Genomic DNA, 72,089 nt, shown 5'->3' with positions numbered 1-72,089 from the left:
GTGAGATTTCCCAGATAGATGGGATAGTTCCTTAGTTCCCACCTTTATGTAGGGGATGATGTGAGATTTCCCAGATAGATGGGATAGTTCCTTAGTTCCCACCTTTATGTAGGGGGATGATGTGAGATTTCCCAGATAGATGGGATAGTTCCTTAGTTCCCACCTTTATGTAGGGGATGATGTGAGATTTCCCAGATAGATGGGATAGTTCCTTAGTTCCCACCTTTATGTAGGGGGATGATGTGAGATTTCCCAGATAGATGGGATAGTTCCTTAGTTCCCACCTTTATGTAGGGGATGATGTGAGATTTCCCAGATAGATGGGATAGTTCCTTAGTTCCCACCTTTATGTCAGGGGATGATGTGAGATTTCCCAGATAGATGGGATAGTTCCTTAGTTCCCACCTTTATGTAGGGGATGATGTGAGATTTCCCAGATAGATGGGATAGTTCCTTAGTTCCCCCCTTTATGTAAGGGGATGATGTGAGTGATTTCCCAGGTAGATGGGATAGTTCCTTAGTTCCCACCTTTATGTAGGGGATTATGTGAGATTGCCCAGATAGATGGGATAGTTCCTTAGTTCCCACCTTTATGTCGGGGGATGATGTGAGATTTCCCAGATAGATGGGATAGTTCCTTCGTTCCCACCTTTATGTAGGGGATGATGTGAGATTTCCCAGATAGATGGGATAGTTCCTTCGTTCCCACCTCTATGTAGGGGATGATGTGAGAGATTACCCAGATAGACGGGATAGTTCCTTAGTTCCCACCTTTATGTAGGGGATGATGTGAGATTTCCCAGATAGATGGGATAGTTCCTTAGTTCCCACCTTTATGTAGGGGGATGATGTGAGATTTCCCAGATAGATGGGATAGTTCCTTAGTTCCCACCTTTATGTAGGGGATGATGTGAGATTTCCCAGATAGATGGGATAGTTCCTTAGTTCCCACCTTTATGTAGGGGATGATGTGAGATTTCCCAGATAGATGGGATAGTTCCTTAGTTCCCACCTTTATGTAGGGGATGATGTGAGATTTCCCAGATAGATGGGATAGTTCCTTAGTTCCCACCTTTATGTAGGGGATGATGTGAGATTTCCCAGATAGAAGGGATAGTTCCTTAGTTCCCACCTTTATGTAGGGGATGATGTGAGATTTCCCAGATAGATGGGATAGTTCCTTAGTTCCCACCTTTATGTAGGGGATGATGTGAGATTTCCCAGATAGATGGGATAGTTCCTTAGTTCCCACCTTTATGTAGGGGATGATGTGAGATTTCCCAGATAGATGGGATAGTTCCTTAGTTCCCACCTTTATGTAGGGGATGATGTGAGATTTCCCATTCCCACCTTATGTAGGGGATGATGTGAGATTTCCCGGATAGATGGGATAGTTCCTTAGTTCCCCCCTTTATGTAGGGGATGATGTGAGATTTCCCAGATAGATGGGATAGTTCCTTAGTTCCCCCCTTTATGTAGGGGGATGATGTGCGAGATTTCCCAGGTAGATGGGATAGTTCCTTAGTTCCCACCTCTATGTTGGGGGATGATGTGAGATTTTCCAGGTAGGTGGGATAGTTCCTTAGTTCCCACCTTTATGTAGGGGATGATGTGAGATTTCCCAGATAGATGGGATAGTTCCTTAGTTCCCCCCTTCATGTAGGGTATGATGTGAGATTTCCCAGATAGATGGGATAGTTCCTTAGTTCCCCCCTTTATGTAGGGGGATGATGTGCGAGATTTCCCAGATAGATGGAATAGTTCCTTAGTTCCCACCTCTATGTGGGGGATGATGTGAGACTTCCCAGGTAGATGGGATAGTCCCTTAGTTCCCCCCTTTATGTAGGGGATGATGTGAGATTTCCCAGGTAGATGGGATAGTTCCTTAGTTCCCACCTTTATGTAGGGGATGATGTGAGATTTCCCAGATAGATGGGATAGTTCCTTAGTTCCCACCTTTATGTAGGGGATGATGTACGAGATTTCCCAGATAGATGGGATAGTTCCTTAGTTCCCACCTCTATGTAGGGGATGATGTGAGATTTCCCAAGTAGATGGGATAGTTCCTTAGTTCCCCCCTTTATGTAGGAGTATGATGTGAGATTTCCCAGATAGATGGGATAGTTCCTTAGTTCCCACCTTTATGTAGGGGATGATGTGAGATTTCCCAGATAGATGGGATAGTTCCTTAGTTCCCACCTTTATGTAGGGGGATGATGTGAGATTTCCCAGATAGATGGGATAGTTCCTTAGTTCCCACCTTTATGTAGGGGATGATGTGAGATTTCCCAGATAGATGGGATAGTTCCTTAGTTCCCACCTTTATGTCGGGGGATGATGTGAGATTTCCCAGATAGATGGGATAGTTCCTTAGTTCCCACCTTTATGTAGGGGATGATGTGAGATTTCCCAGGTAGATGGGATAGTTCCTTAGTTCCCACCTTTATGTAGGGGATGATGTGAGAGATTTCCCAGATAGATGGGATAGTTCCTTAGTTCCCACCTTTATGTAGGGGGAATGATGTGAGATTTCCCAGGTAGATGGGATAGTTCCTTAGTTCCCACCTTTATGTAGGGGATGATGTGAGATTTCCCAGGTAGATGGGATAGTTCCTTAGTTCCCACCTTTATGTAGGGGGATGATGTGAGATTTCCCAGATAGATGGGATAGTTCCTTAGTTCCCCCCTTTATGTAGGGGATGATGTGAGATTTCCCAGGTAGATGGGATAGTTCCTTAGTTCCCACCTTTATGTAGGGGATGATGTGAGATTTCCCAGATAGGTGGGATAGTTCCTTAGTTCCCACCTTTATGTAGGGGATGATGTGAGATTTCCCAGATAGATGGGATAGTTCCTTAGTTCCCACCTTTATGTAGGGGATGATGTGAGATTTCCCAGATAGATGGGATAGTTCCTTAGTTCCCACCTTTATGTAGGGGATGATGTGAGATTTCCCAGATAGATGGGATAGTTCCTTAGTTCCCACCTTTTTGTAGGGGATGATGTGAGATTTCCCAGATACATGCGATAGTTTCTTAGTTCCCAACTTTATGTATGGGATGATGTGAGATTTCCCAGCTAGATGGGACAGTTCCTTAGTTCCCACCTTCATGTCGCGGGATGCCGCGAGATTTCCCAGATAGATGGGATAGTTCCTTAGTTCCCACCTTTATGTAGGGGATGATGTGAGATTTCCCAGATAGATGGGATAGTTCCTTAGTTCCCACCTTTATGTCGGGGGATGATGTGAGATTTCCCAGATAGATGGGATAGTTCCTTAGTTCCCACCTTTATGTAGGGGATGATGTGAGATTTCCCAGATAGATGGGATAGTTCCTTAGTTCCCACCTTTATGTAGGGGATGATGTGAGATTTCCCAGATAGATGGGATAGTTCCTTAGTTCCCACCTTTATGTAGGGGATGATGTGAGATTTCCCAGATAGATGGGATAGTTCCTTAGTTCCCACCTTTATGTAGGGGATGATGTGAGATTTCCCAGATAGATGGAATAGTTCCTTAGTTCCCACCTCTATGTAGGGGATGATGTGAGATTTCCCAGGTAGCTGGGATAGTTCCTTAGTTCCCACCTTTATGTAGGGGATGATGTGAGATTTCCCAGATAGATGGGATAGTTCCTTAGTTCCCCCCTTCATGTAGGGGGATGATGTGAGATTTCCCAGATAGATGGGATAGTTCCTTAGTTCCCCCCTTTATGTAGGGGATGATGTGAGATTTTCCAGGTAGGTGGGATAGTTCCTTAGTTCCCACCTTTATGTAGGGGATGATGTGAGATTTCCCAGATAGATGGGATAGTTCCTTAGTTCCCCCATTTATGTAGGGGATGATGTGAGATTTCCCAGATAGATGGAATAGTTCCTTAGTTCCCACCTCTATGTAGGGGATGATGTGAGATTTCCCAGGTAGATGGGATAGTCCCTTAGTTCCCCCCTTTATGTAGGGGATGATGTGAGATTTCCCAGATAGATGGGATAGTTCCTTAGTTCCCCCCTTTATGTAGGGGATGATGTGAGATTTCCCAGATAGATGGGATAGTTCCTTAGTTCCCCCCTTTATGTAGGGGATGATGTGAGATTTCCCAGGTAGATGGGATAGTTCCTTAGTTCCCACCTTTATGTAGGGGATGATGTGAGATTTCCCAGATAGATGGGATAGTTCCTTAGTTCCCACCTTTATGTAGGGGATGATGTGAGATTTCCCAGATAGATGGGATAGTTCCTTAGTTCCCACCTTTATGTCAGGGGATGATGTGAGATTTCCCAGATAGATGGGATAGTTCCTTAGTTCCCACCTCTATGTAGGGGATGATGTGAGATTTCCCAGGTAGATGGGATAGTTCCTTAGTTCCCACCTTTATGTAGGGGGATGATGTGAGATTTCCCAGATAGATGGGATAGTTCCTTAGTTCCCACCTTTATGTAGGGGATGATGTGAGATTTCCCAGATAGATGGGATAGTTCCTTAGTTCCCACCTTTATGTAGGGGGATGATGTGAGATTTCCCAGATAGATGGGATAGTTCCTTAGTTCCCACCTTTATGTAGGGGATGATGTGAGATTTCCCAGATAGATGGGATAGTTCCTTAGTTCCCACCTTTATGTAGGGGGATGATGTGAGATTTCCCAGATAGATGGGATAGTTCCTTAGTTCCCACCTTTATGTAGGGGGATGATGTGAGATTTCCCAGAAAGATGGGATAGTTCCTTAGTTACCACCTTTATGTAGCGGGGTGATGTGAGATTTCCCAGATAGATGGGATAGTTCCTTAGTTCCCACCTTTATGTAGGGGGATGATGTGAGATTTCCCAGGTAGCTGGGATAGTTCCTTAGTTCCCACCTTTATGGCAGGGGATGATGTGAGATTTCCCAGATAGATGGGATAGTTCCTTAGTTCCCACCTTTATGTCGGGGGATGATGTGAGATTTCCCAGATAGATGGGATAGTTCCTTAGTTCCCACCTTTATGTAGGGGGATGATGTGAGATTTCCCAGATAGATGGGATAGTTCCTTAGTTCCCACCTTTATGTCGGGGGATGATGTGAGATTTCCCAGATAGATGGGATAGTACCTTAGTTCCCACCTTTATTTAGGGGGATGATGTGAGATTTCCCAGATAGATGGGATAGTTCCTTAGTTCCCACCTTTATGTAGGGGAAGATGTGAGATTTACCAGATAGATGGGATAGTTCCTTAGTTCCCACCTTTATGTAGGGAATGATGTGAGATTTCCCAGATAGATGGGATAGTTCCTTAGTTCCCACCTTTATGTAGGAGGATGATGTGAGATTTCCCAGATAGATGGGATAGTTCCTTAGTTCCCACCTTTATGTAGGGGAATGATGTGAGATTTCCCAGATAGATGGGATAGTTCCTTAGTTACCACCTTTATGTAGGGGGATGATGTGAGATTTCCCAGATAGATGGGATAGTTCCTTAGTTCCCCCCTTTATGTAGGGGATGATGTGAGATTTCCCAGATAGATGGGATAGTTCCTTAGTTCCCACCTTTATCTAGGGGGATGATGTGAGATTTCCCAGGTAGATGGGATCGTTCCTTAGTTCCCCCCTTTATGTAGGGGCTGATGTGAGATTTCCCAGATAGATGGGATAGTTCCTTAGTTCCCACCTTTATGTAGGGGATGATGTGAGATTTCCCAGATAGATGGGATAGTTCCTTAGTTCCCCCTTTATGTAGGGGATGATGTGAGATTTCCCAGATAGATGTGATAGTTCCTTAGTTCCCACCTTTATGTAGGGGATGATGTGAGATTTCCCAGATAGATGGGATAGTTCCTTAGTTCCCACCTTTATGTAGGGGATGATGTGAGATTTCCCAGATAGATGGGATAGTTCCTTAGTTCCCACCTTTATGTAGGGGATGATGTGAGATTTCCCAGATAGATGGGATAGTTCCTTAGTTCCCACCTTTATGTAGGGGATGATGTGAGATTTCCCAGATAGATGGGATAGTTCCTATGTTCCCACCTTTATGTAGGGGATGATGTGAGATTTCCCAGATAGATGGGATAGTTCCTTAGTTCCCACCTTTATGTAGGGGATGATGTGAGATTTCCCAGATAGATGGGATAGTTCCTTAGTTCCCATCTTTATGTAGGGGATGATGTGAGATTTCCCAGATAGATGGGATAGTTCCTTAGTTCCCACCTTTATGTAGGGGATGATGTGAGATTTCCCAGATAGATGGGATAGTTCCTTAGTTCCCACCTTTATGTAGGGGATGATGTGAGATTTCCCAGATAGATGGGATAGTTCCTTAGTTCCCACCTTTATGTAGGGGATGATGTGAGATTTCCCAGATAGATGGGATAGTTCCTTAGTTCCCACCTTTATGTAGGGGATGATGTGAGATTTCCCAGATAGATGGGATAGTTCCTTAGTTCCCACCTTTATGTAGGGGATGATGTGAGATTTCCCAGATAGATGTGATAGTTCCTTAGTTCCCACCTTTATGTAGTAGGATGATGTGAGATTTCCCAGATAGATGGGATAGTTCTTTAGTTCCCACCTGTATGTAGGGGATGATGTGAGATTTCCCAGATAGATGGGATAGTTCCTTAGTTCCCACCTTTATTTAGGGGATGATGTGAGATTTCCCAGGTAGATGGGATAGTTCCTTAGTTCCCACCTTTATGTAGGGGATGATGTGAGATTTCCCAGGTAGATGGGATAGTTCCTTAGTTCCCACCTTTATGTAGGGGATGATGTGAGATTTCCCAGATAGATGGGATAGTTCCTTAGTTCCCACCTTTATGTAGGGGATGATGTGAGATTTCCCAGATAGATGGGATAGTTCCTTAGTTCCCACCTTTATGTCGGGGGATGATGTGAGATTTCCCAGATAGATGGGATAGTTCCTTAGTTCCCACCTTTATGTAGGGGATGATGTGAGATTTTCCAGATAGACGGGATAGTTCCTTAGTTCCCCCCTTTATGTAGGGGATGATGTGAGAGATTTTCCAGATAGACGGGATAGTTCCTTAGTTCCCCCCTTTATGTAGGGGATGATGTGAGATTTCCTAGATAGATGGGATAGTTCCTTAGTTCCCCCCTTTATGTAGGGAGATGATGTGAGAGATTTCCCAGATAGATGGGATAGTTCCTTAGTTCCCCCCTTTATGTAGGGGGATGATGTGAGATTTCCCAGATAGATGGGATAGTTCCTTAGTTCCCACCTTTATGTAGGGGGATGATGTGAGATTTCCCAGATAGATGGGATAGTTCCTTAGTTCCCACCTTTATGTAGGGGATGATGTGAGATTTCCCAGATAGATGGGATAGTTCCTTAGTTCCCACCTTTATGTAGGGGATGATGTGAGATTTCCCAGATAGATGGGATAGTTCCTTAGTTCCCATCTTTATGTAGGGGATGATGTGAGAGATTTCCCAGGTAGATGGGATAGTTCCTTAGTTCCCACCTTTATGTTGGGGGATGATGTGAGATTTCCCAGATAGATGGGATAGTTCCTTAGTTCCCCCTTTTATGTAGGGGATGATGTGAGATTTCCCAGATAGATGGGATAGTTCCTTAGTTCCCCCCTTTATGTAGGGGATGATGTGAGATTTCCCAGGTAGATGGGATAGTTCCTTAGTTCCCACCTTTATGTAGGGGGATGATGTGAGATTTCCCAGGTAGATGGGATAGTTCCTTAGTTCCCACCTTTATGTAGGGGATGATGTGAGATTTCCCAGATAGATGGGATAGTTCCTTAGTTCCCACCTTTATGTAGGGGGATGATGTGAGATTTCCCAGATAGATGGGATAGTTCCTTAGTTCCCACCTTTATGTAGGGGGATGATGTGAGATTTCCCAGATAGATGGGATAGTTCCTTAGTTCCCACCTTTATGTAGGGGATGATGTGAGATTTCCCAGATAGATGGGATAGTTCCTTAGTTCCCACCTTTATGTAGGGGATGATGTGAGATTTCCCAGGTAGATGGGATAGTTCCTTAGTTCCCACCTTTATGTAGGGGATGATGTGAGATTTCCCAGATAGATGGGATAGTTCCTTAGTTCCCCCCTTTATGTAGGGGATGATGTGAGATTTCCCAGATAGATGGGATAGTTCCTTAGTTCCCACCTTTATGTAGGGGATGATGTGAGATTTCCCAGGTAGATGGGATAGTTCCTTAGTTCCCACCTTTATGTAGGGGATGATGTGAGATTTCCCAGATAGATGGGATAGTTCCTTAGTTCCCACCTTTATGTAGGGGGATGATGTGAGATTTCCCAGGTAGATGGGATAGTTCCTTAGTTCCCACCTTTATGTAGGGGGATGATGTGAGATTTCCCAGATAGATGGGATAGTTCCTTAGTTCCCACCTTTATGTAGGGGATGATGTGAGATTTCCCAGATAGATGGGATAGTTCCTTAGTTCCCACCTTTATGTAGGGGATGATGTGAGATTTCCCAGATAGATGGGATAGTTCCTTAGTTCCCACCTTTATGTAGGGGATGATGTGAGATTTCCCAGGTAGATGGGATAGTTCCTTAGTTCCCACCTTTATGTAGGGGGATGATGTGAGATTTCCCAGATAGATGGGATAGTTCCTTAGTTCCCACCTTTATGTAGGGGGATGATGTGAGATTTCCCAGATAGATGGGATAGTTCCTTAGTTCCCACCTCTATGTAGGGGATGATGTGAGATTTCCCAGGTAGATGGGATAGTTCCTTAGTTCCCACCTTTATGTAGGGGATGATGTGAGATTTCCCAGATAGATGGGATAGTTCCTTAGTTCCCACCTTTATGTAGGGGATGATGTGAGATTTCCCAGATAGATGGGATAGTTCCTTAGTTCCCACCTTTATGTAGGGGATGATGTGAGATTTCCCAGATAGATGGGATAGTTCCTTAGTTCCCACCTTTATGTAGGGGATGATGTGAGATTTCCCAGATAGATGGGATAGTTCCTTAGTTCCCACCTTTATGTAGGGGATGATGTGAGATTTCCCAGATAGATGGGATAGTTCCTTAGTTCCCACCTTTATGTAGGGGATGATGTGAGATTTCCCAGATAGATGGGATAGTTCCTTAGTTCCCACCTTTATGTAGGGGATGATGTGAGATTTCCCAGATAGATGGGATAGTTCCTTAGTTCCCACCTTTATGTAGGGGATGATGTGAGATTTCCCAGATAGATGGGATAGTTCCTTAGTTCCCACCTTTATGTAGGGGATGATGTGAGATTTCCCAGATAGATGGGATAGTTCCTTAGTTCCCACCTTTATGTAGGGGATGATGTGAGATTTCCCAGATAGATGGGATAGTTCCTTAGTTCCCACCTTTATGTAGGGGATGATGTGAGATTTCCCAGATAGATGGGATAGTTCCTTAGTTCCCACCTTTATGTAGGGGATGATGTGAGATTTCCCAGATAGGTGGGATAGTTCCTTAGTTCCCACCTTTATGTAGGGGATGATGTGAGATTTCCCAGATAGATGGGATAGTTCCTTAGTTCCCACCTTTATGTAGGGGATTATGTGAGATTTCCCAGATAGATGGGATAGTTCCTTAGTTCCCAGCATTATGTAGGGGATGATGTGAGATTTCCCAGATAGATGGGATAGTTCCTTAGTTCCCACCTTTATGTAGGGGATGATGTGAGATTTCCCAGATAGATGGGATAGTTCCTTAGTTCCCACCTTTATGTAGGGGATGATGTGAGATTTCCCAGGTAGATGGGATAGTTCCTTAGTTCCCACCTTTATGTAGGGGATCATGTGAGATTTCCCAGATATATGCGATACTTGCTTAGTTCCCCTCTTTATGTAGGGGATGATGTGAGATTTCCCAGATAGATGGGATAGTTCCTTAGTTCCCACCTTTATGTAGGGGATGATGTGAGATTTCCCAGATAGATGGGATAGTTCCTTAGTTCCCACCTTTATGTAGGGGATGATGTGAGATTTCCCAGATAGATGGGATAGTTCCTTAGTTCCCACCTTTATGTAGGGGATGATGTGAGATTTCCCAGATAGATGGGATAGTTCCTTAGTTCCCACCTTTATGTAGAGGGATGATGTGTGATTTCCCAGATAGATGGGATAGTTCCTTAGTTCCCACCTTTATGTAGGGGATGATGTGAGATTTCCCAGATAGATGGGATAGTTCCTTAGTTCCCACCTTTATGTAGGGGGATGATGTGAGATTTCCCAGATAGATGGGATAGTTCCTTAGTTCCCACCTTTATGTAGGGGGATGATGTGAGATTTCCCAGGTAGATGGGATAGTTCCTTAGTTCCCACCTCTATGTCGGGGGATGATGTGAGATTTTCCAGGTAGGTGGGATAGTTCCTTAGTTCCCACCTTTATGTAGGGGATGATGTGAGATTTCCCAGATAGATGGGATAGTTCCTTAGTTCCCCCCTTCATGTAGGGGGATGATGTGAGATTTCCCAGATAGATGGGATAGTTCCTTAGTTCCCCCCTTTATGTAGGGGATGATGTGAGATTTCCCAGATAGATGGGATAGTTCCTTAGTTCCCACCTTTATGTAGGGGATGATGTGAGATTTCCCAGGTAGATGGGATAGTTCCTTAGTTCCCACCTTTATGTCGGGGGATGATGTGAGATTTCCCAGATAGATGGGATAGTTCCTTAGTTCCCACCTTTATGTAGGGGATGATGTGAGATTTCCCAGGTAGATGGGATAGTTCCTTAGTTCCCACCTTTATGTAGGGGATGATGTGAGATTTCCCAGATAGATGGGATAGTTCCTTAGTTCCCACCTTTATGTCAGGGGATGATGTGAGATTTCCCAGATAGATGGGATAGTTCCTTAGTTCCCACCTTTATGTAGGGGGATGATGTGAGATTTCCCAGATAGATGGGATAGTTCCTTAGTTCCCACCTTTATGTAGGGGATGATGTGAGATTTCCCAGATAGATGGGATAGTTCCTTAGTTCCCACCTTTATGTAGGGGGATGATGTGAGATTTCCCAGATAGATGGGATAGTTCCTTAGTTCCCACCTTTATGTAGGGGGATGATGTGAGATTTCCCAGATAGATGGGATAGTTCCTTAGTTCCCACCTTTATGTAGGGGGATGATGTGAGATTTCCCAGATAGATGGGATAGTTCCTTAGTTCCCACCTTTATGTAGGGGATGATGTGAGATTTCCCAGATAGATGGGATAGTTCCTTAGTTCCCACCTTTATGTAGGGGATGATGTGAGATTTCCCAGATAGATGGGATAGTTCCTTAGTTCCCACCTTTATGTAGGGGGATGATGTGAGATTTCCCAGATAGATGGGATAGTTCCTTAGTTCCCACCTTTATGTAGGGGGATGATGTGAGATTTCCCAGATAGATGGGATAGTTCCTTAGTTCCCACCTTTATGTAGGGGATGATGTGAGATTTCCCAGATAGATGGGATAGTTCCCCACCTTTATGTAGGGGATGATGTGAGATTTCCCAGGTAGATGGGATAGTTCCTTAGTTCCCACCTTTATGTAGGGGATGATGTGAGATTTCCCAGATAGATGGGATAGTTCCTTAGTTCCCACCTTTATGTAGGGGGATGATGTGAGATTTCCCAGATAGATGGGATAGTTCCTTAGTTCCCACCTTTATGTAGGGGGATGATGTGAGATTTCCCAGGTAGATGGGATAGTTCCTTAGTTCCCACCTTTATGTAGGGGATGATGTGAGATTTCCCAGATAGATGGGATAGTTCCTTAGTTCCCACCTTTATGTAGGGGGATGATGTGAGATTTCCCAGATAGATGGGATAGTTCCTTAGTTCCCACCTTTATGTAGGGGATGATGTGAGATTTCCCAGATAGATGGGATAGTTCCTTAGTTCCCACCTTTATGTAGGGGGATGATGTGCGAGATTTCCCAGAAAGACGGGATAGTTCCTTAGTTCCCCTTTTTATGTAGGGGATGATGGGCGAGATTTCCCAGATAGATGGGATAGTTCCTTAGTTCCCACCTTTATGTAGGGGGATGATGTGCGAGATGTCCCAGATAGATGGGATAGTTCCTTAGTTCCCACCTTTATGTAGGGGATGATGTGAGATTTCCCGGATAGATGGGATAGTTCCTTAGTTCCCCCCTTTATGTAAGGGGATGATGTGAGATTTTCCAGATAGATGGGATAGTTCCTTAGTTCCCACCTTTATGTAGGGGGATGATGTGCGAGATTTCCCAGATAGATGGGATAGTTCCTTAGTTCCCACCTCTATGTAGGGGATGATGTGAGATTTCCCAGGTAGATGGGATAGTTCCTTAGTTCCCACCTTTATGTAGGGGATGATGTGAGATTTCCCAGGTAGATGGGATAGTTCCTTAGTTCCCACCTTTATGTAGGGGGATGATGTGAGATTTCCCAGATAGATGGGATAGTTCCTTAGTTCCCCCTTTTATGTAGGGGATGATGTGAGATTTCCCAGGTAGATGGGATAGTTCCTTAGTTCCCACCTTTATGTAGGGGGATGATGTGAGATTTCCCAGGTAGATGGGATAGTTCCTTAGTTCCCACCTTTATGTAGGGGATGATGTGAGATTTCCCAGATAGATGGGATAGTTCCTTAGTTCCCCCCTTTATGTAGGGGGATGATGTGAGATTTCCCAGATAGATGGGATAGTTCCTTAGTTCCCACCTTTATGTAGGGGATGATGTGAGATTTCCCAGATAGATGGGATAGTTCCTTAGTTCCCACCTTTATGTCGGGGGATGATGTGAGATTTCCCAGATAGATGGGATAGTTCCTTAGTTCCCACCTTTATGTAGGGGATGATGTGAGATTTCCCAGATAGATGGGATAGTTCCTTAGTTCCCACCTTTATGTAGGGGGATGATGTGAGATTTCCCAGATAGATGGGATAGTTCCTTAGTTCCCACCTTTATGTACAGGATGATGTGAGATTTCCCAGATAGATGGGATAGTTCCTTAGTTCCCACCTATATGTAGGGGATGATGTGAGATTTCCCAGGTAGATGGGATAGTTCCTTAGTTCCCACCTTTATGTAGGGGATGATGTGAGATTTCCCAGATAGATGGGATAGTTCCTTAGTTCCCACCTTTATGTAGGGGATGATGTGAGATTTCCCAGATAGATGGGATAGTTCCTTAGTTCCCACCTTTATGTAGGGGATGATGTGAGATTTCCCAGAGAGATGGGATAGTTCCTTAGTTACCACCTTTATATAGGGGGATGATGTGCGAGATTTCCCAGATAGATGGGATAGTTCCTTAATTCCCACCTTTACGTCGGGGGATGATGTGAGATTTCCCAGATAGATGGGATAGTTCCTTAGTTCCCACCTTTATGTACAGGATGATGTGAGATTTCCCAGGTAGATGGGATAGTTCCTTAGTTCCCACCTTTATGTAGGGGGATGATGTGAGATTTCCCAGATAGATGGGATAGTTCCTTAGTTCCCACCTTTATGTAGGGGATGATGTGAGATTTCCCAGATAGATGGGATAGTTCCTTAGTTCCCACCTTTATGTAGGGGATGATGTGAGATTTCCCAGATAGATGGGATAGTTCCTTAGTTCCCACCTTTATGTAGGGGATGATGTGAGATTTCCCAGATAGATGGGATAGTTCCTTAGTTCCCACCTTTATGTAGGGGATGATGTGAGATTTCCCAGATAGATGGGATAGTTCCTTAGTTCCCACCTTTATGTAGGGGGATGATGTGAGATTTCCCAGATAGATGGGATAGTTCCTTAGTTCCCACCTTTATGTAGGGGATGATGTGAGATTTCCCAGATAGATGGGATAGTTCCTTAGTTCCCACCTTTATGTAGGGGATGATGTGAGATTTCCCAGATAGATGGGATAGTTCCTTAGTTCCCACCTTTATGTAGGGGATGATGTGAGATTTCCCAGATAGATGGGATAGTTCCTTAGTTCCCACCTTTATGTAGGGGATGATGTGAGATTTCCCAGATAGATGGGATAGTTCCTTAGTTCCCACCTTTATGTAGGGGATGATGTGAGATTTCCCAGATAGATGGGATAGTTCCTTAGTTCCCACCTTTATGTAGGGGATGATGTGAGATTTCCCAGATAGATGGGATAGTTCCTTAGTTCCCACCTTTATGTAGGGGATGATGTGAGATTTCCCAGATAGATGGGATAGTTCCTTAGTTCCCACCTTTATGTAGGGGATGATGTGAGATTTCCCAGATAGATGGGATAGTTTCTTAGTTCCCACCTTTATGTAGGGGATGATGTGAGATTTCCCAGATAGATGGGATAGTTCCTTAGTTCCCACCTTTATGTAGGGGATGATGTGAGATTTCCCAGATAGATGGGATAGTTCCTTAGTTCCCACCTTTATGTAGGGGATGATGTGAGATTTCCCAGATGGATGGGATAGTTCCTTAGTTCCCACCTTTATGTAGGGGATGATGTCAGATTTCCCAGGTAGATGGGATAGTTCCTTAGTTCCCACCTTTATGTAGGGGATGATGTGAGATTTCCCAGGTAGATGGGATAGTTCCTTAGTTCCCACCTTTATGTAGGGGATGATGTGAGATTTCCCAGATAGATGGGATAGTTCCTTAGTTCCCACCTTTATGTAGGGGATGATGTGAGATTTCCCAGATAGATGGGATAGTTCCTTAGTTCCCACCTTTATGTAGGGGATGATGTGAGATTTCCCAGATAGATGGGATAGTTCCTTAGTTCCCACCTTTATGTAGGGGGATGATGTGAGATTTCCCAGGTAGATGGGATAGTTCCTTAGTTCCCACCTTTATGTAGGGGGATGATGTGAGATTTCCCAGATAGATGGGATAGTTCCTTAGTTCCCACCTTTATGTAGGGGATGATGTGAGATTTCCCAGGTAGATGGGATAGTTCCTTAGTTCCCACCTTTATGTAGGGGGATGATGTGAGATTTCCCAGATAGATGGGATAGTTCCTTAGTTCCCACCTTTATGTAGGGGATGATGTGAGATTTCCCAGATAGATGGGATAGTTCCTTAGTTCCCACCTTTATGTAGGGGATGATGTGAGATTTCCCAGGTAGATGGGATAGTTCCTTAGTTCCCACCTTTATGTAGGGGATGATGTGAGATTTCCCAGGTAGATGGGATAGTTCCTTAGTTCCCACCTTTATGTAGGGGATGATGTGAGATTTCCCAGATAGATGGGATAGTTCCTTAGTTCCCACCTTTATGTAGGGGGATGATGTGAGATTTCCCAGGTAGATGGGATAGTTCCTTAGTTCCCACCTTTATGTAGGGGATGATGTGAGATTTCCCAGATAGATGGGATAGTTCCTTAGTTCCCACCTTTATGTAGGGGATGATGTGAGATTTCCCAGATAGATGGGATAGTTCCTTAGTTCCCACCTTTATGTAGGGGATGATGTGAGATTTCCCAGATAGATGGGATAGTTCCTTAGTTCCCACCTTTATGTAGGGGGATGATGTGAGATTTCCCAGATAGATGGGATAGTTCCTTAGTTCCCACCTTTATGTAAGGGGATGATGTGAGATTTCGCAGATAGATGGGATAGTTCCTTAGTTCCCACCTTTATGTAGGGGATGATGTGAGATTTCCCAGATAGATGGGATAGTTCCTTAGTTCCCACCTTTATGTAGGGGGATGATGTGAGATTTCCCAGATAGATGGGATAGTTCCTTAGTTCCCACCTTTATGTAGGGGATGATGTGAGATTTCCCAGATAGATGGGATAGTTCCTTAGTTCCCACCTTTATGTAGGGGGATGATGTGAGATTTCCCAGATAGATGGGATAGTTCCTTAGTTCCCACCTTTATGTAGGGGATGATGTGAGATTTCCCAGGTAGATGGGATAGTTCCTTAGTTCCCACCTTTATGTAGGGGATGATGTGAGATTTCCCAGATAGATGGGATAGTTCCTTAGTTCCCACCTTTATGTAGGGGATGATGTGAGATTTCCCAGATAGATGGGATAGTTCCTTAGTTCCCACCTTTATGTAGGGGGATGATGTGAGATTTCCCAGATAGATGGGATAGTTCCTTAGTTCCCACCTTTATGTAGGGGATGATGTGAGATTTCCCAGATAGATGGGATAGTTCCTTAGTTCCCACCTTTATGTAGGGGATGATGTGAGATTTCCCAGATAGATGGGATAGTTCCTTAGTTCCCACCTTTATGTAGGGGGATGATGTGAGATTTCCCAGATAGATGGGATAGTTCCTTAGTTCCCACCTTTATGTAGGGGGATGATGTGAGATTTCCCAGATAGATGGGATAGTTCCTTAGTTCCCACCTTTATGTAGGGGGATGATGTGAGATTTCCCAGGTAGATGGGATAGTTCCTTAGTTCCCACCTTTATGTAGGGGATGATGTGAGATTTCCCAGATAGATGGGATAGTTCCTTAGTTCCCACCTTTATGTAGGGGGATGATGTGAGATTTCCCAGATAGATGGGATAGTTCCTTAGTTCCCACCTTTATGTAGGGGGATGATGTGAGATTTCCCAGATAGATGGGATAGTTCCTTAGTTCCCACCTTTATGTAGGGGGATGATGTGAGATTTCCCAGATAGATGGGATAGTTCCTTAGTTCCCACCTTTATGTAGGGGATGATGTGAGATTTCCCAGATAGATGGGATAGTTCCTTAGTTCCCACCTTTATGTAGGGGATGATGTGAGATTTCCCAGATAGATGGGATAGTTCCTTAGTTCCCACCTTTATGTAGGGGGTGATGTGAGATTTCCCAGATAGATGGGATAGTTCCTTAGTTCCCACCTTTATGTAGGGGGATGATGTGAGATTTCCCAGATAGATGGGATAGTTCCTTAGTTCCCACCTCTATGTAGGGGATGATGTGAGATTTCCCAGGTAGATGGGATAGTTCCTTAGTTCCCACCTTTATGTAGGGGATGATGTGAGATTTCCCAGATAGATGGGATAGTTCCTTAGTTCCCACCTTTATGTAGGGGATTATGTGAGATTTCCCAGATAGATGGGATAGTTCCTTAGTTCCCACCTTTATGTAGGGGATGATGTGAGATTTCCCAGATAGATGGGATAGTTCCTTAGTTCCCACCTTTATGTCGGGGGATGATGTGAGATTTCCCAGATAGATGGGATAGTTCCTTAGTTCCCACCTTTATGTCCGGGGATGATGTGAGATTTCCCAGATAGATGGGATAGTTCGTTAGTTCCCACCTTTATGTAGAGGGATGATGTGAGATTTCCCAGATAGATGGGATAGTTCCTTAGTTCCCACCTTTATTTAAGGGGATGATGTGAGATTTCCCAGGTAGCTGGGATAGTTCCTTAGTTCCCACCTTTATGTCGGGGGATGATGTGAGATTTCCCAGATAGATGGGATAGTTCCTTAGTTCCCACCTTTATGTCGGGGATGATGTGAGATTTCCCAGATAGATGGGATAGTTCCTTAGTTCCCACCTTTATGTAGGGGATGATGTGAGATTTCCCAGATAGATGGGATAGTTCCTTAGTTCCCACCTTTATGTAGGGGATGATGTGAGATTTCCCAGATAGATGGGATAGTTCCTTAGTTCCCACCTTTATGTAGGGGGATGATGTGAGATTTCCCAGATAGATGGGATAGTTCCTTAGTTCCCACCTTTATGTAGGGGATGATGTGAGATTTCCCAGATAGATGGGATAGTTCCTTAGTTCCCACCTTTATGTAGGGGGATGATGTGAGATTTCCCAGATAGATGGGATAGTTCCTTAGTTCCCACCTTTATGTAGGGGGATGATGTGAGATTTCCCAGATAGATGGGATAGTTCCTTAGTTCCCACCTTTATGTAGGGGATGATGTGAGATTTCCCAGATAGATGGGATAGTTCCTTAGTTCCCACCTCTATGTAGGGGATGATGTGAGATTTCCCAGGTAGATGGGATAGTTCCTTAGTTCCCACCTTTATGTAGGGGATGATGTGAGATTTCCCAGATAGATGGGATAGTTCCTTAGTTCCCACCTTTATGTAGGGGGATGATGTGAGATTTCCCAGATAGATGGGATAGTTCCTTAGTTCCCACCTTTATGTAGGGGATGATGTGAGATTTCCCAGATAGATGGGATAGTTCCTTAGTTCCCACCTTTATGTAGGGGGATGATGTGAGATTTCCCAGGTAGATGGGATAGTTCCTTAGTTCCCACCTTTATGTAGGGGATGATGTGAGATTTCCCAGATAGATGGGATAGTTCCTTAGTTCCCACCTTTATGTAGGGGATGATGTGAGATTTCCCAGATAGATGGGATAGTTCCTTAGTTCCCACCTTTATGTAGGGGGATGATGTGAGATTTCCCAGATAGATGGGATAGTTCCTTAGTTCCCACCTTTATGTAGGGGGATGATGTGAGATTTCCCAGATAGATGGGATAGTTCCTTAGTTCCCACCTTTATGTAGGGGATGATGTGAGATTTCCCAGATAGATGGGATAGTTCCTTAGTTCCCACCTTTATGTAGGGGATGATGTGAGATTTCCCAGATAGATGGGATAGTTCCTTAGTTCCCACTTTATGTCGGGGGATGATGTGAGATTTCCCAGATAGATGGGATAGTTCCTTAGTTCCCACCTTTATGTAGGGGATGATGTGAGATTTCCCAGATAGATGGGATAGTTCCTTAGTTCCCACCTTTATGTAGGGGGATGATGTGAGATTTCCCAGATAGATGGGATAGTTCCTTAGTTCCCACCTTTATGTAGGGGGATGATGTGAGATTTCCCAGGTAGATGGGATAGTTCCTTAGTTCCCACCTTTATGTAGGGGATGATGTGAGATTTCCCAGATAGATGGGATAGTTCCTTAGTTCCCACCTTTATGTAGGGGATGATGTGAGATTTCCCAGATAGATGGGATAGTTCCTTAGTTCCCACCTTTATGTAGGGGATGATGTGAGATTTCCCAGATAGATGGGATAGTTCCTTAGTTCCCACCTTTATGTCGGGGGATGATGTGAGATTTCCCAGATAGATGGGATAGTTCCTTACTTCCCACCTTTATGTCGTGGGATGATGTGGGATTTCCCAGATAGATGGGATAGTTCCTTAGTTCCCACCTTTATGTAGGGGGATGATGTGAGATTTCCCAGATAGATGGGATAGTTCCTTAGTTCCCCCCTTTATGTAGGGGATGATGTGAGATTTTCCAGATAGACGGGATAGTTCCTTAGTTCCCCCCTTTATGTAGGGGATGATGTGAGAGATTTTCCAGATAGACGGGATAGTTCCTTAGTTCCCCCCTTTATGTAAGGGGATGATGTGAGATTTTCCAGATAGATGGGATAGTTCCTTAGTTCCCCCCTTTATGTAGGGGATGATGTGAGATTTCCTAGATAGATGGGATAGTTCCTTAGTTCTCCCCTTTATGTAGGGAGATGATGTGAGAGATTTCCCAGATAGATGGGATAGTTCCTTAGTTCCCCCCTTTATGTAGGGGGATGATGTGAGATTTCCCAGATAGATGGGATAGTTCCTTAGTTCCCACCTTTATGTAGGGGGATGATGTGAGATTTCCCAGATAGATGGGATAGTTCCTTAGTTCCCACCTTTATGTAGGGGGATGATGTGAGATTTCCCAGATAGATGGGATAGTTCCTTAGTTCCCACCTTTATGTAGGGGATGATGTGAGATTTCCCAGATAGATGGGATAGTTCCTTAGTTCCCACCTTTATGTAGGGGGATGATGTGAGATTTCCCAGATAGATGGGATAGTTCCTTAGTTCCCACCTTTATGTAGGGGATGATGTGAGATTTCCCAGGTAGATGGGATAGTTCCTTAGTTCCCACCTTTATGTAGGGGATGATGTGAGATTTCCCAGGTAGGTGGGATAGTTCCTTAGTTCCCCCCTTTATGTAGGGGATGATGTGTGAGATTTCCCAGGTAGATGGGATAGTTCCTTAGTTCCCACCTTTATGTAGGGGATGATGTGAGATTCCCCAGATAGATGGGATAGTTCCTTAGTTCCCACCTTTATGTAGGGGGATGATGTGAGATTTCCCAGATAGATGGGATAGTTCCTTAGTTCCCACCTTTATGTAGGGGATGATGTGAGATTTCCCAGGTAGATGGGATAGTTCCTTAGTTCCCACCTTTATGTAGGGGATGATGTGAGATTTCCCAGATAGATGGGATAGTTCCTTAGTTCCCACCTTTATGTAGGGGATGATGTGAGATTTCCCAGATAGATGGGATAGTTCCTTAGTTCCCACCTTTATGTAGGGGATGATGTGAGATTTCCCAGATAGATGGGATAGTTCCTTAGTTCCCACCTTTATGTAGGGGATGATGTGAGATTTCCCAGATAGATGGGATAGTTCCTTAGTTCCCACCTTTATGTAGGGGATGATGTGAGATTTCCCAGATAGATGGGATAGTTCCTTAGTTCCCACCTTGATGTAGGGGATGATGTGAGATTTCCCAGATAGATGGGATAGTTCCTCAGTTCCCACCTTTATGTAGGGGATGATGTGAGATTTCCCAGATAGATGGGATAGTTCCTTAGTTCCCACCTTTATGTCGGGGGATGATGTGAGATTTCCCAGATAGATGGGATAGTTCCTTAGTTCCCACCTTTATGTAGGGGGATGATGTGAGATTTCCCAGATAGATGGGATAGTTCCTTAGTTCCCACCTCTATGTAGGGGATGATGTGAGATTTCCCAGGTAGATGGGATAGTTCCTTAGTTCCCACCTTTATGTAGGGGATGATGTGAGATTTCCCAGATAGATGGGATAGTTCCTTAGTTCCCACCTTTATGTAGGGGATGATGTGAGATTTCCCAGATAGATGGGATAGTTCCTTAGTTCCCACCTTTATGTAGGGGGATGATGTGAGATTTTCCAGATAGATGGGATAGTTCCTTAGTTCCCCCCTTTATGTAGGGGATGATGTGAGATTTCCCAGATAGATGGGATAGTTCCTTAGTTCCCACCTTTATGTAGGGGATGATGTGAGATTTCCCAGATAGATGGGATAGTTCCTTAGTTCCCACCTTTATGTAGGGGATGATGTGAGATTTCCCAGATAGATGGGATAGTTCCTTAGTTCCCACCTTTATGTAGGGGGATGATGTGAGATTTCCCAGGTAGATGGGATAGTTCCTTAGTTCCCACCTTTATGTAGGGGATGATGTGAGATTTCCCAGATAGATGGGATAGTTCCTTAGTTCCCACCTTTATGTAGGGGGATGATGTGCGAGATTTCCCAGATAGATGGGATAGTTCCTTAGTTCCCACCTCTATGTAGGGGATGATGTGAGATTTCCCAGGTAGATGGGATAGTCCCTTAGTTCCCCCCTTTATGTAGGGGATGATGTGAGATTTCCCAGGTAGATGGGATAGTTCCTTAGTTCCCACCTTTATGTAGGGGGTGATGTGAGATTTCCCAGATAGATGGGATAGTTCCTTAGTTCCCACCTCTATGTAGGGGATGATGTGAGATTTCCCAGGTAGATGGGATAGTTCCTTAGTTCCCCCCTTTATGTAGGGGGATGATGTGAGATTTCCCAGGTAGATGGGATAGTTCCTTAGTTCCCACCTTTATGTAGGGGATGATGTGAGATTTCCCAGATAGATGGGATAGTTCCTTAGTTCCCACCTTTATGTAGGGGATGATGTGAGATTTCCCAGATAGATGGGATAGTTCCTTAGTTCCCACCTTTATGTAGGGGGATGATGTGAGATTTCCCAGATAGATGGGATAGTTCCTTAGTTCCCACCTCTATGTAGGGGATGATGTGAGATTTCCCAGGTAGATGGGATAGTTCCTTAGTTCCCCCCTTTATGTAGGGGGATGATGTGAGATTTCCCAGATAGATGGGATAGTTCCTTAGTTCCCCCTTTTATGTAGGGGATGATGTGAGATTTCCCAGGTAGATGGGATAGTTCCTTAGTTCCCACCTTTATGTAGGGGGATGATGTGAGATTTCCCAGGTAGATGGGATAGTTCCTTAGTTCCCCCTTTATGTAGGGGATGATGTGAGATTTCCCAGATAGATGGGATAGTTCCTTAGTTCCCCCTTTATGTAGGGGATGATGTGAGATTTCCCAGATAGATGGGATAGTTCCTTAGTTCCCCCCTTTATGTAGGGGATGATGTGAGATTTCCCAGGTAGATGGGATAGTTCCTTAGTTCCCACCTTTATGTAGGGGGATGATGTGAGATTTCCCAGGTAGATGGGATAGTTCCTTAGTTCCCACCTTTATGTAGGGGGATGATGTGAGATTTCCCAGGTAGATGGGATAGTTCCTTAGTTCCCCCCTTTATGTAGGGGGATGATGTGAGATTTCCCAGGTAGCTGGGATAGTTCCTTAGTTCCCCCCTTTACATCGGGGGATGATGTGAGGTTTCCCAGGTAGCTGGGATAGTTCCTTAGTTCCCCCCCTTTATGTAGGGGGATGATGTGAGGTTTCCCAGGTAGCTGGGATAGTTCCTTAGTTCCCCCCTTTATGTAGGGGGATGATGTGAGGTTTCCCAGGTAGCTGGGATAGTTCCTTAGTTCCCCTTTACGTCGGGGGATGATGTGAGATTTCCCAGGTAGATGGGATAGTTCCTTAGTTCCCACCTTTACGTCGGGGGATGATGTGAGGTTTCCCAGGTAGCTGGGATAGTTCCGTCTCTTATGGTTCTGTTTATCAGGATGGAGATGGGACAGGCTATGGCTTTGGCTCCTTTTTGCAGGTATTCTGCAGGTAGTTGGTCAGCAGAGGGGGTGGTAGGCTTTAGTTTTTGGAGAAGAGAGCAAATAAAGTAAGTAGAAACAGATTGTAACAGAAATGATGGAAGTGGGCAAGTAGGAGAAGTTGGTAGATTTGAGGTACCTGGAGATAGTTGACAAGCAAGAGTTTGGATGGCATCTGTGAAAAAAGAATTGAAGGTATTGGCAGTTTGTGTTGGGTTCTCAAGGTCGGAGCCTTGTGGGTTAGTGGGTTACTACCTGGGTGTAGTAGTTTGTTAATGTTAGTCCAAAACTTTTGTGCATTATTTTGGTAAGTTTGCTGTAGTTAGACGTAAACGTTTTTTTTTTATCTAAGAGCATAGCTTTTTTTGTAATATTTCTAAGTTGTCTAAAGTTTTGGTGGTCTGTAGAATTCTTAGTAGTGCATCATTTTGCCCAGGATTTGTTTGTAAGAAGGATTTTTGCCTAGTAGCTATTGAGAGCCATGGGGCTGGTTTAGCCTTATTTCTAATGGAGCGTGATGGGGCATGATGGTCAAGGATGGCTAAGAATGTGGAATTAAAGTATTCCACTGCTTCATCTAGTGGGAGGGATTTTAGCGGTGACCAATTACAGTGTTTAAGTTCTGTTTGGAATAGTTCAGGGTTAAAAAGTTTTTTAGTCCGTATTGTCCTAAAGGTATTTGGGTAAGTTATGTTGGTTTTGTGTCTGATAATATAAGTTAGTGAGTGGTCACTTGGATCATCAGGGAGGGTTCCTACTTTGTATGTTTGAAGAGGAGAATTAGTAAGAATCCAATCTAAGGTGCTTTTTTTGTTATTGGTTTTATTGATCCTGGTTGGGGAGGTAATAGCTTGTGAGAAGCCATATAGGTTAATATGGGTGGTAGGGTGTACAGTACTACAGGACTTCCAGTCGATATTAAAGTCTCCAAGGACTATAGTTTCTTGTGGGAGATTACTAGACAGCCAGTTTCGAATATGTTCAAGGGTATTAATGTTATGTCCAGGGGGAAGGTAAATACAAACGATGTATATGGATTTACATGCATTGACTTGAAATCTAGAAATAAGGATTTCAGCATTATTGTGCACAGGTGGTCTAAGGTTTGCAGTGGTAACTTGTTTTATAAAGGATTGCTATCCCCCTCCCTTTTTGGTTGTACAGTCTAATCTTAGGATATTGTAACCAGGTGGGGTGACTTCATTGTCATTAATTGTAGGTTTTAGCCATTTTTCAGATAAACATAGGATGTCAAATAGGTGGACATCTAAGAGGGCGTGGAGGTGGGCAATTTTGTTGTTAATGCTACGTATGTTGAGATGTGCTATATAGAGTGAGTTAGAAGGTTTAATAGGGGCTTGGGTACTAGTGATGTTATAGTTACTTTGTTCAGTGGCAAGAGTATTGTTTGGGCCGGGGTTAGGATGAATGTCCCCATCTAGCAGGGAGTGGAGGCATATTCTATTTATAGGGTTGTGAAACTTACAGTAATAGTAAAGTGATTTCTAATATTTAGATTGATGTACTTGATGTGGGCCAGTCTATGATATTTGGCTTGTAAGTAGGAGGGTCTGGATGTGATGTTGATGTAGTTTTGGGAGATATCTAGTAGTGGTGTGGAAGTGAATTTGGAGGGGAAGGGAAGGTTGGGGTATAATGGTTGTTCAAAGGAGGTTAGCAGATAGGCAATAGTTAGAGGAGGTAAGAGTGAGGCCAGGAGTAAAAGATTTATTTGACTTGGGATGGGTAATATAGCCATTATCTTAGTTTAAGAAGTGGAACAAAAAGGGGGTTAGGCAGTATCAACAGTTAAGAAGATGTAACAAAGAGGGTAGGGAGTGCATGTAATATGAACAGGTGAGGTGATGTGACAAGAAGGGCTGGGAGTTGTGCTGTGCTGCTAGATTGGAGCAGATGTGATAGGGGTGAGGTTTAAAGGAATAAATGTAGGACCACTGGGGCAGGTGAGAATTGGGGGCAGGGTAGGGGAGCAGAGTGAGCCCGCAGGGTGAACGGAGGGGGTAGAGACAAGTGAGTGAAACAGCCAAGGTGAACAATCAGTGGAATGCTGATTGTTAGAGGTAGGTTAATTTGAGGTAGGTGTAGAATGGATAAGAAGTAGAGTGGAAGAATTCAAAGGAGGATAGTGGGTAATTACAGAAAAACAGGGGGTGTATGAAAGGATGATAGTAGGAAGGTATAGACAGCAGACAGTAGAATAAGTATTTTCTGGGATAGTGGGATAGACAAAAGATAGGGACTGGAAAATGGTGCTACCGAGTGCACAGTCAAATGTATTACAGCAGTAGTAATTTCTGGGGAAGGCTGGACTAGGGATAGAAAGACGATCTGTTCAGCTAAGGGAGGTAGTGGTAAAGGAAGACAGGGACTATACTATGACTACAGGCTGCAAGGGGGTATGGCTGTTGGCTGACCAGGCAGAGAAGCTTACAATTACAAACAACAAGGAATAAGCATCCTACAAATTGGCTTTAAAGTCAGTATGAGGAAAACACACTCTCTTCTTTCCTTTCTTGGTAGAGCACAGGGGTACCCTTATAGGGTGATATTACAGCTGGTAGGTTAGGATGGGTCCTCAGCTGCCTGGTGGGTTCTTATCTCCTAGTGGAGGGCAGGCTAGCTGGAGAGCTGAGAGCAGATATAGAACAAGACAGCAAGCAGACAGAAAGGAAAAACAAAAAACAAAAAATCCTTATTAAGTTAGTTCACAGAAAAATGCCTAAGCAAATACTTAATCAGCCACAATTATACATTCATCCCACAAAGCTGGCTATATTATAGGGAAAGATAACATCATACTGCTTTTAAACTGCCATTCAATAATGTCAGACACTGTGGGATAATTATATATTGATATGGTCTGTATCTATCTTAGGTACCTTTATATAGTCAAAGCACAGCTAAATAACTCACTGAATGCAACAGACCCAAATACAATTGCAGTAAAGGTAAATCTATATCCAGTTTGGTACATTTAAATAGTAAATACATTGTAAAAAGTTCATAAAATACAACAGGCTCTAGTATAATTGCTTTTAGTCAGTTTGTATATGGGTTAAGAACAGACTTATCAGTTCAGTGTTTAACCGGCTATCAGCTAGTTGCGGTCATATTTCATGGTCCTAACTTAAGTAAAGACGCCTGCTAATGCAATATTATAAAACATATAATCCTGATGATTGAAGGATGCACTTACTAAAAATATCTAAGCGTTACAGAACACCTAGTTTTCTATGCCGTTTACCTGTCTAGTGGAGCTGAGTTAATTAGTAAAACACACTACGCATTTGCAGACACCTAGGTTATCTGGAAGCTGCTCCACATATATGATTAAAGTATATATATTTTTTGGTAGACACGCTTACTGTGCAGGCGATAAACAAAAATAAAGCTTACTCCTTTGTCCGCTTATAATGCCAGGAGTGCAAGCAGTTATAAATATAATCTAATTATGGTTATGCCTATGCAGGCAATAAAATAAATATTGCCTCCTTCTAGATCCCCATGTACTGTTGGAAGTGCATTTAATAAGTTCTGATTGTGGTAACAGCTATAAGATTGCAACGCCACTACTTATGAGTGCCGCGGAACATGAAAAATCCAAATTACTTCTTGCTTAGTTGCAGAGCTGAGCTCCTGCCACTACTTATGAGTGCCACAGAACATGAAAAAGCCAAAATACTTCTTGCTTAGTTGCAAAGTTGAGCTCCCGTTTGTTACTAGCTTGGGCTGTAGCACCCCCAATTAGATACAATGTACGCAAGTGGTCAACAGGTACTAGACAAGATCTAGTCATAAATTAGAATGTCACAAGGAACTAGGCATCAAGACTAACATTAATAAATCATACATAACAGTTAACTCAAATCTATCATATAGCTCCACTTCTTAATTTCAAAATCTCAAAATCCAGAACATCAGAATCCTGATGTCTGGATGTTTGCAATTTTGAAATCTCGAAGTTAAACAATTGAGATCACCCAACAGTGAGGAATGGTAACTTTACCGTTCTCTTTATTGTTATGTGATCTCGGAGTTGGTATATTTAAGTAGCAGGGGGGTGTGGGTGATGCATCCCCAACTTGGTGGGGGGTGCAGAGGGATCCCCCCCCCCGCAGCAATGTGATGTGTAACTTTTATTGTTTTAGTTTTGTTTTTGTTTTTTTTGCATTTCGAGATTTCAAAATCTTGAACATCTGAATGTCGGGATTCTGATGTTTGAGATCTTGACTTTTTGAATTACATAGTGGACCCACAGTTCATTTATACCACACAAACATATGTAAGAATTTATTTGCAACACACACTTTTACACCACATTGCAACTGTTACATATTTTTTAAATTTTCAGATATACTACCTTGGCACCAATACTGACAAAATGGATTACTTGTATTTCACTTTTTTCAGTTGATGTGACTTTCAAGGTATTATGTTACAATACTGTAGATATGATAGCAAAACTGTTCACAACCATGTAAGTGAGAGGGCATCTTCTCCTGCATGATGATGACCCAACGGCATTTAATGTGAGAAGTGTTTTGCACATTTTGTTGGAATATACAGTAAATAGCTGTCACTTTTTCCTTTCTGACAAAAATAAATGCTAACATTATTTTTTTCCTTCAATGTTGCACTTAGGATTTCAAAAACATTTTTTGTTTATTGTAGCTGACTCTGTCATAACACCTTTTACATTTTTCACAAAAAAAAAAAAAAAAGAAAAAAAATCACACTTTTCAATGTATGCTACCATAAAGTTCTTCATTATGGCTTATAATGTCTCCCACCACAAATATCTTTGAACATATCTGAAAAATGGTAGCTTAGGATCTGGATTTTGATTGCATTTTCACTTTGATTGTAATTGCTGAGAAACATGACAGCTTATAGAGCAACATTCACACATAATGCAGTTACAGAAGCTTTAAAGGTATAATAAGGAATAAAAAACAAGTTAGCAGCCATGACAGAAATTTTAAGCATACCTTATGCTAAAGAAAAAAAAATCTATAGAATTAATCTTTACCAAAAGCTAAGGGTGCATGAAACAATAGATGATTACCTAATTAAATTCAGAACCAGTGCTCAGGTTTGGTTACTTGCATCATTTATAGAATTGACAGTGTGTGAAATAAAGGCTAAAGTGGCCAACACATGTAAATGCAACACAGATAGAAATAATGACACAAAATAACCCCAGGGTTAGTAAAAACATGAAGTACTACATTGGATTGTGCAGACTCTCATACAAGCCCTAGGGCAACTTTCTTATTTATGATAGAAAAACGCATTGTTTTGATGATTTCTGAATTTTAAATTAATATCCGATTAGTCAGTATGAAGCCAATAAAGAGAAAACAAAGATGACAGAAATGTTGATATTACTGCAGTGCAAAGAATTATATAACACCGAAGCTCATTTGCACTTTGTCTGTAATACATTCCACTAATGACTCATTAGAAACTGTAAACTGCTATTTCAGTTTATATGAAAGTTTTTTTTTTTTTAAATGTTTGATTTTCTATAATTGAACATGATATATTAGTATGGATGTAGTACAGTAGTGTGGAAGTTATTGTAAATGTGTGGACAATTTAATAAATAATAATTACTTAATAATAATAATCATATAGATTAATTGGGCTATAGAATACTTATAAAAAGTAGATGTGATGAGCCATATTACACGGTTGCTCATCACAGGTACCACTTAAGGCAATATTGCACTTTTGTTGATAGTTGGGACCAACTAAAGTAGTATTTCATCTTTGCTCATTTTCAATACCAGTTAAGGTAGTATTGCTCATTGTGCGTATGAGTTAATCGTACCACTGCTCATTGTTGGTACCTGTTAAGGTAGTATTGCACTGCTGTTCATTGTGGGTATGAGTTAATTGTACCACTGCTCATTGTTGGTACCAGTTAAGGTAGTATTGCACTGTTGTTCATTGTGGGTACGAGTTAATCGTACCACTGCTCATTGTTGGTACCAGTTAAAGTAGTATTGCACTGTTGTTCATTGTGGGTACGAGTTAATCGTACTACTGCTCATTGTTGGTAACAGTTAAGGTAGTGTTGCACTGTTGTTCATTGTGGGTACAAGGTAATTGTACCACTGCTCATTGTTGGTACCAGTTAAGGTAGTATTGCACTGTTGCTCATTGTGGGTACGAGTTAATCGTACCACTGCTCATTGTTGGTACCAGTTAGGGTAGTATTGCACTGTTGTTCATTGTGGGTACGAGTAAATCGTACCACTGCTCATTGTTGGTACCAGTTAAGGTAGTATTGCACTGTTGTTCATTGTGGGTATGAGTTAATCCTACCACTTCTAATTGTTGGTACCAGTTAAGGTAGTATTGCACTTTTGTTCATTGTGGATACGAGTTAATCGTACCACTGCTCATTGTTGGTAACAGTTAAGGTGGTATTGCACTGTTGTTCATTGTGGGTACGAGTTAATCATACCACTACTCATTATTGGTACCAGTTAAGGTAGTGTTGCACTGTTGTTCACTGTGGGTACAAGTTAATCGTACCACTGCTCATTGTTGGTACCAGTTAAGGTGGTATTGCACTGTTGTTCATTGTGGGTATGAATTAATCGTACCACTGCTCATTGCTGGTACCAGTAAAGGTAGTTTTGCACTGTTGTTCATTGTGGGTACGAGTTAATCGTACCATTGCTCATTGTTGGTACCAGTTAAGGTAGTATTGCACTGTTGTTCATTGTGGGTACGAGTTAATCATACCACTGCTCATTGTTGGTACCAGTTAAGGTAGTATTGCACTGTTGTTCATTGTGGGTACGAGTTAATTGTACCACTGCTCATTGTTGGTACCAGTTAAGGTAGTATTGCACTGTTGCTCATTGTGGGTACGAGTTAATCATACCACTGCTCATTGTTGGTACCAGTTAAGGTAGCATTGCACTGTTGTTCATTGTGGGTACGAGTTAATTGTACCACTGCTCATTGTTGGTACCAGTTAAGGTAGCATTGCACTGTTGTTCATTGTGGGTACGAGTTAATCGTGCCACTGCTCATTGTTGGTACCAGTTAAAGTAGCATTGCACTGTTGTTCATTGTGGGTACGAGTTAATCATGCCACTGCTCATTGTTGGCACCAGTTAAAGTAGCATTGCACTGTTGTTCATTGTGGGTATGAGTTAATCATACCACTACTCATTGTTGGTACCAGTTAAGGTAGGGTGCGAGTTAATCCTGCCACTGCTCATTGGTGGTGCCAGTTAACATAGTATTGCACTGTTGTTCATTGTGGATATGAGTTAATCATACCACTGCTCATTGTTGGTACTAGTTAAGGTGGTATTGCACTGTTGTTCATTGTGGGTATGATTTAGTCACACAATTGCTCATTGTTGGTACCAGTTAAGGTAGTATTGCACTGTTGATCATTGTGGCTACGAGTTAATCATACCACTGCTTATTGTTGGTACAACTTAAGGTGGTATTGCACTGTTCATTGTGGGTATGAGTTAATCGTACCACTGCTCATTGTTTGTACCAGTTAAGGTGGTGTTGCACTGTTGTTCATTGGTGGTATGAGTTAATCCTATCTCTGCTCATTGTTGGTACCAGTTAAGGTAGTATTGCACTGTTGTTCATTGTGGGTATGAGTTAATCATAACACTGCTCATTGTTGTACCGGTTAAGGTAGTATTGCACTGTTGTTCATTGTGGGTATGAATTAATCACACCACTGCTCATTGTTGGTACCAGTTAAGGTAGTATTGCACTGTTGTTCATTGTGGGTACGAGTTAATTGTACCACTGCTCATTGTTGGCACCAGTTAAGGTAGTATTGCACTGTTGTTTATTGTGGGTATGAGTTACTCATACCACTGCTCATTGTTGGTACCAGTTAAGGTAGCATTGCACTGTTATTCATTGTGGGTACGAGTTAATCGTACCACTGCTCAATGTTGGTACCAGTTAATGTAGTTTTGCACTGTTGTTCATTGTGGGTACGAGTTAATCGTACCACTGCTCACTTTTGGCACCAGTTAAGATATTATTGCACTGTTGTTCGTTGTGGGTGCGAGTTAATTGTACCAATGCTCATTGTTGGTATCAGTTAAGGTAGTACTGCACTGTTGTTCATTGTGGGTAAGAGTTAATCGTACCACTGCTCATTGTTGGTACCAGTTAAGGTAGTATTGCACTGTTTTTCATTGTGGGTATGATTTAATCATACCACTGCTCATTGTTGGTACCAGTTAAGGTAGTATTGCAATGTTGTTCATTGTGGTTACGAGTTAATCGTACCACTGCTCATTGTTGGTACCAGTTAAGATAGTGTTGCACTATTGTTCATTGTGGGTACGAGCTAACAGTACCACTGCTCATAGCTGGTACCAGTTAATGTAGTATTTCACTGTTGTTCATTGTGGGTATGAGTTAATCGTACCGCTACTCATTGTTGGTACCAGTTAATGTAGTATTGCACTGTTATTCATTGCGGGTATGAGTTAATCGTACCACTGCTCATTGTTGGTACCAGTTAAGGTAGTATTGCAATGCTGTTCATTGTGGGTACGAGTTTATCATGCCACTGCTCATTGTTGGTACCAGTTAAGATAGCATTGCACTGTTGTTCATTGTGGGTACGAGTTTATCATACCACTGCTCATTGTTGGTACCAGTTAAGGTAGTATTGCACTGTTGTTCATTGTGGGTACAAGTTTATCGTACCACTGCTCGTTGTTCATACCAGCTAAGGTAGTATTGCACTGTTGTTCATTGTGGGTACGAGTTAGTCGTACCACTGTTCATTGTTGGTATCAGTTAAGTTAGTATTGCACTTTTGTTCATTGTGGGTACGACTTAATCGTACCACTACTCATTGCTGGTACCAGTTAAGGTAGTATTGCACTGTTGTTCATTGTGGGTACGAGTTAATCATACCACTGCACATTGCTGGTACCAGTTAAGGTAGTATTGCACTGTTGTTCATTGTGGGTAAGAGTTAATCGTACCACTGCTCATTGTTTGTACCAGTTAAGGTAGTATTGCACTGTTGTTCATTGTGGGTATGAGTTAATCGTACCACTGCTCATTGTTTGTACAAAGTTATGGTGGTGTTGCACTATTGTTCATTGGTGGTATGAGTTAATCATACCACTACTCATTGTTGGTACCAGTTATGGTAGTATTGCACTGTTGTTCATTGTGGGTTCGAGTTAATCGTACCACTGCTCATTGTTGGTACCAGTTAAGGTGGTATTGCACTGTTGTTAATTGTGGGTATGAATTAATCATAACATTGCTCATTGCTGGTACGAGTTAAGGTAGTGTTGCACTGTTGTTCATTGTTGGTACGAGTTAATCGTACCACTGCTCATTGTTGGTAGCAGTTAAGGTATTATTGCACTGTTGCTCATTATGGGTACGAATTAATCGTACAACTGCTCATTGTTGGTACCAGTTAAGGTAGGGTGCGAGTTAATCGTTCCACTGCTCATTGTTGGTACCAGTTAACATAGTATTGCACTGTTGTTCATTGTGGGTATGAGTTAATCGTACCACTGCTTATTGTTGGTACCAGTTAAGGTAGTATTGCACTGTTGTTCATTGTGGGTACGAGTTAATCGTACCACTGCTTATTGTTGGTACCACTTAAGGTGGTATTGCACTGTTCATTGTGGGTATGAGTTAATCGTACCACTGCTCATTGTTTGTACCAGTTAAGTTGGTGTTGCACTGTTGTTCATTGGTGGTATGATTTAATCATAACACTGCTCATTGTTGGTACCAGTTAAGGTAGTATTGCACTGTTGTTCATTGTGGGTATGAGTTAATCATACCACTGCTCATTGTTGGTACCAGTTAAGGTAGTATTGCACTGTTGTTCATTGTGGGTACGAGTTAATCGTACCACTGCTCATTGTTGGTACCAGTTAAAGTAGCATTGCACTGTTGTTCATTGTGGGTACGAGTTAATCGTGCCACTGCTCATTGTTGGTACCAGTTAAAGTAGCATTGCACTGTTGTTCATTGTGGGTATGAGTTAATCATACCACTACTCATTGTTGGTAGCAGTTAAGGTAGGGTGTGAGTTAATCCTGCCACTGCTCATTGGTGGTGCCAGTTAACATAGTATTGCACTGTTGTTCATTGTGGATATGAGTTAATCATACCACTGCTCATTGTTGGTACTAGTTAAGGTGGTATTGCACTGTTGTTCATTGTGGGTATGATTTAGTCGCACAATTGCTCATTGTTGGTACCAGTTAAGGTAGTATTGCACTGTTGATCATTGTGGCTACGAGTTAATCATACCACTGCTTATTGTTGGTACCACTTAAGGTGGTATTGCACTGTTCATTGTGGGTATGAGTTAATCGTACCACTGCTCATTGTTTGTACCAGTTAAGGTGGTGTTGCACTGTTGTTCATTGGTGGTATGAGTTAATCCTAACACTGCTCATTGGTGGTACCAGTTAAGGTAGTATTGCACTGTTGTTCATTGTGGGTATGAGTTAATCATAACACTGCTCATTGTTGTACCGGTTAAGGTAGTATTGCACTGTTGTTCATTGTGGGTATGAATTAATCACACCACTGCTCATTGTTGGTACCAGTTAAGGTAGTATTGCACTGTTGTTCATTGTGGGTACGAGTTAATCTTACCACTGCTCATTGTTGGCACCAGTTAAGGTAGTATTGCACTGTTGTTTATTGTGGGTATGAGTTAATCATATCACTGCTCATTGTTGGTACCAGTTAAGGTAGCATTGCACTGTTATTCATTGTGGGTACGAGTTAATCGTACCACTGCTCAATGTTGGTACCAGTTAATGTAGTTTTGCACTGTTGTTCATTGTGGGTATGAGTTAATCGTACCACTGCTCACTTTTGGCACCAGTTAAGATATTATTGCACTGTTGTTCGTTGTGGGTGCGAGTTAATTGTACCAATGCTCATTGTTGGTATCAGTTAAGGTAGTATTGCACTGTTGTTCATTGTGGGTAAGAGTTAATCATACCACTGCTCATTGTTGGCACCAGTTAAGGTAGTATTGCACTGTTTTTCATTGTGGGTATGATTTAATCATACCACTGCTCATTGTTGGTACCAGTTAAGGTAGTATTGCAATGTTGTTCATTGTGGGTACGAGTTAATCGTACCACTGCTCATTGTTGGTACCAGTTAAGATAGTGTTGCACTATTGTTCATTGTGGGTACGAGCTAACAGTACCACTGCTCATAGCTGGTACCAGTTAATGTAGTATTGCACTGTTATTCATTGTGGGTATGAGTTAATCGTACCACTGCTCATTGTTGGTACCAGTTAAGGTAGTATTGCAATGCTGTTCATTGTGGGTACGAGTTTATCATGCCACTGCTCATTGTTGGTACCAGTTAAGATAGCATTGCACTGTTGTTCATTGTGGGTACGAGTTTATCATACCACTGCTCATTGTTGGTACCAGTTAAGGTAGTATTGCACTGTTGTTCATTGTGGGTACAAGTTTATCGTACCACTGCTCGCTGTTCGTACCAGCTAAGGTAGTATTGCACTGTTGTTCATTGTGGGTACGAGTTAGTCGTACCACTGCTCATTGTTGGTACCAGTTAAGTTAGTATTGCACTTTTGTTCATTGTGGGTATGAGTTAATCGTACCACTGCTCATTGCTGGTACCAGTTAAGGTAGTATTGCACTGTTGTTCATTGTGGGTACGAGTTAATCGTACCACTGCACATTGCTGGTACCAGTTAAGGTAGTATTGCACTGTTGTTCATTGTGGGTACGAGTTAATCGTACCACTGCTCATTGTTGGTACCAGTTAAGTTAGTATTGCACTGTTGTTCATTGTGGGTATGAGTTAATCGTACCACTGCTCATTGTTTGTACAAAGTTATGGTGGTGTTGCACTATTGTTCATTGGTGGTATGAGTTAATCATACCACTACTCATTGTTGGTACCAGTTATGGTAGTATTGCACTGTTGTTCATTGTGGGTTCGAGTTAATCGTACCACTGCTCATTGTTGTACCAGTTAAGGTGGTATTGCACTGTTGTTGATTGTGGGTACGAATTAATCATAACATTGCTCATTGCTGGTATGAGTTAAGGTAGTGTTGCACTGTTGTTCATTGTTGGTACGAGTTAATCGTACCACTGCTCATTGTTGGTAGGAGTTAAGGTATTATTGCACTGTTGCTCATTATGGGTACGAATTAATCGTACAACTGCTCATTGTTGGTACCAGTTAAGGTAGGGTGCAAGTTAATCGTTCCACTGCTCATTGTTGGTACCAGTTAACATAGTATTGCACTGTTGTTCATTGTGGGTATGAGTTAATCGTACCACTGCTTATTGTTGGTACCAGTTAAGGTAGTATTGCACTGTTGTTCATTGTGGGTACGAGTTAATCGTACCACTGCTTATTGTTGGTACCACTTAAGGTGGTATTGCACTGTTCATTGTGGGTATGAGTTAATCGTACCACTGCTCTTTGTTTGTACCAGTTAAGTTGGTGTTGCACTGTTGTTCATTGGTGGTATGATTTAATCATAACACTGCTCATTGTTGGTACCAGTTAAGGTAGTATTGCACTCTTGTTCATTGTGGGTATGAGTTAATCGTACCACTGCTCATTGTTGGTACCAGTTAAGGTAGTATTGCACTGTTGTTCATTGTGGGTACAAGTTAATCGTACCACTGCTCATTGTTGGTACCAGTTAAAGTAGTATTGCACTGTTGTTTGTTGTGGGTATGAGTTAATCATACCACTGCTCATTGTTGGTACCAGTTAAGGTAGCATTGCACTGTTGTTCATTGTGGGTACGAGTTAATCGTACCACTGCTCATTGTTGGTACAAGTTAATGTAGTTTTGCACTGTTGTTCATTGTGGGTGAGAGTTAATTGTACCAATGCTCATTGTTGGTATCAGTTAAGGTAGTATTGCACTGTTGTTCATTGTGGGTAAGAGTTAATCATACCACTGCTCATTGTTGGAACCAGTTAAGATAGTATTGCACTGTTTTTCACTGTGGGTATGATTTAATCGTACCACTGTTCATTGTTGGTACCAGTTAAGGTAATATTGCACTGTTGTTCATTGTGGGTATGATTTAATCGTACCACTGCTCATTGTTGGTACCAGTTAATGTAGTATTGCACCTTTGTTCATTGTGGGTACGAGTTAATCATACCACTGCTCATTCTTTCTACCAGTTAAGGTAGTATTGCACTGTTGTTCATTGTGGGTAAGAGTTAATCATACCACTGCTCATTGTTGGCACCAGTTAAGGTAGTATTGCACTGTTTTTCATTGTGGTTATGATTTAATTGTACCACTGCTCATTGTTGGTACCAGTTAAGGTAGTATTGCAATGTTGTTCATTGTGGGTACGAGTTAATCGTACCACTGCTCATTGTTGGTACCAGTTAAGATAGTGTTGCACTCTTGTTCATAGTGGGTACGAGCTAACAGTACCACTGCTCATAGCTGGTACCAGTTAATGTAGTATTGCACTGTTGTTCATTGTGGGTATGAGTTAATCGTACCACTACTCATTGTTGGTACCAGTTAATGTAGTATTGCACTGTTATTCATTGTGGGTATGAGTTAATCGTACCACTGCTCATTGTTGGTACCAGTTAAGGTAGTATTGCACTGTTGTTCATTGTGGGTACGAGTTTATCATGCCACTGCTCATTGTTGGTACCAGTTAAGGTAGTATTGCATTGTTTTTCATTGTGGGTATGATTTAATCGTACCACTGCTCATTGTTGGTACCAGTTAAGGTAGTATTGCAATGTTGTTCATTGTGGGTACGAGTTAATCGTACCACTGCTCATTGTTGGTACCAGTTAAGATAGTGTTGCACTATTGTTCATTGTGGGTACGAGCTAACAGTACCACTGCTCATAGCTGGTACCAGTTAATGTAGTATTGCACTGTTGTTCATTGTGGGTATGAGTTAATCGTACCACTACTCATTGTTGGTACCAGTTAATGTAGTATTGCACTGTTATTCATTGTGGGTATGAGTTAATCGTACCACTGCTCATTGTTGGTACCAGTTAAGGTAGTATTGCACTGTTGTTCATTGTGGGTACGAGTTTATCATGCCACTGCTCATTGTTGGTACCAGTTAAGGTAGTATTGCACTGTTGTTCATTGTGTGTACGGGTTAATCATACCACTGCTCATTGTTACTACCAGTTAAGGTAGTATTGCACTGTTGTTCATTGTGGGTACGAGTTAATTGTACCACTGCTCATTGTTCATACCAGTTAAGGTAGTATTGCACTGTTGTTCATTGTGGGTACGAGTTAATCATACCACTGCTCATTGTTGGTACCAGTTAAGGTAGTATTGCACTGTTGTTCATTGTGGGTACAAGTTAATCGTACCACTGCTCATTGTTGGTGCCAGTTAAGGTAGTATTGCACTGTTGTTCATTGTGGGTACGAGTTAATCATACCACTGCTCATTCTTTCTACCAGTTAAGGTAGTATTGCACTGTTGTTCATTGTGGGTACAAGTTATTCGTACCACTGCTCATTTTTGGTACCAGTTAAGGTAGCATTGCACTGTTGTTCATTGTGGGTATGAGTTAATCGCACCACTGCTCATTGTTGGTACCAGTTAAGGTAGCATTGGACTGTTGTTCATTGTGGGTACGAGTTTATCGTACCACTGCTCATTGTTGGTACCAGTTAAGGTAGTATTGCACTGTTGTTCATTGTGGGTACAAGTTTATCGTACCACTGCTCATTGTTGGTACCTGCTAAGGTAGTATTGCACAGTTGTTCATTGTGGGTACGAGTTAGTCGTACCACTGCTCATTGTTGGTACCAGTTAAGGTAGTATTGCCCTGTTGTTCATTGTGGGTACGAGTTAATCGTACCACTGCACATTGCTGGTACCAGTTAACGTAGTATTGCACTGCTGTTCATTGTGGGTACAAGTTATTTGTACCACTGCTCATTGTTGGTACCAGTTAAGGTAGTATTGCATTGTTGTTCATTGGTGGTATGAGTTAATCATACCACTATTCATTGTTGGTACCAGTTATGGTAGTATTGCACTGTTGTTCATTGTGGGTTCGAGTTAATCGTACCACTGCTCATTGTTGGTACCAGTTAAGGTGGTATTGCACTGTTGTTGATTGTGGGTACGAATTAATCATAACATTGCTCATTGCTGGTACCAGTTAAGGTAGTGTTGCACTGTTGTTCATTGTTGGTACGAGTTAATCGTACCACTGCTCATTGTTGGTAGCAGTTAAGGTAGTATTGCACTGTTGCTCATTATGGGTACAAATTAATCGTACCACTGCTCATTGTTGGTACCAGTTAAGGTAGGGTGCGAGTTAATCGTTCCACTGCTCATTGTTGGTACCAGTTAACATAGTATTGCACTGTTGTTCATTGTGGGTATGAGTTAATCGTACCACTGCTTATTGTTGGTACCAGTTAAGGTAGTATTGCACTGTTGTTCATTGTGGGTACGAGTTAATCGTACCACTGCTTATTGTTGGTACCACTTAAGGTGGTATTGCACTGTTCATTGTGGGTATGAGTTAATCGTACCACTGCTCATTGTTTGTACCAGTTAAGGTGGTGTTGCACTGTTGTTCATTGGTGGTATGATTTAATCATAACACTGCTCATTGTTGGTACCAGTTAAGGTAGTATTGCACTGTTGTTCATTGTGGGTATGAGTTAATCGTACCACTGCTCATTGTTGGTACCAGTTAAGGTAGTATTGCACTGTTGTTCATTGTGGGTATGAATTAATCGTACCACTTCTCATTGTTGGTACCAGTTAAGGTAGTATTGCACTCTTGTTCATTGTGGGTACGAGTTAATCGTACCACTGCTCATTGTTGGTACCAGTTAAGGTAGTATTGCACTGCTGTTTATTGTGGGTATGAGTTAATCATACCACTGCTCATTGTTGGTACCAGTTAAGGTAGCATTGCACTGTTGTTCATTGTGGGTACGAGTTAATCGTACCACTGCTCTTTGTTGGTACCAGTTAATGTAGTTTTGCACTGTTGTTCATTGTGGGTACGAGTTAATCGTACCACTGCTCACTTTTGGCACCAGTTAAGGTATTATTGCACTGTTGTTTGTTGTGGGTGCGAGTTTATTGTACCAATGCTCATTGTTGGTATCAGTTAAGGTAGTATTGCACTGTTGTTCATTGTGGGTAAGAGTTAATCATACCACTGCTCATTGTTGGAACCAGTTAAGATAGCATTGCACTGTTTTTCACTGTGGGTATGATTTAATCGTACCACTGCTCATTGTTGGTACCAGTTAAGGTAATATTGCACTGTTGTTCATTGTGGGTATGATTTAATCGTACCACTGCTCATTGTTGGTACCAGTTAATGTAGTATTGCACTTTTGTTCATTGTGGGTACGAGTTAATCATACCACTGCTCATTCTTTCTACCAGTTAAGGTAGTATTGCACTGTTGTTCATTGTGGGTACAAGTTAATTGTACCACTGCTCATTGTTGGTACCAGTTAAGGTAGCATTGCACTGTTGTTTATTGTGGGTATGAATTAATCGTACCACTGCTCATTGTTGGTACCAGTTAAGGTAGCATTGCACTGTTGTTCATTGTGGGTACGAGTTTATCGTACCACTGCTCATTTTTGGTACCAGTTAAGGTAGTATTGCATTGTTGTTAATTGTGGGTACAAGTTTATCGTACCACTGCTCATTGTTGGTACCAGCTAAGGTAGTATTACACTGTTGTAATTGTGAGTACGAGTTAGTTGTACCACTGCTCATTGTTGGTACCAGTTAAGGTAGTATTGCACTCTTGTTCATTGTGGGTACGAGTTAATCGTACCTCTGCTCATTGTTGGTATCAGTTAAGGTAGTATTGCACTGTTGTTCATTGTGGGTATGAGTTAATCGTACCACTGCTCATTGTTGGTACCAGTTAAGGTAGTATTGCACTGTTGTTCATTGTGGGTGTGAGTTAATCATACCACTGCTCATTGTTGGTACCGGTTAAGGTAGTATTGCACTGTTGTTCATTGTGGGTACGAGTTAATCGTACCACTGCTCATTGTTGGTACCAGGTAAGGTTGCATTGCACTGTTGTTCATTGTGGGTGCAAGTTAATCGTACCACTGCTCATTGTTGGTACCAGTTAATGTAGCATTGCACTGTTGTTCATTGTGGGTATGAGTTAATCATACCACTATTCATTATTGGTACCAGTTAAGATAGTGTTGCACTGTTGTCATTGTAAGTATCAGTTAACAGTACCACTGCTCATTACTGGTACCAGTTAATGTACTATTGCACTGTTGTTCATTGTGGGTACGAGTTAATCGTACCACTGCTCATTGTTGGTACCAGTTAAGGTAGTATTGCACTGTTGCTCATTGTGGGTATGAGTTAATCATACCACTGCTCATTGTTGGTACTAGTTAAGGTAGCGTTGCACCATTGCTCTTTGTCAGTACCGGTTAAAGTATAATTGTACTGTTGATCATTGTCGGTACCAATTAAAATAGCATTGAACTGATACTCCTTGCTGGTACTTGTTGATACTGCACCACTACTCATTGTGAGTATCATTAAAGGTAGAATTGACTGTTGCTCTTTGTAGGCACCAGTTAAGTTTGTATTGCACAGTTGCTCATTGACAATAACAGTTAAGGTTGTATTGCACATTTGCTCATTGACAATAACTGATAAGGTTGTATTTCTCTGTTGCTCATTGTTAGTAGAAGTTAAGGTTGTATTCCACTGTTACTTATTGCTGGTACCAGTTAAGGTAGTATTGCACTGTTGTTCGTTGTGGGTATGAATTAATCGTACCACTGCTCATTGTTGGTACCAGTTAAGGTAGTATTGCACTGTTGTTCATTGTGGGTACGAGTTAATCGTACCACTGCTCATTGTTGGTACCAGTTAAGGTAGTATAGCACTGTTGTTTATTGTGTGTATGAGTTAATCATACCACTGCTCATTGTTGGTACCAGTTAAGGTAGCATTGCACTGTTGTTCATTGTGGGTATGAGTTAATCATACCACTGCTCATTGTTGGTACCAGTTAATGTAGTTTTGCACTGTTGTTCATTGTGGGTACGAGTTAATCATACCACTGCTCACTTTTGGCACCAGTTAAGGTATTATTGCACTGTTGTTCATTGTGGGTGTGAGTTAATTGTACCAATGCTCATTGTTGGTATCAGTTAAGGTAGTATTGCACTGTTGTTCATTGTGGGTACAAGTTAATCGTACCACTGCTCATTGTTGGTACCAGTTAAGATAGTGTTGCACTATTGTTCATTGTGGGTATGAGCTAACAGTACCACTGCTCATAGCTGGTACCAGTTAATGTAGTATTGCACTGTTATTCATTGTGGGTATGAGTTAATCATACCACTGCTCATTGTTGGTACCAGTTAAGGTAGTATTGCACTGTTGTTCATTGTGGGTACGAGTTTATCGTGCCACTGCTCATTGTTGGTACCAGTTAAGGTAGTATTGCACTGTTGTTCATTGTGTGTACGAGTTAATCGTACCACTGCTCATTGTTACTTCCAGTTAAGGTAGTATTGCACTGTTGTTCATTGTGGGAACGAGTTAATTGTACCACTGCTCATTGTTCGTACCAGTTAAGGTAGTATTGCACTGTTGTTCATTGTGGGTACAAGTTAATCGTACCACTGCTCATTGTTGTTACCAGTTAAGGTAGTATTGTACTGTTGTTCATTGTGGGTACGAGTTAATCGTACCACTGCTCATTATTGGTGCCAGTTAAGGTAGTATTGCACTGTTGTTCATTGTGGGTACGAGTTAATCGTACCACTGCTCATTTTTTTCTACCAGTTAAGGTAGTATTGCACTGTTGTTCATTGTGGGTACAAGTTAATCGTACCACTGCTCATTGTTGGTAACAGTTAAGGTAGCATTGCACTGTTGTTCATTGTGGGTATGAGTTAATTGTACCACTGCTCATTGTTGGTACCAGTTAAGGTAGCATTGCACTGTTGTTCATTGTGGGTACGAGTTTATCGTACCACTGCTCATTGTTGGTACCAGTTAAGGTAGTATTGCACTGTTGTTCATTGGGGGTACAAGTTTATCATACCACTGCTCATTGTTGGTACCAGTTAAGGTAGTATTGCACTGTTGTTCATTGTGGGTGTGAGTTAATCGTACCACTGCTCATTGTTGGTACCAGTTAAGGTAGTATTGCACTGTTTTTCATTGTGGGTACGAGTTAATCGTACCACTGCTCATTGTTGGTACCAGGTAATGTAGCATTGCACTGTTGTTCATTGTAGGTATGAGTTAACAGTACCACTGCTCATAGCTGGTACCAGTTAATGTACTATTGCACTGTTGTTCATTGTGAGTACGAGTTAATCGTACCACTGCTCATTGTTGGTACCAGTTAAGGTAGTATTGCACTGTTGCTCATTGTGGGTATGAGTTAATCGTACCACTGCTCATTGTTGGTACTAGTTAAGGTAGCGTTGCGCCATTGCTCTTTGTCAGTACCGGTTAAAGTATAATTGTACTGTTGATCATTGTCGGTACCAATTAAAATAGCATTGAACTGCTACTCCTTGCTGGTACTTGTTTATACTGCACCACTACTCATTGTGAGTATCAGTAAATGTAGAATTGACTGTTGCTCTTTGTAGGCACCAGTTAAGTTTGTATTGCACAGTTGCTCATTGACAATAACAGTTAAGGTTATATTGCACATTTGCTCATTGACAATTACTGATAAGGTTGTATTTCTCTGTTGCTCATTGTTAGTAGCAGTTAAGGTTGTATTCCACTGTTACTTATTTCTGGTACCAGTTAAGGTAGTATTCTACTGTTACTCATTGCTTGTTCCAATTAAGGTAATATTGCACCATTGCTCTTTGTTGGTACCATTTAATGTAGTATTGCACCATTGCTCATTTTTGGTAACGGTTAAGGTAGTATTGACTTTTGCTCATTTTTGTTACCAGTTAACATAGTATTGACTGTTGATCATTGCTGGTCCCAGTTAAGGTAATATTGTACCATTATTTTATGACATAAGGTAGTATTGCTGCTACAAGATAAGGTTGCATTGCATCATTGCTCATTGTTAGTACCAGTTAAGGTAGCATTGAACTGTTTCTCATTGTCAGTACCTGTTAAGATAGTATTGCACTGTTATTCATTGTCTGTACCATTTTAGGTACACTGGACTGTTGCTCATTGTCGGTACCAGTTAAGGTAGTACAGACTGTTGCGCATTGTTGGTACCAGTTAAAATAGTATTGAAGTGTTGTTCCTTGTCAGAACTATTCAACGTAGTATTGTGACTACTCATTGTCTGCACCAATTATGAAAGAATTGACTATTTTTCATTTTTGGTACCATTTAAGGTAGTACTCCACTATTACTTATTGCATATTACATCATTGCTCATTGTTGGTACCAGTTAAAGCCCTATTGCACTGTTGCTGATTGTTGGTATCAGTTAAGGTAGTATTGCATCATTGCTCATTGTTGGTACTAGTTAAGGTAGTATTGCACTGTTGCTCATTGTTGGTATCAGTTAAGGTAATATTGCATTGTTGTTTGTTGTCGGTACCAGCTGAGATAGTATTCCACCGTTGCTCATTGTTGATACCATTTAAGGTACTATTGACTGCTGCTCAGTGTTGATACTCATTAAGGTAGTAATGCACTGTTGCTCATTGTTTTCATCATTGCACTGATACTCTTTACTCGTTCCAGTTAAGGTAATATTGCACCATTGCTGATACCAGTTAAGGTAGTATTGCACAGTTGATCATTGTCAGTACCAATAAGGTAATATTGCACTGTTGCTCATTGTCTATACCAGTTAAGGTAGTATTGCACTGTTACTCATTTTCAGTACCAATTTAGGTAGTATAGCACAGTTGCTCATTATCTATACCAGTTAAGGTAGTATTGCACTGTTACTCATTGTCAGTACCAGTTTAGGTAGTATAGCACTGTTGCTCATTGTCGATACCAGTTAAGGTAGTATTGCACTATTCCTCATTGTCAGTACCAGTTTAGGTAGCATAGCACTGTTGCTCATTGTCGATACCAGTTAAAGTAGTATTGCACTGTTGTTCATTACCAGTTAAGGTAGGATTGCACTGTTGTTCATTGTGGGTATGAGTTAATCGTACCACTGCTCATTGTTTGTACAAAGTTATGGTGGTGTTGCACTATTGTTCATTGGTGGTATGAGTTAATCATACCACTACTCATTGTTGGTACCAGTTATGGTAGTATTGCACTGTTGTTCATTGTGGGTTCGAGTTAATCGTACCACTGCTCATTGTTGTACCAGTTAAGGTGGTATTGCACTGTTGTTGATTGTGGGTACGAATTAATCATAACATTGCTCATTGCTGGTATGAGTTAAGGTAGTGTTGCACTGTTGTTCATTGTTGGTACGAGTTAATCGTACCACTGCTCATTGTTGGTAGGAGTTAAGGTATTATTGCACTGTTGCTCATTATGGGTACGAATTAATCGTACAACTGCTCATTGTTGGTACCAGTTAAGGTAGGGTGCAAGTTAATCATTCCACTGCTCATTGTTGGTACCAGTTAACATAGTATTGCACTGTTGTTCATTGTGGGTATGAGTTAATCGTACCACTGCTTATTGTTGGTACCAGTTAAGGTAGTATTGCACTGTTGTTCATTGTGGGTACAAGTTAATCGTACCACTGCTTATTGTTGGTACCACTTAAGGTGGTATTGCACTGTTCATTGTGGGTATGAGTTAATCGTACCACTGCTCATTGTTTGTACCAGTTAAGTTGGTGTTGCACTGTTGTTCATTGGTGGTATGATTTAATCATAACACTGCTCATTGTTGGTACCAGTTAAGGTAGTATTGCACTGTTGTTCATTGTGGGTATGAGTTAATCGTACCACTGCTCATTGTTGGTACCAGTTAAGGTAGTATTGCACTGTTGTTCATTGTGGGTACAAGTTAATCGTACCACTGCTCATTGTTGGTACCAGTTAAAGTAGTATTGCACTGTTGTTTGTTGTGGGTATGAGTTAATCATACCACTGCTCATTGTTGGTACCAGTTAAGGTAGCATTGCACTGTTGTTCATTGTGGGTACGAGTTAATCGTACCACTGCTCATTGTTGGTACAAGTTAATGTAGTTTTGCACTGTTGTTCATTGTGGGTGCGAGTTAATTGTACCAATGCTCATTGTTGGTATCAGTTAAGGTAGTATTGCACTGTTGTTCATTGTGGGTAAGAGTTAATCATACCACTGCTCATTGTTGGAACCAGTTAAGATAGTATTGCACTGTTTTTCACTGTGGGTATGATTTAATCGTACCACTGTTCATTGTTGGTGCCAGTTAAGGTAATATTGCACTGTTGTTCATTGTGGGTATGATTTAATCGTACCACTGCTCATTGTTGGTACCAGTTAATGTAGTATTGCACTTTTGTTCATTGTGGGTACGAGTTAATCATACCACTGCTCATTCTTTCTACCAGTTAAGGTAGTATTGCACTGTTGTTCATTGTGGGTAAGAGTTAATCATACCACTGCTCATTGTTGGCACCAGTTAGTTGGTACCAGTTAAGATAGTGTTGCCTCTTGTATTGCACTGTTGTTCATTGTGGGTATGAGTTAATCGTACCACTACTCATTGTTGGTACCAGTTAATGTAGTATTGCACTGTTATTCATTGTGGGGTAGTATTGCACTGTTGTTCATTAGTTTATCATGCCACTGCTCATTGTTGGTACCAGTTAAGGTAGTATTGCATTGTTTGTTCATTAAACGCACCCACCTGCATAGCTGGTACCACCCAGTTAATAGTATTGCACTGTTGTTTGGTACCAGTTAATGTAGTATTGCACTGTTATTCATTGTGGGTATGAGTTAATCGTACCACTGCTCATTGTTGGTACCAGTTAAGGTAGTATTGCACTGTTGTTCATTGTGTTTATCATGCCACTGCTCATTGTTGGTACCAGTTAAGGTAGTATTGCACTGTTGTTCATTGGGTTAATCATACCACTGCTCATTGTTACTACCAGTTAAGGTAGTATTGCACTGTTGTTCATTGTGGGTACGAGTTAATTGTACCACTGCTCATTGTTCATACCAGTTAAGGTAGTATTGCACTGTTGTTCATTGTGGGTACGAGTTAATCATACCACTGCTCATTGTTGGTACCAGTTAAGGTAGTATTGCACTGTTGTTCATTGTGGGTACAAGTTAATCGTACCACTGCTCATTGTTGGTGCCAGTTAAGGTAGTATTGCACTGTTGTTCATTGTGGGTACGAGTTAATCATACCACTGCTCATTCTTTCTACCAGTTAAGGTAGTATTGCACTGTTGTTCATTGTGGGTACAAGTTATTCGTACCACTGCTCATTTTTGGTACCAGTTAAGGTAGCATTGCACTGTTGTTCATTGTGGGTATGAGTTAATCGTACCACTGCTCATTGTTGGTACCAGTTAAGGTAGCATTGGACTGTTGTTCATTGTGGGTACGAGTTTATCGTACCACTGCTCATTGTTGGTACCAGTTAAGGTAGTATTGCACTGTTGTTCATTGTGGGTACAAGTTTATCGTACCACTGCTCATTGTTGGTACCTGCTAAGGTAGTATTGCACTGTTGTTCATTGTGGGTACGAGTTAGTCGTACCACTGCTCATTGTTGGTACCAGTTAAGTTAGTACTACACTTTTGTTCATTGTGGGTACGAGTAAATCGTACCACTGCTCATTGTTGGTACCAGTTAAGGTAGTATTGCCCTGTTGTTCATTGTGGGTACGAGTTAATCGTACCACTGCACATTGCTGGTACCAGTTAACGTAGTATTGCACTGCTGTTCATTGTGGGTACAAGTTAATTGTACCACTGCTCATTGTTGGTACCAGTTAAGGTAGTATTGCACTGTTGTTCATTGGTGGTATGAGTTAATCATACCACTATTCATTGTTGGTACCAGTTATGGTAGTATTGCACTGTTGTTCATTGTGGGTTCGAGTTAATCGTACCACTGCTCATTGTTGGTACCAGTTAAGGTGGTATTGCACTGTTGTTGATTGTGGGTACGAATTAATCATAACATTGCTCATTGCTGGTACCAGTTAAGGTAGTGTTGCACTGTTGTTCATTGTTGGTACGAGTTAATCGTACCACTGCTCATTGTTGGTAGCAGTTAAGGTAGTATTGCACTGTTGCTCATTATGGGTACAAATTAATCGTACCACTGCTCATTGTTGGTACCAGTTAAGGTAGGGTGCGAGTTAATCGTTCCACTGCTCATTGTTGGTACCAGTTAACATAGTATTGCACTGTTGTTCATTGTGGGTATGAGTTAATCGTACCACTGCTTATTGTTGGTACCAGTTAAGGTAGTATTGCACTGTTGTTCATTGTGGAGTACGAGTTAATCATACCACTGCTTATTGTTGGTACCACTTAAGGTGGTATTGCACTGTTCATTGTGGGTATGAGTTAATCGTACCACTGCTCATTGTTTGTACCAGTTAAGGTGGTGTTGCACTGTTGTTCATTGGTGGTATGATTTAATCATAACACTGCTCATTGTTGGTACCAGTTAAGGTAGTATTGCACTGTTGTTCATTGTGGGTATGAGTTAATCGTACCACTGCTCATTGTTGGTACCAGTTAAGGTAGTATTGCACTGTTGTTCATTGTGGGTATGAATTAATCGTACCACTTCTCATTGTTGGTACCAGTTAAGGTAGTATTGCACTCTTGTTCATTGTGGGTACGAGTTAATCGTACCACTGCTCATTGTTGGTACCAGTTAAGGTAGTATTGCACTGCTGTTTATTGTGGGTATGAGTTAATCATACCACTGCTCATTGTTGGTACCAGTTAAGGTAGCATTGCACTGTTGTTCATTGTGGGTACGAGTTAATCGTACCACTGCTCTTTGTTGGTACCAGTTAATGTAGTTTTGCACTGTTGTTCATTGTGGGTACGAGTTAATCGTACCACTGCTCACTTTTGGCACCAGTTAAGGTATTATTGCACTGTTGTTTGTTGTGGGTGCGAGTTTATTGTACCAATGCTCATTGTTGGTATCAGTTAAGGTAGTATTGCACTGTTGTTCATTGTGGGTAAGAGTTAATCATACCACTGCTCATTGTTGGAACCAGTTAAGATAGCCTTGCACTGTTTTTCACTGTGGGTATGATTTAATCATACCACTGCTCGTTGTTGGTACCAGTTAAGGTAATATTGCACTGTTGTTCATTGTGGGTATGATTTAATCGTACCACTGCTCATTGTTGGTACCAGTTAATGTAGTATTGCACTTTTGTTCATTGTGGGTACGAGTTAATCATACCACTGCTCATTCTTTCTACCAGTTAAGGTAGTATTGCACTGTTGTTCATTGTGGGTACAAGTTAATTGTACCACTGCTCATTGTTGGTACCAGTTAAGGTAGCATTGCACTGTTGTTTATTGTGGGTATGAATTAATCGTACCACTGCTCATTGTTGGTACCAGTTAAGGTAGCATTGCACTGTTGTTCATTGTGGGTACGAGTTTATCGTACCACTGCTCATTGTTGGTACCAGTTAAGGTAGTATTGCATTGTTGTTAATTGTGGGTACAAGTTTATCGTACCACTGCTCATTGTTGGTACCAGCTAAGGTAGTATTACACTGTTGTTCATTGTGGGTACGAGTTAGTTGTACCACTGCTCATTGTTGGTACCAGTTAAGGTAGTATTGCACTCTTGTTCATTGTGGGTACGAGTTAATCGTACCTCTGCTCATTGTTGGTATCAGTTAAGGTAGTATTGCACTGTTGTTCATTGTGGGTATGAGTTAATCGTACCACTGCTCATTGTTGGTACCAGTTAAGGTAGTATTGCACTGTTGTTCATTGTGGGTATGAGTTAATCATACCACTATTCATTATTGGTACCAGTTAAGATAGTGTTGCACTGTTGTCATTGTAAGTATCAGTTAACAGTACCACTGCTCATTACTGGTACCAGTTAATGTACTATTGCACTGTTGTTCATTGTGGGTACGAGTTAATCGTACCACTGCTCATTGTTGGTACCAGTTAAGGTAGTATTGCACTGTTGCTCATTGTGGGTATGAGTTAATCATACCACTGCTCATTGTTGGTACTAGTTAAGGTAGCGTTGCACCATTGCTCTTTGTCAGTACCGGTTAAAGTATAATTGTACTGTTGATCATTGTCGGTACCAATTAAAATAGCATTGAACTGATACTCCTTGCTGGTACTTGTTGATACTGCACCACTACTCATTGTGAGTATCATTAAAGGTAGAATTGACTGTTGCTCTTTGTAGGCACCAGTTAAGTTTGTATTGCATAGTTGCTCATTGACAATAACAGTTAAGGTTGTATTGCACATTTGCTCATTGACAATAACTGATAAGGTTGTATTTCTCTGTTGCTCATTGTTAGTAGAAGTTAAGGTTGTATTCCACTGTTACTTATTGCTGGTACCAGTTAAGGTAGTATTGCACTGTTGTTCGTTGTGGGTATGAATTAATCGTACCACTGCTCATTGTTGGTACCAGTTAAGGTAGTATTGCACTGTTGTTCATTGTGGGTACGAGTTAATCGTACCACTGCTCATTGTTGGTACCAGTTAAGGTAGTATAGCACTGTTGTTTATTGTGTGTATGAGTTAATCATACCACTGCTCATTGTTGGTACCAGTTAAGGTAGTATTGCACTGTTGTTTGTTGTGGGTATGAGTTAATCATACCACTGCTCATTGTTGGTACCAGTTAAGGTAGCATTGCACTGTTGTTCATTGTGGGTACGAGTTAATCATACCACTGCTCACTTTTGGCACCAGTTAAGGTATTATTGCACTGTTGTTCATTGTGGGTGCGAGTTAATTGTACCAATGCTCATTGTTGGTATCAGTTAAGGTAGTATTGCACTGTTGTTCATTGTGGGTACAAGTTAATCGTACCACTGCTCATTGTTGGTACCAGTTAAGATAGTGTTGCACTATTGTTCATTGTGGGTATGAGCTAACAGTACCACTGCTCATAGCTGGTACCAGTTAATGTAGTATTGCACTGTTATTCATTGTGGGTATGAGTTAATCATACCACTGCTCATTGTTGGTACCAGTTAAGGTAGTATTGCACTGTTGTTCATTGTGGGTACGAGTTTATCGTGCCACTGCTCATTGTTGGTACCAGTTAAGGTAGTATTGCACTGTTGTTTATTGTGTGTACGAGTTAATCGTACCACTGCTCATTGTTACTTCCAGTTAAGGTAGTATTGCACTGTTGTTCATTGTGGGAACGAGTTAATTGTACCACTGCTCATTGTTCGTACCAGTTAAGGTAGTATTGCACTGTTGTTCATTGTGGGTACAAGTTAATCGTACCACTGCTCATTGTTGTTACCAGTTAAGGTAGTATTGTACTGCTGTTCATTGTGGGTACGAGTTAATCGTACCACTGCTCATTATTGGTGCCAGTTAAGGTAGTATTGCACTGTTGTTCATTGTGGGTACGAGTTAATCGTACCACTGCTCATTTTTTTCTACCAGTTAAGGTAGTATTGCACTGTTGTTCATTGTGGGTACAAGTTAATCGTACCACTGCTCATTGTTGGTAACAGTTAAGGTAGCATTGCACTGTTGTTCATTGTGGGTATGAGTTAATTGTACCACTGCTCATTGTTGGTACCAGTTAAGGTAGCATTGCACTGTTGTTCATTGTGGGTACGAGTTTATCGTACCACTGCTCATTGTTGGTACCAGTTAAGGTAGTATTTCACTGTTGTTCATTGTGGGTACAAGTTTATCATACCACTGCTCATTGTTGGTACCAGTTAAGATAGTATTGCACTGTTGTTCATTGTGGGTGCGAGTTAATCGTACCACTGCTCATTGTTGGTACCAGTTAAGGTAGTATTGCACTGTTTTTCATTGTGGGTACGAGTTAATCGTACCACTGCTCATTGTTGGTACCAGGTAATGTAGCATTGCACTGTTGTTCATTGTAGGTATGAGTTAACAGTACCACTGCTCATAGCTGGTACCAGTTAATGTACTATTGCACTGTTGTTCATTGTGGGTACGAGTTAATCGTACCACTGCTCATTGTTGGTACCAGTTAAGGTAGTATTGCACTGTTGCTCATTGTGGGTATGAGTTAATCGTACCACTGCTCATTGTTGGTACTAGTTAAGGTAGCGTTGCACCATTGCTTTTTGTCAGTACCGGTTAAAGTATAATTGTACTGTTGATCATTGTCGGTACCAATTAAAATAGCATTGAACTGCTACTCCTTGCTGGTACTTGTTTATACTGCACCACTACTCATTGTGAGTATCAGTAAATGTAGAATTGACTGTTGCTCTTTGTAGGCACCAGTTAAGTTTGTATTGCACAGTTGCTCATTGACAATAACAGTTAAGGTTATATTGCACATTTGCTCATTGACAATTACTGATAAGGTTGTATTTCTCTGTTGCTCATTGTTAGTAGCAGTTAAGGTTGTATTCCACTGTTACTTATTTCTGGTACCAGTTAAGGTAGTATTCTACTGTTACTCATTGCTTGTTCCAATTAAGGTAATATTGCACCATTGCTCTTTGTTGGTACCATTTAATGTAGTATTGCACCATTGCTCATTTTTGGTAACGGTTAAGGTAGTATTGACTTTTGCTCATTTTTGTTACCAGTTAACATAGTATTGACTGTTGATCATTGCTGGTCCCAGTTAAGGTAATATTGTACCATTATTTTTATGACATAAGGTAGTATTGCTGCTACAAGATAAGGTTGCATTGCATCATTGCTCATTGTTAGTACCAGTTAAGGTAGCATTGAACTGTTTCTCATTGTCAGTACCTGTTAAGATAGTATTGCACTGTTATTCATTGTCTGTACCATTTTAGGTACACTGGACTGTTGCTCATTGTCGGTACCAGTTAAGGTAGTACAGACTGTTGCTCATTGTTGGTACCAGTTAAAATAGTATTGAAGTGTTGTTCCTTGTCAGAACTATTCAACGTAGTATTGTGACTACTCATTGTCTGCACCAATTATGAAAGAATTGACTATTTTTCATTTTTGGTACCATTTAAGGTAGTATTCCACTATTACTTATTGCATATTACATCATTGCTCATTGTTGGTACCAGTTAAAGCCCTATTGCACTGTTGCTGATTGTTGGTATCAGTTAAGGTAGTATTGCATCATTGCTCATTGCTGGTACTAGTTAAGGTAGTATTGCACTGTTGCTCATTGTTGGTATCAGTTAAGGTAATATTGCATTGTTGTTTGTTGTCGGTACCAGCTGAGATAGTATTCCACCGTTGCTCATTGTTGATACCATTTAAGGTACTATTGACTGCTGCTCAGTGTTGATACTCATTAAGGTAGTAATGCACTGTTGCTCATTGTTTTCATCATTGCACTGATACTCTTTACTCGTTCCAGTTAAGGTAATATTGCACCATTGCTGATACCAGTTAAGGTAGTATTGCACAGTTGATCATTGTCAGTACCAATAAGGTAATATTGCACTGTTGCTCATTGTCTATACCAGTTAAGGTAGTATTGCACTGTTACTCATTTTCAGTACCAATTTAGGTAGTATAGCACAGTTGCTCATTATCTATACCAGTTAAGGTAGTATTGCACTGTTACTCATTGTCAGTACCAATTTAGGTAGTATAGCACTGTTGCTCATTGTCGATACCAGTTAAGGTAGTATTGCACTATTCCTCATTGTCAGTACCAGTTTAGGTAGCATAGCACTGTTGCTCATTGTCGATACCAGTTAAAGTAGTATTGCACTGTTGTTCATTACCAGTTAAGGTAGGATTGCACTGCTGTTCATTGTTAGTTTCGACTTAGATACTACTGACTGTTGCTTATTGTTGGTGTCAATTAAGGTAGTACTTTGCTGTTGGTCATTGTCGGTACTTGTTTAGGAAGTATTGATAGTTGCTCATTGTTGCTACCAGTTAAGGTAGTATTGCACTGTTGTTGATTATTGATACCAATTAAGGTGCTATTGACTGTTGCTCATTGTTAGTACCAGTTAGGTTAGCATTGCATAGTTGCTCATTGTCGATGCCAGTTAAGGTAGCATTAACTTTACTTGCTATCAATACCAGTTAAGGTAGTATTGCACTGTTGCACATTGTTGGTACCAGTTAAGGTAGTATTGCACTGCTGTTCATTGTTAGTAGTAATTAAGATACTGATTGTAGCTCATTATTGATATTAATTAACATAGAACTTCATTATTGACAGTTGCTCATTGTTGGTACCGGTTAAGGTACTTTTGCTCTGTTGCTGATTGTTGATACCAGTTAAGCTACTATTGACTGTTGCTCAGTGTTGGCACCAGTTCAAGTAGTAATGCACTGTTTCCCATAGTTCCTACCATTGCACAGATACTCATTACTGGTTCCAGTTAAGGTAATATTGCACCATTGCTGGTAGCAGTTAAGGTACTATTGCACTGTTGCTCATTGTTGGTACCAGTTAAGGTAGTATTGCACAGTTGCGCATTGCCAGTACATTTTAAGGTAATATTGCACTGTTGCTGATTATTGATACCAGTTAAGGTGCTATTGACTGTTGCTCATTGTTAGTACCAGTTAGGTTAGCATTGCATAGTTGCTCATTGTCGATGCCAGTTAAGGTAGCATTGACTTTACTTGTTGTCACTACCAGTTAAGGTAGTATTGCAGTGTTGCACATTGTTGGTACCAGTTAAGGTACCAACCAACCTTTTTTCACTTTGCTCATTGTCGATGCCAGTTAAGGTAGCATTGACTTTACTTGTTGTCACTACCAGTTAAGGTAGTACTGCAGTGTTGCACATTGTTGGTACCAGTTAAGGTAGTATTGCACTGTTGCACATTGTTGGTACCAGTTAAGGTAGTATTGCACTGTTGTTCATTGTTGCTGCCATTTAACGTAGTATTGGAACCCTGTCTTGTTGCTACTTACACTGTTGGTCATTGACTAGACTAGTTAAGTCAACATTTAAATGATTTATTCTGCATTGTTTTCTTCATTACTGATACTAATTAAGGTATTGCATTGATATTGCACTAGCCTTGATTTATGTTGCTGCATTTCTTCAGATTATTCTTCTGCTAGTGTCTACCACTGCTGATCAGTACTTATCAATCTTCTGTTACAGCATTTTACTTGTATTAGCATATGTGCTATGCTGTTACTACATATGTCATCAATGGTGAAAGTTTATCTAAAATATTGTTATTACATTTGAAGTTATTGGTGTAACTTTCTCTGATATACTGTTACTACACTTGCAGTTATTGGTATAAGCTTACCCAATATATAAAATCATTGCAGCTTTAGTTATTAGCATTAGATTTTCTTATATCTGTTGATGTCCTCCCATATCGCTGCTGTAGTATTCAGCACCTCTGGGATCTCCCGGAAAGGATAGCCCAATGTCCAGCACATATACCAAAGCCTTTGTTACATAGGGAGCATTGTATGTCAGATGTGTGCTGCCCATACAAGCATAGGGCATAAAGGTGACATACAAATGGTCCCAACTCAGAACTTCATTGCGCCAACTTAAAAGCTATTATTGCTCACTGTGGTCTGAACACCCTTCACTTTGCTGGTTATATCAAGTGTAAAACTTTCAGAAAGTACCCTGTTATGTTTTTTTTTAACATTGTTCAGTGAGTTACATTCCATCTAAGAAAGGGATATGTTAGTGTGGGAGGCAGATTCCCCAATAAAACCACCAATGTAAGTGGCTGTTTTGCTTTAGTGCATATCTCAGCCACACTCAGTGTTCCATCTGTCAGGTGTTTGTACCCTAGTGCATATCACAACCACACTCAGTATTCCATCTGTCAGGCGTTTGTACCCAAGACTATGTGTGGTTGCCTTTTTTCACTTTGCACATACCTTGAGAAATAACATCTCAAGCGTTTGGCCCAAGGTATAACGGCAGAATCCACTATTCCCAAGGTACAGTCGTAACTCAAAAAGAAGGCCAAGAAGTCTTGGCGTGAGTCTTCTGCTGCTTTCCAGCCTGCACTGGATGTCTTTCTTGAGGTGAATTGAGAACCCAAAGAATAGCCCAGCAATCCCATCAGTTTCTCATGCCAAGTCCTTCTTAGTGGTCGGTATGGAGCCAGCTTTTCACAGATAATTGAAGACCTTGCAGGTGTCTTCCACAGATGTTTAGGGGGAACCATGGCTGATTGTTTCTAAGAGGCCTAGAGGGATTCTTCAGATCTTTGTTATGGAAGAGGTGCCAGGTACCTTAATCAAATTCAAGCAAGGGTCTGAACCTCTGTGTTTTATCAGAGTGGATTTCTCAGTGAAAAAAAGGCAGAAGACTAAGTATGTAGTGCCAGCCCCCCGGGATACACAAAGGGAATGGCATGATTTTACTGAATACTTGATCAAAGTCTTCATGGCATTGATTCCTCCTCAGGGGTTTCAGTTCCTGCTCCTCTTTGGTCCTGTACCCCTAAGAGGGCTAAGGACCGGGAGTCTTCAGACTAGGATTCTGACTCTGAGGCTGACTCCTTAGCCTACTCCTCTCAGTTGGCTTCCCTTTTAGACTATGGTTCTGAGGAGGAGGAATCTTTCAGTCCTGATTCTCCTTTGGAGCAGCTTTTCTTTGGTGACATGGTCCTACGTATGATGGAGCATTTCAAGTGGAATAGCCCTGGAGTATCGGACATCCAGAAAAGGTATTATGAGTTGTTAGAAATGGACTGTCCTAAACCTTCAGCTGTCCCTCTTGTGTTGGCTGCTCTATTAGATACTTTCTCTGTTGATTCCCAAACTCCAGATTCTCAAAATCCAACTACTAAGAAATCTATAAGGTTCCTGAGGCCTGCAAGTTCTTGTTCAAGTGCCCTTTAAATGATCCTGCAGTGGTTTTGGTATATACTGATAAGCTTCTAGGTTGTTGCCTTCTTCCAAGCTCCTTCCTTCAATAAGGACAGTACATCCATGGAATGGATTGATAAGAAGATATACACTTCAGCTCCTTTATCCTTCAGTGCTATCAATTACCTGAGTGATATGACAAGGTACATTCTGTCTCTTCTTACCAAGAGTGAAAAGAATGTTTTTGATATGCTTGACTCTGATGATAAGACCTCAGCTCTCGCCTTGCTCAGTTCCACTTCTCAGCTTGCCTGTCACTCTGTTAAATGCTGCTATGATGAAGCTTATGCATCCTCTGGGGCTGTTGCCTCTCACTGAGTGATGAGGCACTATTCCTGGTGTTGTCTTCAAGCTTTGCCAGATGATATCAAAGCAAAGCTTCTGTACGCTCACTTGGATAACCAGAATTTGTTTGGTGCTGCTATGGATGACCTTTTCAAGATAGTACATGATCAGGGTAAGGTCGTGAAAGATTTGCAGCAGATTTTGTCTCACCTATTCCAAATGTTAAAGGAACTATCCTAGTAAAACTGCTTTTTTGTGTAGGTTGCCTAGACAGTCTTCCAAAAATAAAAAGGCTCCTAGGTGTGTTTTTGTCACATACCCAGACCTCAGAAGCAGCCATTTTCTGATAAATATGCAGCCCTCTGACTGTCTGTCCTTTTTCCTCTCAGCTAGGTTCCCTTATCCCTAAGGCTTTCTCTTCATGACCCCTCCCAGTTTGGCAGCTGATTACCATAGACCCCTGGGTTCTCTCCATTATCCACCATGGGTACCTTAAGACATGGAAGACTTTTTCTTCCTTTTCCAGCATTCCTCAACCTCTTTCTCATTTTCCAGGGGTATTGCAGGCTCTGCTATTCTAGATGTTCCACAGATTGAGAGTGGTTTGAGTTTTCTTTCCAGAAAATCTTATATGTCCAAATGGAAGATATTTTCTGTTTGGTATCTCAGACATCACCGGGACCCTTTTTTAGTGGGAATTTGCTATCCTTGTGAACTACTGCATGCTGGCTTGGTATATTCTTTAGTGAAAACCTCTTGTCAGCCACTTCTGCCTGTGTGCCACTTATTCCTCTTTTAGCCTCTAAGTTTGAGGTCAAGCAGTTTCCTAAAGGTGTCCTTCATATTAGACCCCAAATAAGGCCATTTCCCCCCTTCTTGGAATCTTAATTTTGTTCCTAAAAAGCTAACCAAGGCTTCTTTTGAACCTGCTGTTTCTTCTTCTTTGCAATATTGCACCCAGAAGACAGTTTTATTGGTTACTTTAACTTCTGCCAGAAGTGTTTCTGAGTTCAGGCCTTGATGGTGGTTCTTCCTTTTTTTCATAGAGACCGGGTAGGGTGTCTCTCTTTACAAGTCGTCCATTTTGACCAAAGTGGTTAATGAGCTGTCACTTAATTAATCTATCCATCTTCCTTCTTTTTTCCCTTCTCTGTAGTCTACTAGTAAGAATGTTCCTTGTACCTTGGATTTGTACAGACAGATATTTATATAGACAAAACAAAGGTCTTTCATAAATCTGACAAGCTTTTTGTTTCTTTTCATACCAGGACATTGGGTTTGGCAGTTTGTTAGCAAACCATCTCCTCCTGGATTTCCAAGGCCATTTCTTTTTGTTATTCTTTTCATGGTAAACAGTTGTCTGCTTCACTGAGGGCTCATTCCACTAGAATAGTGGCTTCCTCGAGGACTTTCTTCAAAGGTTTGGATACAAATTCCATCCTTGAAGCTGCTACTTGGTCTTTGCTTCACACTTTCTGAATACATTAGAAACTGGATGTCATTTTGCGATGCAGAGCAGGTTTCGCCAAGGCATTCCTGCATGGTTTGTGGAGAGCTTCTCCTTCCCTTCCTCCTCCCTGCCTTCACTATATTCTCCCAGAAGTGATGAATACTGCAAAAGTAATATGGAAGGACATAGATACACTTGTGTAAAATCTTACCATAACACATGTCCTTCTTTTTCAGTGTTGCAATATTCACTGCCCTTGTTCCCGCCCCCTTTTCTCTTCCTTTTTCTCATTCCTGCCCCCTTTTCTCTTCCTTTTGCTCGTTCCCACCCCCTTTTCTCTTCCTTATGTTCATTCTCGCCCCCTTTTCTATTCCTTTTGCTCATTCCCGCCCCCTTTTCTCTTCCTTTTGCTCATTCCCACCCCCTTTTCTCTTCCTTTTGCTCGTTACTGCCCCCTTTTCTCTTCCTTTTGCTCATTCCCACCCCCTTTTCTCTTCCTTTTGCTCATTCCCGCCCCTTTTCTCTTCCTTTTGCTCATTCCCACCCCCTTTTCTCTTCCTTTTGCCCATTCCCACCACCTTTTCTCTTCCTTGTGCTCATTCCTGCCCCCTTTTCCTCTTCCTTTTGCTCATTCCCGCCCCCTTTTCTCTTCCTTTTGCTCATTCCCACCCCCTTTTCTCTTCCTTTTGCTCGTTACTGCCCCCTTTTCTCTTCCTTTTGCTCATTCCCACCCCCTTTTCTCTTCCTTTTGCTCATTCCCGCCCCTTTTCTCTTCCTTTTGCTCATTCCCACCCCCTTTTCTCTTCCTTTTGCCCATTCCCACCACCTTTTCTCTTCCTTGTGCTCATTCCTGCCCCCTTTTCCTCTTCCTTTTGCTCATTCCCACCCCTTTTCTCTTCCTTTTGCTCATTCCCGCCCCCTTTTCTCTTCCTTTTGCTCATTCCCCCCTTTTCTCTTCCTTTTGCATGGGTGGTATTTTGTTATTGGTTGAGAGGTTCCTCTGCTTCCTTCCTTTTTCTAGATATACATGTCCTCCTTCCACTGAAGGTCCCGGTTGTCCTTGGACACTTTGGTTCTGAGCAGGGAGTATTCATGTCATCTTTATACCCTATGATTGCGTGGGGAACATATATCTGATGTACATTGCTGCCTAGGTAATAAATGCTTTGGTATACTGGCTAGTCATTGGGTTATCCTTGGCAGGAGAGCTCAGAGATAATGAATACTGCAAAGGTGAAAAGAAGGACATCTGCTGTTAAAATTTTATAAAACTGTACTTTATTACATTTGCAAATGGTGTTGTAAGCTTAAGTGATATATTGTCACTACACTAGTAGCTATTTGCATTAGCTTTTCTGATGTACAGTTGCTACACCTGATATACTGTTATTACTGACACTGCACTTGTATTTATAGGTGTTAGATTATTTGGTATACTATGACTAAACTTGTAGTTAAAGGTTTAATCTTACAGTTACTCCACTTAAAGTTTTTATGGTTAGCTTAATTGAAATACTGTTTCTAAACTAGTAAAACCCATTCAACATGACTTCAGGCCAAAACATAGTACTAGCACTGCCCTACTGTCTTTTACCAACACCATCCAAAGTCTCCTAAATGAAGGCCAACTTGTCTCACTCATCCATATTCCTTGATATGTCAAAAGCCTTTGACACTGTTTCACACCAAATCTTACTTAACATACTGTCATCTTATGGCCTTAGTTCAACTGCTGTCTCTGGTTCCATAGCTATCTCTCTAACTGTCAGCAAGCTACCAAATGGGAATATACCCTTTCCCCTCTTCTCCCCATCTCTATTGGAGTAGGCCAAGGTTCCATACTTGGCCCCCTTCTCTTTACAATATTTACAAATGACCTTTGCTCTGCCACTCAACTAGCCTCCATAGTCTAGTATGCTGAAGATTGCACAGTTATTTGCTTAGCCGCCACTCCCCAGGAACTACAAACAAAAATGCAAATATCATTTCAGGATATAGTAAAATACCTCACTGAGCACCAACTTATACTAAACCCTAACAAAACCAAGACAATAGTTTTCAGAAACAAGAAACACCAAAACTTGCAAGTTCCCTCTAACAATATCTTCCTCAAATGGCACCAAAATAGATCCCACAAGTCAAACCAAACTTTTAGGTGTCACAAACTCTAAGATTTGATATCCACATCATCCTCACCATCAAAAAAGTCCACACCAAACTATGCACACTACATAGAGCCAAACCATTCCTTACTGAAAGTGCCAGATTAGCCACTGACCACTCACAGCTGCTTTCCACCCTCCTCTATGGATCCCACATATTTACTAATCTACAAAACATCTAGCAAATCATTGTCACTGCTCCTGCCATACTCCTGGCTAAGTCTACCCACTCTCCATCTATTTTCTCTTATAACTGCTCCTTATTCTATCTAGGTCAACCCCCTTGGCTACTGTTTATACATGGCTAATGTTTTATTATACTTCTCCTATTAGTAGCCAGTGTGATCTTAAATCCTAGGAAATGAATGGTCAAACACTGTTTTTTGAAACTGCATGTCTTGCCTGTACCATAATTGAATTGTTTTTCTGTTTCTTTTTACACTGTGACTTATCACACATTAGTAATATTGTTAATATTATGGCTATTTCATTTTCTCAACTGTATGTTTGGAGCTTTTCTCCCTGATCTCTGCTGAAAATGGGTTTCTGGCCCAGACAGACATTACCCAGTAAACAAATGTAATAAATAAGTAATCAAATAATTAAATAGTTATTGATAGATTCATAGGATTTTTATAAGCTTACAGTCAAAAAAAGACCATGAAAAATCTCATTCACATCACCGAGTACTGGTGGAAAGAGCAGTGCCCCTATTAAGCAGACTTTCTCCACATATTCCTGGTGAAAATGAGATGTAAGGTTGTATGTTATACAAGAAGAAGTGAAAGACATAAGAAAAAAAAAGAAGTTTTTCGTGTGCAAACTGTAAAAGCAGGTAAAACAAGGAAGTATCATGTAAGAATAAGTAGTAAGAAGGAAGGGTAACTTAGAGGTATGAGATATGGGACACTGTTATTGCACTGCTGGGTATTTTACACAGAGGTAAAAAAGTTTATTTATATTAATAAAAAACTCATTTTACGACATTTTCCTTGAAACTGGAGAGTGTATGAAAACGTTTCTAGAACAATATTAGAAAAAAGATGATAATCCTTGGAATTTATATGTTGTACAAGCATTTAATAGGGAAGGAAAAAAGAAAATGTGCAATTTCGTACCAAACTACAGAAAGAGACTTTGAGAAACTACTTAAAAACTATGTGCAAAGATACTATTGACATTGCAAAACATTATGACAATAGAAGTTTATGGAATGGGGGTTTGGAATATGGTGTTGTTTTGCAAATGAAAAATGAAAATACAATATATGCACCTAGTATAATTAAAGTAGATGGAAATAGAAGGTTTGTGAAATATTGAGGTCAACCAAATTCATGTTTTTTGTGGTAAGAAAGGTCATTTAATTAGTAATTTGATCAAATGAAGTATTTTATTTGTGGAAAAACAGGTCATGAAGTAAAAAGATGTGAGCAGAAATGTATAAAAAGTGAGCAAATGGACAGTCACGGATGGAGTGTGAGGTAAATGGAAATGAAATAGGGGAAGGGAAAGGAGACCAAGTGAAAAAATGTTATAGAGTGCGATATAGAGACAGGACAAGACAAAACAAAAAAAAGAAGATATAATGGTAAAGGTTAAAGAATTAAGAATGAATGAGTGATACAAAAAGCAAGTTAAAGAAAAGGAAGATGAAATTAGTAATTCGAGTGAAGAGGGGGTGCAAAGTGGGTGATGATTAAAAGTAAAAGAAATTGTATTGGAAAAGGGTTAAGGATAGAAAACTTAAATTTGAAAATATAGGTTTGGGAGAGAATAAAAAAAGGAAAATTATGAGAGTAATATATATTTTTCTTAGAAAGTAAAAGTCTTAGTTGTAAATGTGAATAGTATAAAGAATGCTAAAAGAAGGTTAGGCTTGTTGGAATGATATGGGTCACTTCGTATGGATATTATAATATTATTAGATATGAGAATTTAAACAGAGGGAGAAAGGAGAGAAATGATTGAATTATGGAAAGGTAAACATATATGGAATATAGGAGAAGATAAGTGTTCAGTTACAATGACTTTATGTAAAAAATCAGTAGAAATTGTGGATTACACATTAATGATATTAGGAAGAATGACAATATGAGATATAAGATGGAAGAATCAAATATATAGAATTATTGCAACATATGCATATGTTTTACAGAAACAAAGAGAGATAATATTTAGTAAGATTCTTAATTATGTTAGTATTAACATGTAAATAGTATTGGTAGGAGATTTTAATTGTGATTTAATACAAAGGAGAAAAGAAGGAGCAGATGTGAAGGTAATCTCAGAGATATTAAAACATGGAAAGTTATATTTATGGGATGATAAATAGTGGACACATAAAAGATGCAAGTTGAGAAAAGAAATTGATTATTTTATGATTTTGGAGAATTTAAAAATGATACATAAGGGGATAAAAATAGCAGGGTTTTCAGACTGTGTAGCAATTTATATAGAAATATAAGAAAAAGAAGGATATATAAAATTAGTTAGAGGTATCAAAAGAATAAATGAAATAGAATTAGATCAACAAGCTAGAAATATGATTATGCAATTAGAAGGGACCATTTAGATATGAGATTGTTCTACAAGGATTGAAGAAGTTGGTGGGTAAGTTTGAAAGAAAAATTTAAGAAAGATGTTTTAGAATATCAAAAATTAAGAAGATCAAAAGATAATTATGATCAAATTTATTAAACCTTTAAAGATATAAGTAACAGAAAAGGATTTGTAGAAAAAGAAAAAGAAGATATATATAAAATGAATCAAGAAAAAATATATTATTTAAACAAATATATTTTGCAAGAGAAAAAAAGAGGAAGTGACACTTTACCACAATAAATTGGTAAAATAAAATAGCAGAGCAATAAGACAATTAAAATAGAAGAAGGAAAGACTGTGACAATGCAGAAAGAAATAATGAATGTAATAAAATAACATATTATGAAAACATTTGCTGAAAGTAAAATGAATATAGGACATAAATGGTGATTAAATACTTTATCTGAAGAAGAATAAAAAAAAGATTTCAATGAAAGAGTTATTGAATGTTTTGAAGACTGTAAATGCAGAATCAGCTGCAGTATTGGATGGGGTTGAATATTTAATGTATATGTGGAACAATGGAGTAGGATACTAGAAATGAGGGAGTTTTGATGTTTTGGAAAACATATAAGTTATGATTTAATAAAAAGCTTTATTTGATTAATTCAGTTGTGCTGGGAAATATTGCATATTTAGCTAGTGTCTGTTTGTTGCCAATAATCTAGTGAAAAAGAACTACTACAAGTAATTTTTTTCGGGTCTATATTATATATTCGAAGGTTCAAAATTCTGAACCTTATATGTTCGACAACATTTGAGCAAAACTTGAAACTTTGAATATGTAATAAAAAATTTTAAAAAATTAATGCGCTGAGCAGAGGGGCAAGCCACACTGCACCCCCCCCCATGTGGGGGGGGGCTGCGCCCCCATACCCTCTACTTAAATATACCAACTCTGAGACCACACTTCAGTGTAGAAAAGGGAAATTTTCCCATTCTGTGCATACGGAGCCATTGCCTTTCACCTTCAAACTTTTCAAAGTTTGATCATATGGTGTTGACAGTCATACTTTGAAACATTCAGCAATTTAATAGGGACCTTTTTTTCTTGTATATGGGATTCGAGATTGAATCCATTGAAGAGAGGAGCCTTGTATATGAATAAGGAAAATGGAGGTTTAGGATTAATGAACCCAATTGTTTAAGCTGTTTCTTTGAATTTGTATAAAGTTTGTTTTGGATAAATGCTAAATAATAAAAATAAAAAGTTAGTAGTAAATATACTAAAGTGCAAATAGAAGTGGCATTTGGATACATTGAAAAAATCAAGAGGAAAGGAATGTTTAAATGAAGAAATGAGATGTTGCCAAGAAAAAAAAATCTTGTATGGAAAATAAAAATTAATGGAATAGAAAATGAGAGTAAAGTGTGCTATAAAAATATACTACAGTATTATTGTTATGTTAATCCTTGGGCTGAGCTAGCTAAGTTAAAGCTATAAAAGTATGAAAATCACAGGCTAATAAGCAAGTATAATGTCAAGATTTTTATTAAGATTAGTGATTAATAAATTATAAGTAAAAAAGAAATATGCTATATAAAAAAATTAATTGAAAGACTTTTTATATTTTGTCGTAAAGAAGAAACTACAAAACATGTTTTCTTACAATGTATAAGGATTGCAAAGTTGTGGAAAAAACTATGTGAAGAAAAAGTCTTTCAAAACATAAAGGAGGTAAATGAAATACATTGTAATATGATTATGTATAGATATTATAGCCATAAAATAAGGAATATGTTAGCAAAATAGGTAAGAGATTATTTTATGTTGTATTGACCATTGGGAATGAAATGATAAATTAAAATCATGTTTAACGGTAAGTGGTGAGACTAACATTAATTTTAAGAAAAATTAGATGTTAGTTGTGGAAAAAGGAGTAGGGATTTAAATAAGAATAACATAGACAGACATTTATCATAATAATGAAAAGTAGGCTATGATTGTATGACAATAAAGGAGAGGGATGGGAAATTGTACAGTGTATAATTGTAAATATGAAAGTTTATAAATAGTATTGTACATACTGTTATAAATCAAGAACTCCTAATCTGGAACACACACTTCCCTTCCCCAGTGCAGTGGCAGCTGGGAGGATAGTGTTAAAGAGGAGAAAATGGAGGAAGACAGAGAGAAGAACAACAGTGCTGTAGATGGTGTCTGAGAGATTATGTAGTATTCAAAAGATGTTTTTCAGGCAAACTATTTTGCTGAATCTGAGACAGAAAATTCAGTCAGTGAAGGCTGTGTAGTTACAATTATCCAGTTGGGAGCATTTGGCTCTTTTTCAGCAGAGACCCGGGGAGAAAATCTCAGGACTAGAAAACAATTTATTAAATTTTAGTAACATAGTAGTAACAATCAGCTATAGGATCTTCCAAGCAGAGACCTGGAGAGAAAAAAAGCTCCTCAGGCAATTCAATTATACAGAGTATTAATTGGCAGACAAGTATGTGAGTTGTTACAAGCAAGGTTTTAAACAATTAGCAAAAGAAAATGTGACTAGTTACAATATTATTTAAGCTGCTTAGAGGAAAATGAGTTACTAGTTAGGCAGATGTTTATTTAAAGTGGGTAGGATTTAGTTGTATAGGAGTTTGGAAAAAAGAAAGGAAAGTAAGAATGGCTAGAAGGAGATGTAGGGGAGGTAGAGTATAGGAGACAGACTAGACAGATAGGTTGTTTTGAGACTGTAAGAATTAAGAGTGTTTGGAGACAGAGGAAGGGAAGGTTATGAATTCAAATTAAAGAGGAGAAAGAACTTGATAGGTATGTTTGGGACAACTTAATTGTTCATTTTGGGTGTAAAAGCTCAAGTGTTAAAGAACTTTTATTCTTATAAACAAAATTACATATTGTGGCATTATATTTGAGACTGTTTATGCTAAAGAAAATTTATTTGAGAGTATGAAAAGAAAAAAGCATTGTAATCCCCTGAACTTTTTTGTAGCAAAATTGTTTAACTAGAAACAAAAAAGGAAAATACATGTGCAATTTTGAATGTAAGTAGAAAGAGAGACTTTGAAAGGACATTTATATAAAATATGCAAAGAAGTGGTGCTCATTGCAAAAGTCTATGATATTAAGGGTTTATGGAACAGTGAATGTGACTGAAATATAGAGTCAAAAATATAAAAACATAACATTATGCATATTTCTAGCATGATAAAGGTTGACAGAAATAAGGATGTGGTGAAATATTGGGGTCAATCCAAAATATGTTTTCCCCCTGTGGAAAGGAAGATCACCTGAAAAAGAACTATGATACAATGAAATGTTATGTTTGCAGAGGAATGAGTCATGAAGCATGAAGATGTGAACTGAAATGTTATAAATCTAACAAATCTGTGCATTTATGGATGGATTACAAAGCTGAAACAAATGTTAGAGAAAGTGATGAAAAGGCGAGAAATGAACAGACAGAAGAAATATTGGTAGTAGAAGGGGTAGAAAATTAGAAAAAGAAAAAAGAGGATTACTCAAAAAAAGGTTCTGAAATAAGTAATGAGGAGGATATAAATTGAAATACAGTAAAGGGAAAAATTAAATTAGTAAAAGATAGGAAAAGAAACTTTAAAGAGATAAGTATGAAAGAGAAAAAGAATGGAAACTGATTGCATATAAGAAAGGTTGTAAAACTTTCATAAAGGAAATATATAACATCTAGGAAATTAACAAAAAGTAATAATTTTAGAGTCCTTGTCACAAATGTAAATAGTATTACGACTATATTGAGAAGGTTAGGAGCTTTGGAGTAGTGCAATAAATGCAATTTGGACAAAATTGTATTAGAAGGTATAAGATTAGTAACAAAGGAAGCAAGATTACAAACAGAACAACTATAGGGGGATGTAATCTGAACTTTGGGAAATGAGCAACATTCTAGAATAGTGCTGCTTTGCAAACATCCAGTGAAAGTATTCGGTATAACATTAGTAAGACTGGGAAGATTCATTGTGCATTTAAGATGGAAAGAATTATATTGCATTATATCATTACATCTGTATGTTACAGGTAAAGAAAGGGAGAATTTATTTCAACTGATTTTGGATTATGTAATGATAAATATGAATGACAGGAGATTTCAACTGCAATTTGAGAGAGTTGTAAGAGCACGTTATAAGATATGGTAAGTTAAGTATTTGGAAAAAATGGACATATCTGGAGCTTATCTAAATGCTGTTGTCTTGGTTTGTGATTAACTATGCAATAATCTGTTAAGAGAAGTTTTTATTTGAATTTATATTTTATTTTACTACTGTTTTGCATTGTTTGTAGGAAAGAAGGGATAGCTTGTAGACACTATTTACTTTGATTTATATTTTGTTGTTTTACCTTAACATGTCATTGTGTTTGAAAGGGATAGGTTTTAGACAGGCAAATTCTAGCTATACCATGGGGCCTAGTCAGCTCTAAATTTACACAGACTGCAGAGAGGACAGTGCAAAGCTTATTCTGTCTCAGTTTGTGATTTATTGATCTCTACTGTTAAAATCTGGTTTGAATGCAAGCAATAGGAGCAGAAGCTACTGCTCACATTTGCAAGTGAAGTAAAGGAATTTCAGATTTTGTGTGACTTTCTCACAAAAAATTATCAAATAAACAACTTTACTGCACTTAATTTAATATTTCGTTGTATATTGTTAATATGATTTTTCTTATAGAAGTTGATTTAAATTCTCTTTGAATTCTGCGGTAACTGATTTTGATTATTCTTTTCTTTTAATATTCTTTATTCATTTGCAGATTTATATGGATTCCTTAGATGAGTATGCCATTAATGATCTGCTAAAGCTAAACCTTCAGTCTGTAGGCAAAGTCTACAGACACACGTATTATTTTTCCAAAAGGGAAGGTAGAAAAAAGTAGTGAGGGGCAGGTAAACAGGAACAAAACAAAAATCATATGGAGTTGTTATGATCAAGATTAAAGATAGTTATGAGACCTGTGTTTGTTACATGTTCAGTGATAATGCCAATACTGTAGACTGTGTAACTCTGACAATAAAGGCCACCATGGAACATATCATAATTGTTGGAGTGTATTGACTCCCAGAGTCAAATGTTGATGACTTAGGTGAATTCATACATTTCTTGCATGAAATACAGAAACGAAGAATAATAGTGCCTGGGGTCTTAAATTTACCAGAAATAGATGGAATAATATTGAGTCAACAACATTAGTAAGGACATTGTTCACAGCGCATGTTCAGGAACAATTACTTTAGACTGTAAAAAAGCCTAGAAAGGAATGGAGCATACTAGACATTGCTTGTGTTCCTAAGAAATTACTGTTACTTCATGTCAAGTTTTATGCCATTGATGTGTAGTGATCATGGGGTTATAAAGGTTAATTTGTTGCTAGATTATTCTGCCAAACTGAAATCTAAACCAGTGCACAGAAGATTAATAAATGATTTTATGGAAGCAAAACAATCACTATTTAAAACTAATTGGAGTAATGCATTTAATGGAAAAAACACAGAAGAAATGTGAAAGATTTTGAAAGAGAAATTGAATGCAAACAAAAAATAAATAAATAATAAAAAAATGTTTAACATCAGGATCTAGGCACATAACATCAAGAGGGTTTATTTCCATAAGAATAAGATGCATACTTAAAGTGAAAGACAAAACATATATAAGAAATTAAAACTGTAATAAACAAGCTGGACAGACAAGTTAAACCACAGTGTGAGACAACGCCAAGAAAATTTATATAAATATATTGAGCATAACAGGAAACCATTTTATAGATACATAAGATGTGGAAGGAACAAAGTACATTCAAATTGATAAATGGTGTGCAGATTCTAAAACTGGTTCTCAGATACAACAGATTATAAATATATTTACAAAATCTTATGCAAAGGAGGTTGGCTCCACAAAGAGAGTGATAAATTGTCTTAGTGACTTCCAGGAAACCTCAGATACTGAAATCAAATTAGGTTATATTGAAAAAAGAACTATGCAGACTGGATCCAAACAAACTACAGACAGGAGACAGAATTCATAATAATGACTTCAGAATGTTGAAGCAAAAACTTGCAGTACCATTTTATCTATTATTGACTAGGTCTTATAAATATGGAGAGTTTCCTCAAGATTGGAGATATGCACTTGTTAAACCTGTCTTTAATGGAAATGGGGTAGGACAAACCTAGAGTCATACAGGCCCATATGTTTGTTTTCATGTTGTTAGAAATAATGGAGAAGGTAATATTGGATATGTTATTTTCAAAATTAAAATGGTTGAGACTTGAAACCATATGTCAGCATGCATATGTTGAAAACAGGTCTAATACTAGCTGTAACATGATGTTCTATAACAATGTAATTACACTTGCAAATGGAAAATTGTGCTGTGATGTTTATATAGATTTAACGCCAGCATTTGACAGAATCATAAACAAAACAATGATCAATAAATTACAACTAGGTATTGATATATCATAGGTTCATGGGTTCATAGGTTCATACTAGGCTATCTGCCCGAGGGCATTTACAAGCCTAGCCCATAGTTTTGTGGCTTACGCCACCCCTTTAGTATGGGGAACTATACCCATTATTTTGCTGTGCCTCTGTTGAGCAGTGACACTGAGGTAATCCCTGGGGTATATCTGTGATCTCCCATCCATTGGTCAAGATTTCTCTTGAACAAGGCCAGCGAGGTGCTCTGCCTCACATATACCGGGATTTTATTCCACAGCATAGGGAGTCTTTGGGTGATGAATCTATCCCTCCAGCACGTCCTATTAATAGCCGTGTCGAGGTTTAAGTCTCCGCCTTGTGGCTCTGACGGATCTAGATTTTTGAGGTGAAGCATATTCATCAAATCGGGTTTGACATGGCCTTGTATGTTAGGCAAAGGTCACCTCTGAGCAGCGTGTTTACTGAATAGAGCTGGAGTTCTTTCAGTCGGGCAGCATAGGACAGATGTTTGAGACCCTTTATCCTTTTGGTGAGAAACTTTGTGGCCTCTCCAGCTGCTGCAAGTGTCGGGTCAGATACATTCGAATGGGGCATTGTACTCAATCATTGGTCTGATGAGTGATGAGTATAGGGAGACTATGACCTCCCTTGATCTAGATGAGAATCCCTTCATGATAAGGTGGGCAATGTAGAAGGTCTTCCTAACTACTTTAGCTACATGGGTGTCGAATGACAGACTACTATCAACCTGGGTCCCCAGGTCCCTGATAACTTCTTCTGTGCTCAGTGGATTGCCACCTATTTGGTAGCTAGGGGTAACCTTGTTTTTCCCGAAGGGTATGACTATGCATTTTTGGCATTTAACTTTAGGCCATGGCTCTGGCACCAGTTATCCGCTTCTGTGAGACCCTTCTGAAGGATATCTGTGTCAGATGTGTTTTCTACTATGGCGCCCAGTTTGCAGTCATCTGCAAACTTTGTCAGCCATAACCCTCCTGTGTTTGCTTGTACTGGAAAAGTAGATGCCAAACAAGAGTGGGCCCAGGACTGAGCCCTGTGGTACACCACTTGTGACAGGCTTTGAGTCTGACATGGCGCCAGCAACTCTGACCCTGTGGGTTCTGTCACTCAGCCAGTTTGCAACCCATCTTGTGATGTATGGGTTAACATTTAAGCTGATGAGTTTTTCAATGATACCCGAGTGGGGTATTGTATCGAAGGCCTTCGCCAGATCGAGGTAGGCTGTATGGACTGCCTTTCCCTCATCAATGGCTTTGGTGACTGTTTCAAAAAAGTCAACCAAGTTTAGAAGGCATGATCTGCCTTTGACAAAGCCGAACTGGGATGAATCCAAAGTCTGCAAATTCCCTATGTCTTTATTTATGAGGTCCATTATGATCCTCTCCATGGCTTTGCAGATAAGGCTTGTCAAGCTAATGGGCCGGTAATTTCCAGGGTCGGTGGAGGCACCGCCTTTGTAAAGTGGGACCACAGTTGCAGTGCGCCACTCCCTGGGTACGTATCCAGAGGTAAGACTATGATTAAACAGCTGTCCTAGCTGTGGGTTTAATTCCTCGTTGAGTTCGTGGAGCACACAGCCGGGGACACCATCAGGTCCCATGGATGCTGTGTTTTTTGCTTTGGAGAGAGCAGTTATCACTTGGGCGTTGGAGATGTTTGATGATATATATAAAACATCAAGGAGATGTTATAATGGGAAGGAGACAAAGCAGCAGATAATGTTCAGACAAAAGGATTTTAATATCAGAAACACACGTACAAAATATCCTTGCTTATCACTTTCATCCAAAATGGACTTCATTAGAGCATCGTTGGATAGGTAACAATATATTCTTGATATGAGGAATAGCTGTATGGCTTACAAATAGGACATTGCAAGTATGATATAGCAACTGGACAAGTGAAATTTGAGATTAGAGTGTCCCACAGGGGTCTGTCCTAGGCCCATACTATGAAGACATGTTTAATTTAGGCTGTATCTTTCAGATTTATGTTTTTCATTAGAGATGTTCTACAGTTTGTATGCAGATGACTTGAAATTGGTATGTCTTACATATAGGGCATGTCTGTAAATGAACTTGTCTAAATTGACCATTTGGGCACAGGAAAATAATATGCTGATAAATGCAGCAAAAACTAAGCATATGTGATTTTGGAAATATAAATCAAAAAGTGAATATTTAGTACAGCACACAGTGATTGAAACTGTAGATTCATTTAATAACCTATGTGTATGGGTAGATCCTGCTATGAGTTGTTCTAATCATATCAAGCAATTGTTTAATGATAGTTATAGAACTATAGGTTGGATAAAAAGATTATAAAGTCTAGGAAACCAGAAATGATCATTGTTTTTTATTTACACTAGACCAAAACCTGAGTATGGAATATCAATATGAAAACCTTATAAAAAACAAGCATGAGTAAACTGGAAAGAATACAATGTAAATATAGCAAAGACATCCATGGCTGTGAAAATCTAAGTTATTATGAAAGGATAACGTTGTACAGTCTCTCTCATAGGTATTTAAGAGGAAACCATTCTGAAGAAAATCAAAACACTAATAAATGAAAAGAATGGAAAAAGTTGCCCAAAGAAAAAGAAATAATGAAAAAATAAGGCACTGGAGGGTTCATCAGGTAGCCAACCAACTTTAATGAACACACAAGAAACAACAAAACACCTTAAACTGGACCACAGCATTTTTGTCATCAACTTCATCAAATGATCTCCTGAACAGTATCATTTTAAAGTTACAGGTTTCATTTGTAAGATGTTAGAAGTGTAAAAAAAGAAAGGAAAGCCTGTATTACATGTTGGAAAAGGACAGAAATGAGAACTGAGCATAAGAAAAATAGAAGTAACTACCTCAATAGATGTGTAAAGGAATGATGCAAATGGAGGGGAGGTAGAGACTACAGAGATGTGAGCTGGGAGCTTGGCATGGGCAGGACCAAGAGGTTAGGAGGTGGTGTTTTAAGTCTATTTTAAACTAGTGTTGAGAGATATTTCTTATGTTGGGCAGGACCAAGAGGTTAGGAGGTGGTGTTTTAACTCTATTTTAAACTAGCGTTGAGAGATATTTCTTATGTTAGGGGAACGAGTGTTCAACACATGTTATACTGTTCCTGTAAAGGGACTTTACAATATTCCTTTTGGGTTCATAGATGTCAAGAAGATGTCTGTCAGTTGAGGGGAGATGTCGGAAAGGGACGTAGTAAGACACAAGGTTGGAGGGAGAAGGGCAGAAAGAGGGATTATAAAGAACAGAATGTGTAATCTATAATTGAGGAATTAGTAGATGATGAGAGAATTCAGACCATTGAAGCTTCTTAAGAGCAAGACAGTGGTGAGAGTTATAAGGAAGATTTGCAGCAAATCTGGCTATTTTGTTTTCTGTTTGGTCAAAAGAGTAGATTAAAGAAGGAGAACAGAGTCAGCACAGAGTAAACAAAGTGAGAGGAGTGATGGGGCAAGAGAAAGGCTGGAG

This window comes from Protopterus annectens, chromosome 9.part0, assembly GCF_019279795.1.
Source record: "Protopterus annectens isolate FY-2018-M chromosome 9.part0, PAN1.0, whole genome shotgun sequence".
NCBI classification, from domain to species: domain Eukaryota; kingdom Metazoa; phylum Chordata; order Ceratodontiformes; family Protopteridae; genus Protopterus; species Protopterus annectens.
Note: the sequence above shows the minus strand (reverse complement) of the source record.